The sequence below is a fragment of the Brienomyrus brachyistius genome, chromosome 19 (assembly GCF_023856365.1).
Source record: "Brienomyrus brachyistius isolate T26 chromosome 19, BBRACH_0.4, whole genome shotgun sequence".
In the NCBI taxonomy this organism is placed as follows: domain Eukaryota; kingdom Metazoa; phylum Chordata; class Actinopteri; order Osteoglossiformes; family Mormyridae; genus Brienomyrus; species Brienomyrus brachyistius.
In genome coordinates this window covers 2,029,816-2,101,904 of record NC_064551.1, presented here as the reverse complement: position 1 = coordinate 2,101,904, position 72,089 = coordinate 2,029,816, and the positions used below count along the sequence as shown (strand labels likewise).

At 43.2% G+C, this 72,089-nt stretch overlaps 3 protein-coding genes across 5 annotated transcripts in view; 1 reads left to right on the top strand and 2 right to left on the bottom strand.

Annotated features, from left to right (window-relative positions):
* LOC125715067 (interphotoreceptor matrix proteoglycan 1) overlaps nucleotides 1–3,985 on the bottom strand; it is a 16,571-nt gene extending 12,586 nt beyond the window's left edge. The window contains exons 1-2 of the mRNA XM_048986297.1: nucleotides 3,795–3,985; nucleotides 1,306–1,472 (exon numbers count right to left, since the gene is read on the bottom strand). Coding sequence (XP_048842254.1) covers nucleotides 1,306–1,472; nucleotides 3,795–3,984 — 357 coding nt within the window. The 5' untranslated portion in view covers nucleotide 3,985. The remainder of the gene's footprint in view (nucleotides 1–1,305; nucleotides 1,473–3,794) is intronic.
* Nucleotides 3,986–30,938: 26,953 nt separating this feature from the next.
* On the bottom strand, nucleotides 30,939–34,496 carry LOC125714457 (5-hydroxytryptamine receptor 1D-like). The gene has a single exon (XM_048985110.1). It carries the CDS (start codon nucleotides 33,998–34,000, stop codon nucleotides 32,846–32,848), a length of 1,155 nt encoding a protein of 384 aa, XP_048841067.1. The 5' UTR covers nucleotides 34,001–34,496; the 3' UTR covers nucleotides 30,939–32,845.
* A 3,721-nt stretch (nucleotides 34,497–38,217) lies between these two features.
* Nucleotides 38,218–65,660, top strand: mei4 (meiosis-specific, MEI4 homolog (S. cerevisiae)). Of its 3 annotated transcripts, XM_048985107.1 has the most exons (6): nucleotides 38,218–38,349; nucleotides 40,110–40,352; nucleotides 41,206–41,735; nucleotides 49,318–49,440; nucleotides 65,206–65,315; nucleotides 65,491–65,660. In XM_048985107.1, the coding sequence occupies exons 1-6, from the start codon at nucleotides 38,301–38,303 to the stop codon at nucleotides 65,552–65,554; spliced, it is 1,119 nt and encodes a 372-aa protein (XP_048841064.1). In that variant the 5' UTR covers nucleotides 38,218–38,300; the 3' UTR covers nucleotides 65,555–65,660. The 3 variants fall into 3 exon arrangements, with proteins under 3 accessions (XP_048841064.1, XP_048841063.1, XP_048841065.1); XM_048985106.1 differs by having other exon boundaries at nucleotides 65,206–65,590; XM_048985108.1 differs by lacking the exon at nucleotides 38,218–38,349 and adding an exon at nucleotides 39,395–39,412 and having other exon boundaries at nucleotides 65,206–65,590.
* The last annotated feature ends 6,429 nt before the right edge of the window (nucleotides 65,661–72,089 follow it).

Genomic DNA, 72,089 nt, shown 5'->3' with positions numbered 1-72,089 from the left:
CTTTATAATGAGAGCGCGATGGAGGCCAGCTGGGTATTTGTCAGGGAATAGAAAGCCTGACATTATTACTGATTCATCACAGACATTATCGTGGATCCAAAGGGCATGGTATACAACTTACCCTGGACAAATAACAATGACTAGCAGAGTCAGTAAAACTATTAATTAAATAAATGCATTCATTAGTCAATCGCGACACTGGTGGGAAACCACAGCAACATTCCTCCTCTGTCACCCTAATATTTGCACAGTGCCTTTTCTCTTTAACCTGTGTTACATTTTAACAAAAGTGTCCTTTTTCCCCCATAACAATGCTACATTACTTTCAGGACTGGGCAACGCGTCCAAAAGACTAGGAATGTACAGGCAAATACGCTTAACTTTAATCCCACGGGCACTGGGATTAGCTCAAGGAAAGACTTACTGCTTTATCTGATTTATCCCTGAAATAAAATCATGCCATTTCAAATTACTCGCAAATATATGTAACTAGTAAAATCACTTATTATATCTTCCATATACACATCACTGATTGGTTGAAGTAAATAATAGTGAAGTTATTCTGAAGCAATTAAACCTTTATGAATGACGCAGGCCTTAGCAGGCAAAACAGGACAGGACACACGGCAGAGTGAACGCTGGATGGGGCACCAGTGCTAAACGCGCACACACTCACACGCGACGGGTAATTTTTGGATGCCAGGCTGGGGCAGGGCACAAACGTGCACACTCACATACAACGAGTGATTTAGGGATGCCCGTTAGACTCCCAGCATCCTTTTGGACTGCGGGGGGAAATCAGAGAACCCAACCCAGCCCCATGTGGCACCTGCAACTTCAACACTCAGAGCAGAAGTGGGATTCGAAGTCCCAGCATGGAGGTACAAAGTAACTGTGAAATCTATGATTGCCTGAAATGTGTGGGGGAGTTAATATGAAGCAGCCAGTTTATATAAACATAACCAGCCTCAAATAAGTAAAGGAAGCTGCAACTGGTTTGAGGCAGTGGGGGGTGGCCTGTGATTCTGCTGGGGGGGGGTTGTGGTTCAGCAGATTAGAGTAATATGCCTGAGAAGGTCATCAGGTCAAATCCCAGGTTTGGCAGAGTGAGGTCACTGCTGGGTCCATGAGCTCCTTTGTGGACGTGTTGTGGACGTCCGAAGCCGCTTCTTGGTTCCTTGTAACGTTGCCAAATGAAGACCAGGGTTCCCAGTTTGTGTCAGTTTGATAGTTCCTGCACAGGCTGCATTACTTGGGCGGGGGGGAGGTGTGATTACTCACCCGGTACACCATGTGATTACTCACCCGGTACACCATGTCGATGTGCTCCTGCGAGTTGCTGAAGTTCCGGGTCAGGTCCGCGATGCTGAGTGACTCAAACTGGCAGCTGTGCACCCATCTCTGGTACTCGGCCGTGCTCGGGATCCTGTCAAAGAAGATCCGGAAGGCTTCCCAGATCGCCTCCTGGCAAACTGATAAAAGACACACAGCTGTGTATGGAGTCCCATTTACCTGAGGAAAAGACATTTAGTCGGATGTGATTCTTTGAAAGTGCACAAAAGACTTTTTAATTATAGCTTTTCATCCTTGATTTTCTGGCCCATAGAGCTTCTACAAAGCGGGAAATTGACATTCATAGCTTGCGCAGCATCCCCTCGAGGGATGCCTTTCATAGCCAGAGCTAACCGTGATCATCTCCTTGACAGCAGCAGCCAAAGAGAGCGCTTAGGTCACAGACCTGGTGATTAGCATTATCGTAACACATGCTATGACTTGCAAACAAATGTAAGTACATTATCTCCATTTAAATGTGACAGAACAACATTTCAGTTAGCCACACTGAGGTGTGATTAAGTGATCCTACTGTCTTCCACACAAGGGTACTGGGTCGGCTCTGCAGTGTTTCGGTCTCTGCTTTAAGCCTGAATAATGTCTGCTTGGCGCCTACTACTGCGTCTGTGGAAGTTCCGGAGAATTATCGCAATTGTGGAAAGAAAATTCAATTAGTTTCATTTTAATTAACAGAAGATTGCATCGTTTTTTAATTAGTGGTGGAAACACTGCTAAAATTTCCTCTTTAGACTTGTTTTAGTTTGTAAGTTAATGTACTTCTCACAGTGAATTTCTGTATATTCACAGCATCATGATAAATGCTCCAGTAACATAGAACCTCCGTATCTTGAGCTCTGTGTTTTCAATTAAAAACATCCAGAGATCTGAATATTACTCTAAAGATGTAAGAAACCTATGAATATTAAAGTTCTTTCTAAAGGCAACATCCATTTAATTCACTGCCGTTTCAACATTTCAGGTTAATCAACTGTGGTAGTCTATCGGGTTACAAGATGCTTTTTTTATTAAGAACCTGAAGCTTTGTAAAAACCCAAATGGATATTAAAATGCTTGGAAATTTGTAATTATTTGTGGTGTGGATATCCCATATTGCATTTATCCCCAGTACAACCAGTACAAGGCTATTCAGGATAGGGCTGCACGCACACCCACACTGCAGGCTAATTACAGACTGCAATTAGTGTAACTGAAGAGTGGGAGGAATGATGCGTGCCGGCAGGAGACAGTGTAACGCATAAAAAGCTCAGGTGGGATTCTAACCCCTATGCCTAGAGGTGTGAGGAAACAATGTTACCCATTCAGACACCCCGAATAATCTATTACTGATAACGATTCATTTAAAGAATAGGGTGAAAGGAAAATACTGTTAAAAATTCTTTACGCGAGTTTCCTAGAGATAAGATCTGCGTCCACGCTACCATTTTCACAAAAAAAAAAACGTCTGCGTTCACACTGCTCTGTGTAAAAGGCAAATGACGTAGCTATAACAGTGGTTGTTCACGTATTTATTTCTGCCATTTTTCATTTGCACATTTAACCAAAGCGTTATATTTTTTTCGAAGTGGTGCATTTTATATTTTGTTTGTCATAGCTCAAGCACAACATGCCATTTGCACAGGTTTGTCCGACCAAGATAAATAACAGAAGCATTTATTTTGACTTTGATTAGTAATAAAGTTCGGCTTTTATAAATGCTTCACTGTTGACTAATCTCACACGCAACCATGTGTTTACAGAAAATTCATGTATTTTATTTAGCAAAAGCGAAATATCGCAGTACTGTGACATCAGAAACGCAAAGCTGTATATAAAAGGAACCGTCACAGCGACAACATAGGGATCCAGAAATTTTAGTCACTACACGTCTCACTCTCTCCCCCTCAGTTTCAGTGCAGGCTAAGGTTCGATGGCTGGGTGTCTTTATCATAAGCTAGAGCTGCACTTTAAACTGGCTCAGGTACAGTCTCACAATAGTTGTAAATAGCATACAATGTTCACAAAACCGGACTTTGCTGCACGCAAGTAAGCAAAAAACAGCGTATATCAGGTAGCGAGAGTCCTGTGCATCCTCCATGTTCACACGTGGCTTACTTCCGTGAAGGAAATGGAAAGGCATTCTTCATTCCCGTAAAGAATAACCAATTAAGAAAAGAGACGTGGAAAGGAAGAGAGCTAATCCGGAAAGGGTCACGCGCTAAGTACGACTCAGCTGGAGTTCACTGATGTAGGTGCTGCAAAATTTTTACGTTGCGCTGATGCATTTACAGAAAGATTAATTGTCGATAACATTATTCTCCATTACTGGGGAAAATAGATCCGTGGTAGTGCGGACGGAAGGTTAAATCAGAAGGAGACTTTTGCGTTACTAAAGGACAGTGTATTAGTGCGGACTGGCCCCGGGTTCACACTGAAGCCCCCCCCCTCCCACTAAGAGCCCTTACCTCGCAGTTTGTAGTACGCTTGGTGGCTCGCTATGACCTCTTTCACAGTTTCCTGAGGACAGACTTTCACACCCGTCTGGAAGAAAGTTGACCTTTTTGGTCGATGCCGTTCCAAATCAGATATCTTCATCAAATTAGTTTTCGATGTTCTTAACAGTTCCATCAGACCCAGTGAACTCCTTGTTTTCATCTCAAATACTGCATCTCCGCTGTTACCCTCTGGAAAAGAAAACGCAATAAAGAGATTTATGATGGTACAATTGCTGTCTAACATTACAAACCATGGAGTATGCGCGTATGAAATATGTATGAGATATTTAAATACATTCTTTACTTTCTTTGGTTAAACAGAATACTAGAAATTCATCACTGTTGGAGAAAATGCAGGATCTGTGAACTGCCTGTGGGCGTAACCATGGTTACAGAACCTGGCCAGAATGTAAAAGGTAATACTATGTTATCATATCTCTGTTGTACTTGATTTCGCTGTGCTGCTGTATTAGTGTGAATGTCAATACATTATTGCATGGACTCATGAATTGCAGGGAACTCTTGTTGGTAGGGAAGGTACCAGCAAATATCCTGGCAACTAGAAGCTGTTCTGAATTTGGGAAAAACTCTAGTAGAGCTTACATTCTGTGTGTCCGTGGCTTTCATTCTGTGCCTACATTTTTATGAATCAGCTGTCACGATGGCATGATGTTCCGGGGTCTTATTTGAAGTCTTTGTGATTGAAGATCTCATGGTGACCATGACAACGAATCGCTTCATGAAGGTTTGCGTTGCACGTCATCTTGGACGGTACAAGTGAATTTAAAGACCGTGGGTCTGAATTCCGCTAAGATGCCACTTGTCTGGCCCAGAAATCTTGCCATGAATGGTGGCAAAGACTCCCTTAACTGGGCACAGGTGCCATGTGTAGGTGAACCCCAGCTCCATGTCTTACCTGCTCAACACGAACAGACCCTGAACACAAAACACTATGAAACTGAACACACACACACACACACACACACACACACACATATATATATATATATATATATATATATATATATATATATATATATATATATATATATATATATATATAATAAACTCAAACAGATCGACATAATGTGCTAATTCCTGTTTCCTTTCCTGAAACTTCATTCATTTCAGTTGTAAATTACACCAAGAACGCCGGATGCTAACCTGCCTTTTGAATGTGAGGGTTCAGAATCTTTTCGGAAAGGTTTTTTAGTTTGTCCATGATGTTGGTAGCTGAGTATATAGTCAAAAAACTGATTTTCCTAATCAGAAAAAAATACTTTTAGACCAGATCTGCCTGACCAGATGGTATTTATACTTACATGCAGTGGCACACTGTGGGGCGTCTACTTTGTTGCCTATTTATTTTGTATTACCTTCACACTCATTCCAGTGTGAAGGTAAGACACACTCATTCCAGTGTGAAGGTAAGCCAAAATAAATAGGCAACAAAATAGACGCCCGCAGTGTGCCACTGCCGTTAGGTCCCATTATCTGAAATCTCATCAATCCTTAGGAATCTGAGATTTATGCCTCTAATGACGGTATTCGTGAACGCTTGTTTGTTACGAGCTGAGCCTTGACATGCGTCCCATATGCGAGACATCAGCAGTCCTTCACTGAATTTGCAACCATGGTGATTAAAAATCTCGGTTTAGTTGTGTGTAATTCCTCTATATTGGATTCAGCTGCCGCATCATCCATCACGCCGTGTGCTACGCAAACATCCATTCAGCTCCGTCTTTTTCTCGTCACCCAAGGACACGGTCCCTGCGGTATATTCAGCGTGCATGAGGACGCGGAGTACAGCCCAGCGTGTCAGTGCGGCTGATGGTAATTTACCCTGACGCCTCTCTCTTTGTCGAAAAAGAAAACAATCTCCCCACTTTTACAAACGTGGCTGAGATGGCCGCCCCCAGCACACATGACAGGCGCTGTTACTCCGCGCACACAGACGTACAACGCTGCTATATGTACGGTGCAATCTGACAGAGGAAATGACACAGTGATATATTCACACCTGCTGACAGAGGCGCAGACCAGGAGTGCTTATGGAGACAAATTATGCTGCAAAAGCCCCACATCCTGCTACAATGAAATGGATTAAAAAAAGACCTCAAACCCACTTGTTCACATTACCGATTTGTGCAGGTATATAATGATGTCAGAACACTGTGCCTTACTGGTGGGTGCATTTACATAATACAGCACACAATGTAATGCGTATTTTATACTATAATTTATACTGCCACTGTAAATTAAATGCATATCCAATGTGTAGCCAGCTAAGCCTTTTAGGGATGAGACGACTGGGCCTGTGTTTGAAATGAACCTCAAATGATTATGTGAAGATTCAGCTTGCAAGACGCGAAGAGGTTCGTGCCACAATGGATGAGTCCTATTGTATAAATGGGGGTTGGCTTCTGTGCGTGAGTTTAATTTATTAGTGTTTCAAGGGTGATAGAAAATTCTCCTCTGGGGATACAAACCGAGTTTCAAAATTATATTATAGCTAAATTCATATGCAAATTAATATTTTATCAGTTTGGGTAGAATTTTTCTCATTATATCATTTTAATATAATCTTTTTAATATATGTTTTACTTCATTATCCAGTGCGCGATGCTTCGGACCTAAATCTGAAATTGATGGATATTCTTTGGCAGAGCATTTAAGGTCAAACTCCGTTAATCCATAGAAGAACATGGCTTCCTTTGCAGTGTCAATGGTTTTCTGCGTTACAGCTCAGTAAAAACAGAGTGTCAGCTGGCATCGTTAGCAGAATCCACACGACCTACTGTGTGGTACGAAAGTGAGCCGCAGGCGGAGGACGGGCGACCTTGTGGGCTCAGCGCTGCCTCAGCTGAGTAAACTTGCGAGCTCCCAAATGCAGGTGATGACAGTCTTAGAACATTTTCTAAAATGACTTCTAATTTCATTTTCTAAATTAACTTCAAGAATCCCGAATAACTTTATCCTTTTTCATGAACAATGAACCAGGTTAATATCGCAGACTTTTTATTAGGATGCTCTGCTTGTTTATCGTTTTTAAAATAGCAGGCTAAGTGTTGATTTAGGGCTTACCTGTCACTCCAGCAGCTTGAAGGACGAGCAGAAGCAGCACGAGGGAAGGCCCCCCCTTCGGCAGCATGATGGAATGACTCGCTTTAAAATACCAGTGTGTTCGGCTCTATAGGAGTGGGAGTCTCCACTATATCCGGAGCCCCTGAGCCGGGAGACGAGCGGCTCGCTGGCTACGTCTGGCAGATCTAGATCCTCCTGCACGGAGGCAGAGGGTCACTGAGGTTCGGGCCCCTGCTCAGTCCCCAGGAGGTGCTCATTCCACGATGGTTCTGGTGGGTCTGGCTCATTCCACGATGGTTCTGGTGGGTCTGGCAGCGTTGGACTGAGCAGGAGGTGACAGGGGAGGTTTGAGTGTGACATTAGCAACAGGGTTAAAAAAGCCGGCTCTGTTTGGGGAATAATCTGTTTATCTTCTTCTCAGACGTAATCCAGCTTTACCCGAAAGACCAGGAGTAGCTTCATCCTGTTAGCAGTTTCATGTGGCAGCATCTGTTATCTCTCCCACCCCGTGGATTCTGCCCGGCCGTTTTACAGGCACCTTTCCAAGATCCTCACACTGCCCCCATCCACTGCCAACCCAGGGAACGTTCACCCCTCCGTACCACGGCGTAAAGCCACGTTCTCTGCTGCCCGACAGGCCCTTTGTCGCTTGTTTGTTTCTCCTCAAGGGAACATGGCCAAGCAGTTCATTCTCTCAGCTGAGAGGGGATTGGCTGCTAGTCGCTCTTATTAACAATCGGCAGCTTTAAGGCAAATCTGCTCAGCAGTTCTGATGAACTTTGATCCCCTTGATTTGCATGTTTTGGGTGGAATCCACCCGTCATTTATCCCATGTAGTCAAGAAATATGTATAAATAGTGCCAATAGTTTTGATTATATTTTTGTCAACCATCAGATCTGAAAGAAATACCATCTTAGCAGAAATCGCCTGTGAAGTTTTGTGTTTCTGTCATTTATCACTTTGAAAGTTTCCTTTATCTATAAAGATGCAGGATCTGCTGTTTGTTTTAAGCTCTTTCTTTTGAGGCTGTCATTGTTTTTTGATCTCAATTGTTCTGGTTTTTGTTATCGTTTGGATTACAGGCATCTCGGTAGTTTATAACACATTCTGGAAGTAAATCAGACCACTAATTAATGTCTTCATGTAAACCAAGATTTCCAGGACTAGTGGACAAGTAATCAACACCAGTGGTGCAGTGACTAAGAGATTGGTTTCATGATCTTTCTGAATTGAAGCTGTCAGGCGTCGCATAATGAAGTCCTGAACGCAGCTAATGATTATCCACTGATTATAATCAGCCACTGACATTACTGTGATTGAGGGAACATTATTTTAACTTTATTTGAACATTACTGCAGGTCCACTTTTACTGAGCCTTAGCTAACGCTTTGTATCCATCACTGATGTTGGCATGAGGGGAAGAGTCAACCTGCCATCATCCTGCAGATGAGCGTCTGGGCGTCTGTCCCCACTGCTGCTCTTGATAGGGACCGCATGTCAAATGCGAATGAATCCATACAGAAAGAGAGAAAGCGGCAGGCGCAGGCGACTGATCATTTGCGTTTGTAGCTCAGGCCCAGCCAGTGCCGTGGTAAAGCAGGCCGCCATTAAGCGGCTTTATCGCTCTTTTTGAAAGCAAAAAATTAATTCCAGAGCAAAATTGCTGTCGACGGCTACAAAGATGTGGGCACACAAAAATGACGTGCGTGAATTAAACTGCTGCATTCCTCTGTGGCGCAGTGCGGTACGTTAATTTAACTTTCAGCATTGATATGCACATTTAGCTGAAGCGAATAACGTACTCATTTACGAACAGTATTATCTAACTGAGAAATGAAGTGAAATCTCCTAGAGATTACTCTGTTGCTGTATATATTTTAATTGGACTCTAATAGGCTTGTTTTGAGACCCTCATCCTGTTTCCTGATTCCTGGCACCCGGCATGTCTCCAGTAAGGCTGGCAAAGAGCCCGATCACCTGGATAGCTAAAGGGATCGCGGGGGGGGGGCACTGCGCCCGCCGCAATACAAAGTGCGCAACAGCTCATAATTCCCCGGCTAAGCTGGCATCCGCGATCGCTCTGGCCCCCACGTATGGCCTGTGTCAGTTACCATTTGCACAGCGCTGGTGCCCCCTGACGAGGAGGCAATCAGCTGTGCCTCTTAAGCCTGCCGTTATGCCCTCCTTGGTCTGCTGAGATGATTGGGTTTTAGACAGGATTAAATGGCATGCCAAGATTAAGTGGCTTGTCCAGTGGCATCTCTACTTAGAGAAGCTGAACACTGGCCAAACAACGCCCCCATCTGGGATGACTGTGAGCCCCTGGGGTTTTAAGCAGCAGAGATATACCCTCGCAGCGGCGTAAACATTAACAAGTAGCTGCACGCATGTGAATTCATATTAAGAGCCGTGCACAGGCAACATGAACGGAGATCACTGATCTGCTAGAGTGTGGGGCGGCTCAGTCCCGTAAATCCATCGCTGCCAGTGCTCAGCCTGCAGAAATCCTGCAGTGCCTGTCGAGCCAAGTGCCGTGAGATTTCACTGCACACGCTTCCTCAGGATAGAGAGCAGTGAGGAGAAACACTGATATGGAAAAAGAACTGAAAAATAGATCATGCCATTAAAAAGAGGTAAAAAAAAATAATAATTAAATCTTAACTATATCTGACTTGCGGTATGCAGTATTGATTCATGGAAATTTACGCATTTTTAAACGTTTTTGGTTCTTTTGTTAAAGGATTCGTCTATTTTCAGCCCAATAAAGCATTGTAACAAGCTCAGGGACACACGTCTCATTAGTGAGCCCATGACGTGCTGCGAACAAACTGAATAATATGCTTTGTTACCTAATAACTTAATTAGATAAGCAGCATGTCAGAAGGCATCATGTTGTCATAGCTGGATTAATGGCCGGGAACCGGTCACGTCATGCAAGGTGGGGAGCGCGAGAATCCCACAGCCCCCGTCCTTCCTGCTACTGACACAAAGGCTTTTATTTAACTGCCTTTAAAGCAATGGTGCCATTGCAGCCCGGTGGGGCCTTGGGCTTGGCAGACTCTGCTCAGGGAATCGCTGATTATAAAGAACAGCATCAGGCATGTGTCATTCATTCATTCATGCAGCTGATATTTAGGTAAAGCAAGATGTACAGCACATCAGTAAGTTATTAAAAAAAATAAAAATAAAATTCATTTAAATATACAACATACATTTGCATAATGTATTACTTAATGCAAGGTCTCTGCTCAGCCATAGCCTATAGAAATGTATTCAGGAAGTTGCTTTTTCTTAGCTAATGGAAAACTGCTCTGCTGAAAGCATCGCCATACAAGTTAATTCCACAAACCTTTCATTATGATTAGTTCTTTAATTAAGCATCAATTACAATAAAGTCAACAAGTAATGTTTGATAATGTAATTCTGCCTTGTGACTGTCACAGTATGCATTTACGGTATTGCAATAAACAACTGCTCATGAAATATAGATGCCACCATAGGGCGCATCACACTGGCGTGTGAGCACTGGCGAACCTGCATAAGCAACTTCCATTATTTAAGGACGTCAGATAGGGAAAAATATGCACAGCAGACATAGGAGAGGAAGCTGAGGCGGCTGGTCCAGTGTCACCCACGCAACGCATGGCTACTTTTCATTGGGTCCTATAGACTCTCTCAATGTCACCCAGCCTTCGAGCAGATGACTGGCACTGTCCCGTCTCCTCGGCACAGGATAAAAGGCAGTGTGTAGCTCCAAAAAGGCCGTTTCATAACGGGAGTTCAGCATAATCTCAGTAATGCGTCATACTTTCTCTCTCGGGAATCTGTAGATTTGTGCACAGATTAGACTCTGTGAATAGCTTGGGCTCTTTCAAACTTTCCTGCTCCAAACCCTGAAATACTGGCACTTTCAGACAGATCTGTAATGTGAAGTGCAGTGTTACACTACGCATTTGGCTGCGTGCACAGTCCACGTTCGGATTCGGAGGCTTCCTAGTGTAGGCTTACTTTCGTGTCTTAGCATTGCAGCGTGATTTCATATCATGATACCTGCAAGTTTATATCATCTCCTTTTCATGATGACCTCTAGGCTTATGCCTTATTTGCTGCTGAACAGGAAATGAAATGAGATTTCAAGCATGCTTGAAGTGTTTGAAATAATAATTAGAAAAGACCTAATGAATTAAAAATCGCTGCCTGCTTCTCTGACTGTCAGGCAGAAACATGCAATGTTTAAAATGTTCCTTTTCATGTAGAAATGGAAAACCTCCAGTTGTCCTTTTCTCGGATGATACTTGAGAGTAGCTGTAATGTGTACAGTGATCACTAGAGGGCACAGCATATGCAGTGTAAATAGCAGGGTTATGACATTTAAAAAGGATTTTATGAAATTCATTAGTTTAAAAACCAATTACTCTGTGAAATCCCTGTATATAAATACAGATCTTCTACACGGCAATATGGAGACGCGATTAAAGGTTCTCATGGGTTTTGTGTATTTCCGCAGCAGCACTGATACACAGCATCAGCAGTGTCAACTGTAAGTTAAGCAGCCAGGATTCCGAGCAGCTGGCTGCGTTTCTTAAGCTCCGGTTGGACATGCCATCTGATTCATCGGAATTGCTTTAGTAACTATCCATCGACCCATTGGTCTTCCAACCGCTTACCCAGAATGGGGTTTTGATGAGCCTGGAGTCTGTCCAAAGCAACACAGGGCCTGGGAACTCCCTGGATGAGGTGCCGATCCATAACAACGCGTGCTCACACACAATGGACAATTTCGAGACACTAATTTGTGTCACTGCGTGTTTTGGGGCTGCAGGAGGAGGAGCTGAGGAGCACTGGGTAAACGTGCTCACCAGAGACGTGACCACTGGGCAGACTGGGAACCGAAAGTGGCCCGGGAACCTTCCGCTGACCTCAGTCCCCCTTGGTATATATTGCTATTTGCAGTCAACTGGTTGGCCAGCAATGAAATAAACCATTATCTATGATCCATTAATCGTGTCCAGCGATCGACCTGGAAATAAGCTGACATCAAACAATAGGCTGGGCAGCTCAGGTTTGTAGACTATATAATGCTGGGGTTGAGCGAGAAAGACCAGCCCTCACAGGACCAGCTAACCGGGAAAATTTCCAGACATCCTGATCGCCAGTTCGCGCCTGGGAGCAATGCTACACTGCTGCTCACTGAGCTGCATCCCAGGAACTTATTTTACGGCCTGAACAAGGAGAAAGAATGAAAATAAATCTTGCAGGCTATACACAAGGTTTGTGTTTGTGTTAACGCCTACTGAATTACTCATACGAGGAAAATCCTGTTAGCCTAATCAGTTTGTGAAGATAGCAAACCAGAGGGCTATAATTGTTGATAATCACTCCTGATAGACACAGTGCTTTGTGGTCTCGGGACAGGCGTAATTTCATAGTTGGCTGGTGGGTGAATACAGAGGACATAAGAAAACCTGGAATTTCCCATCCTGAGCATGTGGTAGCTCAGTGTCCCAGAATTCCAGAGATCACACAGTGAGACAAGCCTGCAGTCCTCTAGCCGTGGTGAGAATGGGAAATGATAACAATAAATGATACTTTATCGATCTCCATGGGGAAATTGTCTTTACACCTCCCTCAACTTGCTGTTTGTAGAGTAAATTGTCCGCAAAGGGCAGCCACCCGTAGCGGGACCCAGGGAGCTGGGGGTTAAGGACCTTACTCAAGGACCTGCAGATGTGCTGAGGCTGGGTTTGAACCCAGGAGTAAGCGGGTCAGGTGTAAAATGGATCCAGCATCCATGTTCTTCTCATGTACTGGCTTGTGCTGTGTAACACTGGCCTACTGCACATCTTCACTGACAGACGCTTTTACTATAAGTTACAACTGTGTATTGTTATTTGATTGGTTATTTATTACTTCTTTAGCATAGTATCCCCTTCCAAATTTCCAAAGTATTTTCACTAGTGATGTGGGAAATGGATTAAAGCAAGCAGTAACAGAGCAGGAGCTGATTTAAGAATATTATTTGTCAAAATATTGAACAAACAGCAGTTGTGTTTTGTGCTTTCAGAGATTTCACTTTTGGTTGTGCTGTACTGTACATATGGTTAAAACTGAAGGTCTGTTTACATGAAAATGTATTGTTTAATTGGACACAAATGTTGTATTCCTTTGGATACCACTCTGCCAGATGGTAGAAGAAACTGGAACGTCCTTAGTTATACTATTCTCAGTTCCACTACGCACCAAATTGTAACTCTTCTGCTAGAGTTGGTCAGGAAGATTCCTTTACATTCCCACCAATGACAGGAGAATCTTGATAGTGCTGACTGCCTTTATCCTGGATCTCAATATTTTACATTAATTTAGCAAAAAATCCACATGTTATAGAGTAGGGTGGTTTTTACATTATTTAAAGTGAAATTTGCATTTTAAATGACCTGTATATTAACCTGCAGCGTCTGCTCCTAATTTCTTGATAGTTACTCTTTTTATGTATCTCCAAAAAAAAACCAAATGTTCTGAAGATTATATGCTTGATCATTATCAAAAAGGCTTATATAAAATAAGTCAGAGAACTTAATGTGTGTGCACAGTGCACAGAAAGCTATAGAAATGTGTTTGCAGCCTCTTTACTTGTTTACACTATGTGTACTGTCCTTGAACTTGTCTGTGTTGTGTGTTTGGCACTATTAGGAGACCGCAGCACAAGGTTTGTGTTTTTCAGCTTATAGGTTTGCATCTGTGAATTATACATACATACATACACACACACACACACACACACACACACACACACACATATATATATATATAGAACAAACTGCTGGCTGGTTCTTCTCTATTTCTCATTAATGAAGGCTTTCTCTTTTGCTTTATGGGATTTTAGTCTTGTCTATATGTGTATTTTACGCCACTTAATGTTTCCCATTCTTTCTGAAGGTCACTTGATGTCATCCTCTGATTCATCATAAACTTTCAGATTAGTTAACTGTCATCTCTGGCATTAAAAACGTGCTTCCGCCCTCTACCTGGCCGGTTTCTGGTCGTTCCCAGTGTCTCCCGCTTTACCTTATTCTTCTGTACTGGTATCTTAGAATTCTTTGAAACTGGAAACAACCTACTGCCCACCGCAGCCTTCTGCCGGCTTAACATAAGCGCACTTGTGTTCATCATACAACTAGGATTTACTAAATGAAGAAACTCATTTCCAACAAACACTCTCCATCAACACCTCTCCTGTTCTGGTATAATTTTGACAGCCAGTTTATTGGTGCACAGACTGGTTTAGCGATTATAGATAATCTCGTTGTCTCACCATCTCAGTGAAATACATGGACAGCATTTTCTGACTGCTGCTGTTCATCATGTGCAATTATAACTTCAGTTCTTGCGTATTTATTAAAAAATTTTAAATTAGTCTAACGCTGATGGTTATTGGGGATCAGAATTATGCTCGGAGTACTTCGGTTTGTTATCTTTTTTCTGGGGAAAAAAGCGAGTCAAAATCAGCAATTTTAATGTGCAAATTCAATGTAAGAGCTTACAATGCGTTTCAGGGATGAGCACAAGCATGGATCTGCCTGCACTATGAATGGAAAACCTTGGTGGGTAATCGACAGCAGCTCCTCACAGGAGAGAACATGCCTGTATTCAAAGACTTGGCTCATTTTCCAGGAATTGCACGATAGTAAGATTTTCCCATGCCGCACTTCTGAGAGCTGTTCACCAAATCCTGAAGGCTGAAATCTTAAAATACCATTTCAATCCCATAGTTTGGAGTTTGGTTTTTATGTATTCAAGCAGTGCAACTTTTTAAAAGAACTGCAAAGCTCATTCTGAAACTGGAAGCCCTTCACATGCAAAATATGCAACCTGCCTTTCTTCAAAGCAGCGTTTCCCAGCCCGGTCCTTGGGGACCCACAGATGATCCACATTTATGCTCCCTCCCAGCTCCCTGCCATACAGTCCACGTTTTTGCTCCCTGTCAGCCAGTCCACATTTTTGCTCCCTGCCAGCTCCCGGTCTGCAGGTCCCCGGGGGACCAGATTGGGAAACACTGTTGTAGTGGGCCACAGGGATTCAGCTGGTCTGGACCAGGATGGAGCAAGGTGGACTTCACATCTGTCCGAGCTCCAACCATCTCCACGAAGCTGAAACCCTGCTTGGTGTCAATTGGCACCTGCCTAATAAGCTTGTGTGCTTTAGCCAGCCTCTGTGCATTGTTGTCATGGGAATGTCCTGCATTTGGCCGTACTAAAGCAATCAGGGACATCAGAATGGCCAAGGCAAGAGTAACACTGGGATGCCATTCAATTTCATCAGCTCAAAGTAATGATTTATTTGACAGCAAGGCATAGACACCTTTTTAATATTCTGCACGTTTGAATGGGGTTTGTGTTATTTTCATAAAGCCCTTATTGGAAACATAACCCCAAATACAGTAATCGAATCAATTACACATTTCGATGCAAAATAAAGCATTTTTTAGTATTCCAGGGCAGTTCTCAATGTTTAAATCCCTTAAAACATTTTCCACATAACAGTGAAAGGCAGTAATGCCTTTAAACAGTGCAAGAATTTCGCTTTGAAGAGCTCATTACACTTAAGTATATGAAGAAACACCTCATTCTTCACAAAAGCCTACAGTGTACATCAAGTATTGAAAGGCAGATATAATCCAGGGTGTAGGAAACTCATTTCCCCCCTTTATTACCCGTGAGGGGCTTCCGGAGTGCTGCTGTGCATTCAAAGCAAGAGCTCATGGAGCAGGGATGAGTTACAGCCTGGCCTGAGAAGGGCGTCGCCACCAATACCGAGCTCCCGCCGCATCAGTCCTGCTCCTGCTCACCTATTTGATGCCATTTGCATCCTCTTATGTCCTCGTCACACTCTTATATTCAATTAGTGTCTGTAATCAGTTTATTGTCCAGGAAAATCAGACAGAGGCTGTTGTTTCTTCCCAGTAGCAACTCGCACACAGATAGAATAAAGTTCCAGGAAACTAGGACATTAAATGGAGATTAAGCATCACAGCGATGAATATGCTGTCAAGACACTGTGAGCATCAACCAATTCAGAATCAGGACAGATACAACAGAGGAGTCCTGTGGGAACACGGGGCAGCCAGCAAGTCAGGGGTCTTAAAGGGCCCCCAAACCGTGGGGCTGTTTTCACAAGATTAAAAATAAAATAGCTTTGTTTTTACTTGACTCAGTACTTGACTCCAGTATGTCCCACTGCAATCTAGAGATATTATGCTCCAATCTAGAACAATCTAGGACTAGCAAAGTGCTTATGAATTCATTTTTGCTAAAACATTTGATTAGATAAGACAGACAGAATAATAGACAGACAAGCAGGCAGGCAGAGTAATAGATAGGCAGACAGACAGGAAGACAGACAGACAGGAAGGCAGACAGACACTTATGAAAAACACTTCAGTAAGAATGTAACACTGTGGCCAACCATAACGTCAGTCGTAACGTGGTATCATTGCTTTTGGGGAAATATGTGTCAAATGCCACTGTTTGTTTGCTTTGCCAATTAATCTCTTACCTATTTTTTAAATTGATCTTTCATTCTATATGGTATTCAAATTGGACAAAGAGTCTATCATTGTACAAAATAGGCTAACGTGTGAAAATTAGACTTTTGATGCTTTCTGCGTGTATTTTTGTTTTGCTCTTTGTTATTTAAAGAAATTTAACCAGTTTTCTGTTTTAAAATATGGCCCTTATATTTTATATGAATGCTCCTGTTTAATTCGTCATCTCTCTGATTCAAAACGTAAGTATAAAGATTATTAGATATTAAGATTACAAATTGCTTTAAAGGTAAAATCCTTCCTACATCAGTACACTTATCTGCTAGGTCTTTTCATTAAGATAACGGTTTTGCCATGTATTACCCAAGTCAAATATCTTAAACTATTGCCAAATTGGTGTTAAAGACTTAAGTTACTGAGGTCTGACTTTGAAAATCCTTTGGATAGGAGTATCTTTTCAAGTCTTCCTTAGAGTGTCCAGAAAGTGTTTTCCGCAGGTCCTGCCGTCCTGCAGAGAGAAGTGTAACAGGGAATCTGTCATTTTTGTTTGTTTATCGGACACACCGTATGCTGGCTCGGGGGGCCCTAACAGCCGTGACGAGCCTGTAGCAAGGAGAGCCTCAAACCCAGGAGCACCTGTGTCTTCACAGAAGAAGAACTTGTGAGGAGGCAGACTGTAGCTTCACCCTGAGAGACCGAAATGTGACTTTGCACATCCAGACACAACTCCCAGATACTCGTCACGGCTGTCAGGCATCAGAACCAGAGGGGGGAAATTCAGCTCCAGAGAGTAAAAGTCCAGACCGAGATTTTGTTTCAACCAACAAGCTAAGTACTTCTTAATACTGGTTGGTTGAAACAAAATCTTGGTCTGGACCTGAACTTCCCACCTCTGATCACTGTCCTTATTCAGGGGTCAAAAATCGTGAGAAATCCATATGTATGTATCACACAGGATATCTTACATCACAGCTAGCTGTCGTTATTCATTCATATACAGTACTGTACACCAAGCCAAAGGAAAATGACTGTTTGTTGTAAATGAATCGTCATTCTCATAAAAATAAAGCTAGTTCAGTGATTAGCCCTGCCTGGAGATAACCTAATGAAAAGGGTCTGACAGGCAGATAAAACAGCTTCTCGCATCTGGGCAAAGAAACGTTATCGATAAGCAGGTCAGTGAATGTGCGTCTGCAACCGGGGACACGCAAGGCAAGGTCAAAGAAAGAAAAGCATTTTTATGCAAAGAGGATAAACAGGCCAAGTAACAAAACATCCCAAAAGCTCTGCGAGACTGCGGTTTGAACCCTGTGTCTGTGTGTGTGTGTGAATTATGATTATATTACATTGTGGGGAACCAAATGGGGGGGGGGGGGGGTCTGCATGTTCTCACCTTGTTATGCAGTTGTTGGCTGGGTTTCTGCCAAAAGGCTAACCCTTTGCCCTGGTATGGACCAACATCCCATCCAAGGTGTACCCCAGCCCCATGCCCTGTGACTGGCATCCCGTCCAGGGTGTACCCCAGCCCTGTGCCCTGTGATGGACTGGCATCCCACCCAGGGCGTACCCCAGCCCCGTGCCCTGTGATGGACTGGCATCCCGTCCAGGGTGTACCCCAGCCCCGTGCCCTGTGATGGACTGGCATCCCACCCAGGGTGTACCCCAGCCCCGTGCCCTGTGCTGGACTGGCATCCCGTCCAAGGTGTACCCCAGCCCCATGCCCTGTGATGGACTGGCGTCCCGCCCAGGGTGTACCCCAGCCCCGTGCCCTGTGATGGACTGGCATCCGAGTCCAGGGTGTACCCCAGGCCCGTGCCCTGTGATGGACTGGCATCCCGTCCAGGGTGTACCCCAGGCCCGTGCCCTGTGATGGACTGGCATCCCGTCCAGGGTGTACCCCAGGCCCGTGCCCTGTGATGGACTGGCATCCCACCCAGGGTGTACCCCAGCCCCATGCCTTGTGATGGACTGGCATCCCACCCAGGGTGTACCCCAGCCCCATGCCTTGTGATGGACTGGCATCCCACCCAGGGTGTACCCCAGCCTTGTGGCTGCATTACCATAACCAGGCTAAATGTTTTGAAGGTGGATGGTTGTCCATGGTTTTATGCTGCTCCGTCTGCCCGTGTCTCCTTGAGGCCTGTGCTATGGCAGCTGTTGACAGCAGCCTCCTTTGTGCCCGGTGTCCCAGGTGGCCCACATTCTCAGTGATTAGCTGGACTTCTTGTCACCCACAGGATGGCTGTGTGAGCCTGGGTGTGGCCTTATTATGTCAGAAGCCCATAACTTCTGCCCAAAGAAAATGTGTCCTAAAGGATTCTACCCACATCCTCTGGCATAGACTAAAACATCTGCATTTGTTATTTGGGCGTGGTATCTTCGTCCATGTCATCAGCATTCATATGCATCAATATATCCATATATCCATCCTGCAATCACTCTATGAAGTGCTGGGCAGGACTGAAGAACAGCAGAGAAAATGACCCTCAGAAAATGACGTTAAATATTACAACAGCGACAGAAATAGCACAGGAGAATGAGCAGAACGGGTTTAACTTTAATGTAAAACAATCAGTGAGACATGTCTGCTCTCGCCTCCATTCTCCGTCTCTCTGAGGTCTCATGACAGCCCTGAATTGTGTTTGGGAGTAACAGAGAAATCTGAGCGTCTGAGAGCAACTGTCTTTATGGAGACAGGCCTGTCCTAAAAGATGCCTGCTCTGGGGATACCAGGCGGCCAATAGCCTGGGCAACACGGCTCTCGAGGGAGCGGCCCTAAGAAACCGCACACTGGAATGGGGCCTTTCTGCCTGCAAGCAAGAAGCGAAGCAAACCGCAGAAAGTCTGCATCAAATGCAGAAAAAGTCCCTTCAAAAGGCAAAAAATGTAACCAGCTCCATAATAACTTTTGCATGTTATCAATGTGTATGATGTCTCACCAATCTCCCTGTTACTACAGTGCATCTGAGGAAGGTGCCTGGTGTACAGCAGTTTCATTACCAGCATGGCTGGGAGGGATTTTGCAGCCGGGAAATGGAACGACGATGTGGAGTGACACACCTGTCACACAGTTTGTCACAATGGGCCTCAAGTTATACTGATGTATTGCTTTTGACTCCAACTGTCACCAAGTCTTTGAGGTTCAGTCTGGTGATCCATCCCAGATGATGAAGTGAGTCTCAGATCAAAGATACGACTGAAACTAAACCGGTGTGGCGATGCAACTGTCAGCGTATTCATACGAAAACAATTGTATGCAAAATAATATTTGCTTAATATACAGAAGTTTAATAAGGAAAAACATAAAATGGTAACTAACCAGCCTAGAAAACAATTAAAGCACATGAACAGGAGACAACTGCTTCATTTGAAATGAAATTTTTAACAGCATATTTATTATTGAAGCCTCACACTGTCGTCTTGCCATTGAGATTTTCTCAATAGTTAATTCTGGGTCTTTGATGTCGTCACAAGCCCTGTTCCGGCATTCAAATGTGATGATATTGTGGATGTGAAAAGATGATATAGAAGATGATGTGATATAATACAAGGCATATTAATAATTTATTATTTGCCGTCCTTTTGCAACATTTGTAACCTTTTCATTTTCTCATCAATACCAGAAGAGTAGAATTGCAATAAATGAGGAGAAAACACACGTAAAGCATGTCAGACAGCACATGTATGCTCTCTGGGTGTTTCATATTTGAAATTCAAAGTGTGTGTGTGTATGTATATACACAAACACACACATATATATACAGTACATTTTGTTTTAGGTTTTTTCTCTGACTACCTCACTGTTCGTTCCAGGAAAAGGGTTTGATTAGGGCTGGGCAATATGCCACAAAAATGGTATCACGATATTTTCTGAGATTTTCGCAATATTGATATTTATCACAATATTTTATAATTCATGTGATGACCACATTGTTTTATTAATAGTCATGTGACTATTGTGTGTGACAGGTATAATGAAAAATCACACCAACAACAGACTCATACCTTGATGGAATGTGTATAAAAATAGTACATTATAACTGTTAATTGTGTAAGAAAACAACTGTTTGGGCTATATCACGATATTCACGATATTCAATTTGATGGTGGTATGAATGTTCATAATCACAATACCATAAAATATCAATATATTGCCCAGAACTAATATATATCTATTTTCTAAAACCACTGGTGCTGGTGGTCTATGACCATGTCACACTATGGGGTACCGCAATCAAGTTGGATTGAACCCATGTACGTTATATAGTTTTAGAGCCAGATTTGGATTCACGATTCAGGGAGCTTGAGGTCCCTTGCTGAGCTTCCCTGCCATCAGCTAAAGCAGCTGAGGTTGCCCACATTTGGCCGCCATTCCCTGTGACCTTCCCGGTGCCAGAAAATGTGTATTGAGTGAGATGCTTAACACACAAGGGCGGATAAACAGGCCATAACACAGATGTTCCATCCACGAGCGAGTGAAAATGCAGCGTGATTGTCGTTATTTTCTATGTAAAAGTGGAAAGTTTCTGGGTATGCTTTTGCAAGTACACAGCTGTGTGAAAACTATGCAAACACCACCCTGCCTACTCATGCCCGGACAAAATATGAGCATTTTCAGTCACACTATCATGCACATGCTGACCTTGCAATGCGGTTAGCAAAGGCAGGCAAGGAGCCATTAATTATTGTGGGCTTACTGCAGTGTAAGACACACGTACATGCACCATGTCCAAAAACACCTAATCGGAACACCTCCCTGGGGCCAACAGACTGCTCCATAACTCATCTCTGACCGTTGGGGACAGATTTGTGCGGAATCCTTTGCTCTAGAAATCCATCTTCAGGTACTTTACAGTTGTCAAAAGGAATAATCAGTGTTCCTTTCCGTACAGAAAAGAAGTTGTAACAGTATTTTGAACACTCTCGGTTGTAACAGTATATTCACTTGTAGGGGTCCCTTATGTCCACCCCTAGGTAGTATGAGATGGACTTGTGTTGCATGACCTGTGCCTGTGCAGACAGGCAGAGAGCTCGCAAGTAACTGAGGCATTCAAAGTTTGCATTTCATTCGCAATGAGGGATTGTTATCCTCTATATGTTATGACATGATGGACAAAGGACTCGAGAGCAGCCATTGTATTGAAATAAAAGGAGTTTATTTTAAGCTAAATGAACAAAGTAGGGAAACAAACTGGACTGCAAAGGATGAAAATGGAAGGACTGGGAATTAGGAAGGACAAAGACACCAGGAAGACTCAACATCAATGGTTGGACTGGGGAACATAGGACTGGGAAGCACGTATATACAGGACTAATGAGGGAGCTAAGGAGAGGCAGCTGGGAGTGATTATTATATGGGTTAGGAACTGAGGTAAGACAAACGTGTGGCTCGTTAGGGTCATGCTAGGAAGGACACAGGAGGGTCAGGTGGACATGGTGGGCAGGATGTGACACTGTACCTGAATGAATCCGCTTTGAAGGCGCACAAAGAAGCCTTTGTAATATAATTCATGACCACTGAGTTAATGCTTAGCTTACGACATTATGTCTTATCATAAGCTGGCTTTCAGTGATACAGGTACTTGGGCATTAGGACATATCAAAGCGAATTACATGAGATGAATCGACGAGCAGCTAGGTACCAGCATAAAGTCATAATTTGCTCCCAGATGTCCCTCTTAATGTGTTTTTGCCCCTGTACCATTAATATATTCCTCAGTTCCAAATACCTCTTGCAAAATATTCCACATAAGCAGCTCCTATTCACCATTCAAGGTTTCATGAATCAATCCTTCTTTAATTTACCATTTTAATATCTTTCTCCACCTAAAGACATGTCCTTCGCTTTAGCTGTTAATTTAAATCAGATAAAATAGCAAACTCTTCACACACAAATTGGCTTCATACTGGTTTCACCGTTCATTTTGAAATGTTCCTGTAAAATGGACTAGAGATTTATAATTATGAGCATTGACATTAAGAAACTGGAAATGCATGTGACTGCTGCTGAGTGTATATCATTACTGTAGGTGGTTAGTATTGCTGAAGTGTATGTCATTAATGTAGGTGGTTAGCACTGCCACTGAGTGTATATCATTACTGTAGGTGGTTAGTACTGCTGAAGAGTATATATCATTACTGTAGGTGGTTTGTACTGCTGAAGAGTGTATATCATTACTGTAGGTGGCTAGTACTGCTAAAGAGTGTATGTCATTAATGTAGGTGGTTAGCACTGCCGCTGATTAGCACTGACACTGTGTGTATATCATTAATGTAGGTGGTTAGCAGGTGGTTAGTGGTTATTATGTTTGGTTACTTATGATTAAGACTAGGACTGGGTAGGGGTTAAAGATGTAATTGTTGGGATTATAGAGAGAGAGAGAGACATGAATAAAAAGACTGACTGATGATCTTAATGTGACAGAAACTAATCGACTTTGCATGTAGTAGTAAGGGAACAAATACAGGAGGCAAAAACAGCTAGTGCTAGTTATGCTCTGCCTTCAGTTTATGAGAATATGCTCCCCTCTTGAGGATGCTTAATTTGACAGCCCTTCTTATGCAACATTGACCTTTTGAATACTAACGGGAAATAAGACAGTCAAGATCTCCATTACCCACACTTTTGTTGTTCTAAATAAATCTGATGCAATCTTGCTTGTTTACAGATTTGAAAGCATCATTTCCAGCTTTATAATTAAGTATTTAGTGTTCATGTTCTGATCAGAAAGTCAAACTTTGACTGTCAAATCCCCAGGCAGCCCTCTCAGTGGGTTTGTAACACTAGCATTGTTTACATTGTCTCTCTTTTTTCGTACCTCAGCACTAAATCCTTCTTCAATGCTTTGCTTAGATTTGTTGATACCATTTCATAGTTTATGTCAGTCCTGTCTGCAGTCATGTGTTCATTCACGCATATTGTCAGCATGTTGTCATGAAGACTATGTTCAGTGTCTTCTGCAGTAGCTGTTCTGTAGCCTGTGCCGCAATCAGCCTGACTGAGATCAGACTGTGTTTCTTATTTCCTTCTTGTCATTCTTATTTCTCAAAGCTCCACTCCTGTCCAGTCGATGCATAAATGTCTTGAGAAACAAACTGCTGGAGCTTGGAGGCCACTTCCTGTCTCCCATAACTTTGTACTATGAAAAAGACAGAAATACTGTATGAGCCATCGTGATGCTCATGATGAAAGGGCATTTTATCGAAAAATCAACCCTCAAACACCAGACACAAAAGGAAACCATGAAGGGTCAAAACGAAGGCAGGTAACTAAAAGAACAAATAACTAGACTACAGCTAAAGGCAGAAAAACTCAGAGGAAACATAAATAAGAGACACAGGCAGAAACCACAATGCAGCACATTCAACTTTAATAAAGACTAAGCAGGAACAAAACACAATGACGGATTGAAGCACAAGGGAAGAGCAGCCATTTAAATACCCAACTAACATAAACAAGGGACAGGTGCAGGCTGTTAATAATCAGCCACAAACACAAGAGACTGGGGCAACAAGGAACAGGTGAGGGCAAGAAACAAATACTAAGGGTACAAACACAAGGAGATGCTAAGACGTGGGAACAGAACATACTACAAGATTAAATGCAATAATAAGGGATAACTAAAGCACAAGGCAAAGGTTAGAGATAGAAGAAAACTTAATAAGTACAACAAAAACCAGAAGACTAGACCACAAAATGTCCAACAGGGTGAGGCTTGCCTCTAGCTAAAGAAGCTTAGCCTACTTAGCTACACAATGGCCTAGAGAGCAGGCGCACACACACTTGGAATAGAATAAACCAGGGAAACACTGGAAAAACAGGATGGCCAGTGACACCTGCTGATCAAATGGGGAGACGATGGACTGAATGGCACAAGACAGGGGCCAACCCTGACACTTTGAAAGGAGATTGGCTTGTTGCTAAATTGTACATCGTAACAACCAAATGTAAATTCCAGTTAGAAAATATTTTTAACTTGTAATAATAGTTTAATTCAGTGTGTTTTTATAAAGTGCTCTTCTTAACAATACCAGAGCACTTCACACATAATTACACTGATAGGTAAAGCAAGCAAAAATAGATTTTAGAGGAGAAAAAATACCTTAGGTTGGATTAGCAGCTACTGGGTAAACTGGCTGCCCATCTCTCTTGCATGTTGCAGGTTGACAATGCCACCCAAGTTTGTTTATATTACCAAACATCAGCAGGTAAGTAGGTAATGTTCAGATGGTCCAGTTCTGGTACAATAATAACAATAATAGCGACAACAACAGCAAGCTCTGCAAACTCAAACTAATATGCTAATCTTCATCAAGCCTATCAGTGGATGTCAGAGGCATGTATGAACAGACAGAAGAGGATAATTGCAATGTTAGCTTAGCGATTCACCACGAATTACAGAAAAGGTACTAATGGCATCTTATTTTCAAAAACAATATAACATTCACTGCAGTGGTTTCCGCATAATGACACTGGCAAGCATGGTCGCGTTTTGTTTGAATCTCAGCCATGAATTTTTTTTCCTTTTTCTTGCTTTGTAAACAATGGAGACGTGGTTCTGAAAGGCAGCCAAGAGTGGCTAAGAGTGAGGGCCTCTTTCAATTTGGATGGCTGACATTCATGGTAAGGCCGGGCACTAGAGTTTTAACAACAGTGCCCCGGACATACCATGCGAAGCCAGGGTGCAATCACCTCTCTTCAGTTCATTTGGGTTTGATTCATCTAGGTCAAGCTTCCTGTCCTGGATTAAAAGGAACAGGAAATAAAATCTGTTTTCCAAGTCACATAACCTGAACATAGCCAGGGTCACTGCTGCCTGTATTTTTCTCCTCTACTTATCTTCTTTTTCAATAGCTGTGCCGCAGTCACCCGTATACTAAGAGAATGTTGCACCAATTCATCGATATACTCTAGGGCCACGTCTGCTCTTGACTGACCAGCCCATCAGAATGTTGATGTATTTTGCAGATATCAGCTGAACGGCTAGCAGACACAGATGGGGCTGTTCTTTGAATTCTACCTGAGCAATGTGACATATTTAACACCTGCAGTTGTGTGATTCGCTTCTAATTACAAGAAATGAACTATGTTGAAAAGCATTAAAAGTTATGTTATACGCCATTTGCATGACACCATCAGAGTGGTGGTGGAAATGGGACCAGTATAGTCGTCTTGGGGGTTCCAGGGCTCAGCGACATGCTGCCAGTGACCCATAAAAAAATGGTCTGCTTCCAGCCATCAATTTTCCAACCTCTTGTGTTGGACAGTGATGTGCGTGACGTGGAGCCACATGTAGCACGATGCAGGAAGCAGCAGGGATGGGATGCCAGTCTGTCACATGGGCAGTTTACAGACACTGTAAGACATAAGGAACATTCCTATTAGACCGTCATGACTACTAACTAACCGAGAAACCCTGCTTTATGAAACACCCGCCTAGATGGCCAGAATCCAGCACAGTTCACAGATTCCACTGCTCAAACACACACACTGAACCTGATAATTAGCTGATCAGGATGTTTGAGCTGGGAAATCTGTGAACTGTATTGGGTCCTGGCCCTCTAGGGCCAGAATCAGGGGTCGCTGTCTAATTGCATGTAGTTGGACTACAGCAGAAAGACAGAGACACCAAGCTGGAACCTACAGTGCACACAGCAAAGGCATGATTCAAATCCCCAACGAAGCAAGGCTGATGCAGCCATGCTACCTGCTGGGCCACTGCACCTTAATTCTTTAATTAAAGCAGTGTTTCCAGTAACGTTTCATGATTCTCACTGCCCACACATCCCACTGCAATTGCAGTCTACAAAACATCCCAGACTCCCAAAAATGCCATTTATGGTTTGAGATTCATTATGTCAGAATGGAACACCTGCCTTCTGTTCCGTGTCATAGCATTATTAATTTTGCTGCTCCTTCACAGTTCACGGCCTTGAAGGGAGCCGGATGAGGCAGTCATCTTTCACGGAAACGCCCCGCGGGCCTCCTTAATGCCTCCCATAGGGCGCCGCCCCAGACTCGCAAGGTATCCGTCTGCCTCCCATCTCACGATTTTTTGTCTTGCGATGATGTTCATCCGCCTAATACTGTAAACCCTGGGGTAATATATGGCAGTGGCATAGCTGCCTACCAGTGATGAACACGTTATTTCTTTGAGCCAAATTAGAATTAGCGCCCATTTCCAGTACTGGCGTACCGTGCGTTCTTCAACGTGTGAATTTTCCATTGCGTATGGAAAAAAAAATCTTCAGATATTGGTGTAAGTTGGAAAACAGAAGTGAAGTGAGGATTTCCTACTCGTATTAAATATGCATTTTTTTTTCTTCAATTATGTCAATAAATATAAGCATATACAGCAACAGATGGGGTCTTACTCCTAATATATTGAGAGTTTTAGTTTCCATGACAACCTAAGAGCAGATCTTTCAAAATCTACACGGCCATTAAAAAGGTTTTGACGATCCTTTATGACAGCGACCCTCAGGTGAGGGATGCTCAGCGTCGCTGGCATCCAGCCCCAGTGAGTTTGAAATAACACTCTGCTTCTGACCATGATCACACCACCTTCCAATAAATTCAAGATCTAAATATGAGTGCTAGGTAAGAAAGGATTGTCACTCTGCTTTTTATTATTGTTCTTTTCCGGTAACTTTGAAATGTATGGCAGCAAGATGCTTTTTATAAAAAAGGCAATTGAGGGCAATTGAACGTCTTTGAAAAAAATAACCACAAACGACTATAAATCTTTTCTGTGAAGAAAAAACTTGCTTGGAAAAATCTGCTGCACTGAATTTTGTTAATTGATTAAATGAAAAAAATGTACTTCACACAGCATGTCAGACAAATGGACACAGTGATTTATTCCACGATTACTAGTAGATAATTGTGGGAAAATTTAACAGGGTCTGTGAACATGGAGACTCAGGGATTCTTTTCATTTTTCTCGGAGGAGGCGGGATGGGGAGGAAATTGGATTTTTTTTTTTGTATTTTAATGGACATAAAGACGGAGAGTGCGCATGTAAACTTGTACAGACGCTTAAAGTATTAAAATAAAGTATTACACTTTATTATTTCAGTGTGTAAAAAGTTTCAGTCTTGGTTTTATTCCTGCTTGTTTGCACCTACATGTTAATGAAAGCTGAGGAGCATCCCAAGGCTTCGGGCTCAGCTGGGATTTTTAACAGACAGAGCTGCTCTCAGTACCAAGAGTGACCTCTTGTCCCATAAGAACTGACGTAAGGCTCTCCTTACTGACTGGGGGTACTTGGGGTCAGTTAACTTTTTGTAGAAACTATAGCACCAGTGGCAGAAGAACAGTATACTGGGCCCTGAGGCAAAAATGGACCATGCCTCCCCTCTTACAAATTCACACCAAGGGCCCCCCTATGCCAGTTGCAGCAGGTGCAGGTGATGAAATTTAAGTAGCCTCCGAATATCATACCCATCATGCACTGCAGTAGTTAGCAAATTCCGCAAACATGCTTCTTTCATGAAATACTCGCCTCGACAACAGAGTTTGACTACAAAACATTATAAACCATCACATTTTACAATTGTTTTAAGTATTGTACCAAGTGATTTTATGCATATGCAGATGGAGGGGGGGCCCTTAACACTGCTGGTTATCTGTCCCACCAGCCTGCCTCTGAATCGCGTGGTTGCCTGTATGTTTGCTTCATTCTTTCAGGCATAGCATTTACCATAAGATGTTACTATAGGATTAACTGCCTGGGCCTTCCGTTCTGCTATAGAAGCTGCCTCACAATGATCCTTCTCTGTCACCAACAGGATGATTTCTCTTAATTTTCTGAATGACATTTAGGTTTAGTCAGAGGGTAAGCCGGTTAACTGAACGGCCTGGAACGTTTCGATAGGTGTCAACATGGCATCAGGAAGACAGCCTGATAGAGAAGTCAATAAAGATCAATAATGGTGTGAAAGGCTTGCTCTGAAAAACACAGATGCAACACATCTTTTAGATGCTGTGTGGGCGGCCTCATTGTCAGCATTTTAGGCTCTGTGCCAATTAAAATTTCAGGAGAAAGTCGCTCATTGGCCCACTCGCCTCTCATAGTAATGTGTGTTTGTGTTGAGCCCTTGTAAAAACGGTCCGATGTTCTAAAAAGAAGCATCTTATGAAATAATGTTAAGATTGTTGGGTAACCATGACATTGCATTAGGAGCATCAATTTTTGTTGAGTGCATCTACTGCTTATTTTAATGCATCCACCCGTCCGCCCTCTTAAACTCAGCTCGACTTGAATGCTACCCGCTAAAAATCTCTACTGAAGCTTAATTACCAGCAGTCTTGCTCTCTCCTGCGGCGCTTGAGTCGGCCGACCGAGGTGTCTGTCGCATGTTAAAATGCCCCACAGAAATGTCAGCAGCGGCAAGAGGCTTCAGAAAGCGAATAACTCGCAGTAATGCAGCATCGAATATGCAGCAGTATCTGAGTTATAATCTGAGAATAAAACCTGTTTAATGCACAGCTGTGCATTAACGTTTCTATGTAAGCTGCCCTACGTCTGACTCTGCTGAACGTGGCAGAAGGACGAGGGGGTTTGCCGGCATAAGTCTTACAGCCGGGATCCTACATTCAGGGGTCTGGCTGTGCCTTACACTGGCTGCACCAGCTCAGCACATCAGGACTGGGTGACATTCGTAGTCAGTTCAGCTCCACCCTAATATTAAAGAGCGGCACGCCTGTTGCACATGTGATAAATGGTCTGTGCTTTTATATCAGTGGCGTGATTCTCCATCAGAATTTTGCCGCTTCCTAGCTGCAGGCGTGTGTCATGAGAGATGACATTGCATGAAGCAGTTAATTTCCCTGCTGACTTTGCACAGCCCTGACTGACGTTGTGCTGCAGTTGTTCTGAATAGCACACAGTCCCAGTGTCTTTGCAAAACTACCAAGCTAGTTTGAGGCTGCATGTCTAAAACTGTCTAAATTCCGTATAATGTCACACATCGCAACCTGGTATCTCAGTCAAAAAATGACTCTCCAGTTGCCGGGCAGTGATTGGTCTTTGTCTCCTTCTCCTTTCTGGCTTCCCTCCTGCTGATAGCACCAGACACCTCCACTATGAATGTCACGGGTTTCAACACCAGAGATTATTCATTTAGTTTCTTTGGCTGACGCTTGGAAAAGCTTGAGTGAATCTTACAGTAACTGTCATCAAAGACCGGAACTGTCTACCTCTGGAGCTGAAGTCTTGCTTTAAATTTCATGATTCTGTCTATCAGGAATTTTGTTGCTCTTCTGAAAATTGCAAAAGGAAGGGCTGTCCCAAGTTGATGGAACAGTCAGGGCCCCCATATCACAGAGACATGTCGATTAGGGAGATTGGATTCTCACTTTGATAAAAACCATGCAATGTTAGGGACAAAGTAAATTCTGTTTACGAGATACCAGTTCCATCCATATATATGTTTATATTATTATGAAAATTTCATATTTTTCAGTAAACAAGATTAGAAGGCAAGTTGTTATATTGGATTTTAACTGTAGTTTCACCTCCTCTAGATATCTGAGAATTTTATATATATATGAGTATTCAGGCAAAACATTGACATTATACATACCTTAAGACAGATAGCACCATTCAGTGAATTAGTTGGATATGTTAATTGAACCACATTTTTTCTAGAACACAACCTTTCTTGGAATCTGTGGATGGTTTACATGTCATGAGGTAGTTTTATGCTGTTTTTCTAATAGATTTTATTAAACATCTTGAACTGGGCATGTGAGATAATATTGCAGAGTAAGATATTACTTACTCTCATTATGAAAAACCATTTTCACGCTGTGCTTCCTCGAATTGTAGACAGGCTATCAAGACCCAGAACCCTTGGTAGTTAATTTCATCTGGTCATCACCAAAAATGCAAGATTATTCTACATTATTACATATTTCCTCTAATTTGCTTTATTTGTATATTTATACCTTTATCTCAAATTGAAACACCTTAGTTGTAAGAAAATGTTCCTGTGATGGTTACAGTGATCAGATGTGACACAGTCAGGCACAAAGTTCCCCAGTAAAAATTAGACGACCATTAAAACTTATACACTTTAAGGCATAGAAAAAGTTTCATGAATCATAATTACATTTAATGTCACCACCCACCTTAATGGCTTCTTGCCTTTTTTGCTTTTTACTCATAAATAAAACCAACTAAAATATTTTGAGCACTCCATTTTAGGCATCCCCGTACAGATGCATTCCTGAATTACCACAATCCACCACAGTACGAGAAGCATAAGAAATTAAGTTTATACGATTATTTGAGTGTATTTAAATAGAGATTAATAGCAGTGCTGTGTAACTTGTACTGACTTCTGGGTCCCTGACCCCAGGTAAAACATTACACACCCTGCAAGGTTCAACATACTTAAATAATAATAATGTTAATATGTATAATTTAGTGACATGCCTCAGTGAATTTATCAAGGATGAGAAAAGGTGTAATTCTGGCTCCGAATTTCCAGAACAACTAACACCTCATTGGTCCTTTTCCTACTTTCCCCAAAGAATATAACCAATCAATTTTGTGTTTATTTGTTTATTTGTTTTTCACCTTGTAGCAGCAGCAGTGGTTTGAATTCGACATGTTTTTAAATGTAATTCACACATAAATGCTAAGGAAATACAATGCATTTGGTTTTATGCAACAAAAAAAAAATAGCTTAAATGACTATTTCTTTTTTCCATGAATGAACGATGAATTGTATTATTTAGTATTGCAATCTACCCTGCGTCGTGCCCATTGCTTCCGGGATAGGCTCCGGACCCCCGCGACCCAGTAGGATAAGCGGTTTGAAAATGGGTGGATGGATGGAGTATTGCAATCTATGCCTTTCCATACAAGACTGAGTCCATAAATATCTTAAAAAAAAAAAAACTTCTAGCACATTTCTATCATTTCAGTCGCAAAATATCTCAGTTGCATTTTGCCTTTCAGAACTTATCAGAGGTAGGTAATGTAAACTAATCTGGCAGTGTTGCTGACATGATATATTTTATTTCCAAAGATGCTACAATTGCTTATTAGTACATGCTGGCTTCTGTAAACGGGTAATTAAAATGTGTTTTACAAACATGTTGTGATATGTTTACAATACAGTCCAGGACTGGGCACACTTAGAGGTTTGTTACAGTCATTATCAATCTGTATTTCTTATCTTCTTTTCTGCAGTAGGTATGTCCATAAACCCACATATATTCACCCATAAAGGAAAACAGAGTAAACAAAAAGAAAGTTTACAGAAAGACAGACATACACAGAAAGCATTTCATTTGAGTACTTTTAGAGAACAACAAATTGAAAAGCAAACAGCAATATAGAAAGGAAGACGTACAGTAAATGTTACACAGAATGAGAATATACAAAAGCAAATTTTGAAAAATAAAATCTTGGCCGCAGTGAATTGATCACGTCCATTCTATCCATGCCAATATTAACCCTATATCTGCTAACTGTAAAAGGCCAATTATACTTCATTGCCTTCATTGAGCTCATCTTAAATAGTAATATGCAAATGTGTTGGAGAATATGGATCAAGTAAAAGTTTTCCTCCCAATAATGAATACGAAGATACGCAGATGAAGGGAGAACATGCATGTACAGGAAAACATCGACCGAAACAAGAGCGTGACTTTCGCGAGGGCGTGTGTGAGCTTCATAGGGAACTATTTAATGAGCTATGTAGAGCGTGATGGTTATTTCAAATTCGATTTCGTCCGTCACCAAAACGAACGAACGTAAATAAATAAATACACACACGCACACATACATACATATTCACAGCAGCCTCTGACAACGATCTTGCCACAAAAAGCACATTTCATTTAGGTCGACAGTAACTTAAAATTTGCATTTTTATTATCAAACAGCAACAGGCTCAGGCAGTTGTGAAAATTCTACCTTCAGCCTTCAGCACTGAGCAAAATCCGCGTGAATGAGCTGCTGGTTCGGTGTTTGTCGTCTCCAGAGCAGCAGATATACAAAGGGGGACGGGGGGTGCCACTGTGCTGTTTATTCACATTATTCATTAAGATTGCTAACACAACTGTCACTCTTGATTGTTTTTCTCATGTGATGAGCATCAGCTACATAGAGTGCATCAATTATCTTATGAAGATATTCTGTTATTTATAGTTATCAGACACAAACCATAATGAACATGATGTACCTAGCAGAAATACTAGTTTCAATATACATATATTCTCAGTCTACATAAAGTTTTTAAAACCGAACGCATATTTCTCTAGCCGACTTCTTATTCATAGACATTAACAGCGTTTTAAATAATGCTTTTTGTACAGTAACTTGAAACAAATTGCGGTAAGTAGCCTATATTGTTTCTGACACGTGCCTGGATGCCACATCATGAGACACAGCACCTAAAACGTATGAGTTTGTGAAAAGCCTTCTTAAAATCCTCATTTGACATAGTATAAATGATCGGATTTATTAAAGAATTGAGATAACCAAGCCAGGTGAACACATCAAACAACTCTGGGTAGTTAGTGCACGATGTACATATTGGCACCAGCAGCGTGTAAATAAAAAACGGCAACCAGCATATGATATATGCGCCCAGGATTATCCCCAAAGTTTTGGTGGCTTTTCTCTCCCTGGCAGCCGAGATCCGCTTTTTCTCTAACAGCGAGTCCGACACGGTCACCTTCACCTGGTTCGGGCTGTCGGACGAAGCGCTGCCGTGGGCGGTGATTTCCTGCGTGCCGTAGCTCAGCGAAGCGCCGGACGCCGCGGATCCCGGCGAGTCCGTGATCAAGTGCGCTGAAGTCAGCCTCTTCCCCGCTTTCTTCAGCGGCTGTTTTAGGATCCTTTTCCTGGCCTCCACGTAGATCCGACCGTAGAGCACTATAAGTAGCAAGGTGGGGATGTAGAATGCCCCAAAAGTTGAATAAATAGTGTAGAAAATGTTGTCATTATTCACGTTGCAACTGTTCAGCTCCTCCGCTTTCACATGGCGCCAGTACAGGGGCGGCAGGGAGATGGAGATGGCTATGACCCAGGCGGTGACTATCATACCAGCAGCCCGGGCTGGGGTCCGCTTTTTGGAGTATTCGATGGCATCAGTTATTGCCCAGTAGCGATCCAGCGCAATTACGCACAAGTGAAGGATAGAGGCTGTGCAGCACGATATGTCCGAGGATAACCAAATGTAGCAGATTGTCTGTCCTAAGCTCCATGTGTGGCTCACTGTGTACACCACACTTATGGGCATCACTAGGATGGACACTAACAGGTCTGTCACCGCCAGCGAGGCTATAAGGAAGTTCGCAGGAGTGTGAAGTTTCCTAGATTGGTAAATGGTGGCTATTACAAACGCGTTAGACAACGTAGTGGCAAAAGTTATGACAGACAGGGTTGCACCTAAGCCGGCCTGAAAAGCAAGATTCGCAGATGTCCCGCCAGGTTTGGATGTGTAATTCCAATTGGTGTCGTTGGTTGAAGTGTCCAGTATTCCGACATAAATGACAGGCGTCGGGCTCAACTGACTCGGACGCTCCATCCCTGACGAGCAGCTAGTCCCTGTTTAACGTAATGTCTTCATTCATATTGTTTGGCGTTTCCCACAGTGACAAAAGATTATTGTTCTTTCCACCTCTTTTTAAATGAAGTTGGTATTTGTCCATCTGAAATTTCGCTTTAGTGATCACTTACTCCATTCAAAAATTATATAGTGGTTAAGGGAAGGCACTTTTCCTTTTTTATATAAAATTTGTTAAGCTGCCTTGTAAGATGGGTGTCATTTAGCCATTTACATCTCCGTTCAGGTTAAAATTTTTAAATGGATACAGCTGAGAGATATTTTAAAAGACAGTTGCATTGTATTCCAATTAGTCCTTAATGCGGTTTAAATAATCATCAAAATGTAATTAATAAATGTAGTTCAACAAATTTAAATGTAAAAATCATAGCATGTTTCGCAGTCGCGTTTTCGCAGTTTTTCCTTTTCCCTAGATATTTTAGTCCATTGTTAGAGGCGTTGGGATCAGTTCTGCGGATTCGGTAGTACTTAGTTGTACTGGTCTGCGCAACTTGCAGCTCCACTTTATACAGCCTTTGCAAGCAGAAAGTACCCGAACAGGTCGCACTCCTCCTCTCTCACTCCTTTTCTCTCCGAAAGGAGAGCGGGATGAAATCCACCGGGTCATAATGCCCCTGGGTTCTTGCTCTCTGCGCATGAAACCTTGCAATCGTTTGACAAATTAGTATTCAAATACAATCGCTGTTAGAACAAAAAATGATTCAATAGCTCAAAAATATTTCACAGGTACCTAGCTCTGTGTTCTAAAGCCCCTACCTCAGTCAAAGCATATAAAATCCAGAATTAACAGAAACCATGTTTATCAAATTATAAGGGTCTCTAAAGTAATGAAACATATTTAATACTTTTTGCTGCATTAGACATAAAAGTTGGTATCACTCATTACAATTTGCAATTAATCATGCACTTTAAACGTCACAATCACAAATTCTGAAATATCCATCTATCCATCCTTCCATCCATCCCTTTTTTTTATAGCCGCTTGTCCTATGTTCCGATCTTAATCCTGCATGACCAGAAAACATGACATGATTCTCACTCTAAACACAAACCACTCTCTTTGTCTGGGTGATAAAAGATAATGTTCAGAATGAATCTGCAGTCTGACAGTCAGCTCATTGCAGGGATCTCTAGATCCCACTTTCATTCACTTTTAATATTATACATTCAAGAACATCACAGGTAGAGTTTGATGTTTGCATTGTCTTGCTTATTGTCAGGATCTATCCCTGCCCTGTCCTGTTCTGGCCGCCGTTTCCCTGTTTGACCAGTGGGTGTCACTGGTCATCCCATTCTGTTCCCTGTGTTTCCCTAAATTTACCCCTGGCTATATTCCTCCTTGTTCCCTCATCTGTCGTGTGGTTGAATAGGCTGAGCGTGAGACTGTGAACTAAGTATCCCGCACCGTTATGAGTTCCATTTAGGACATTTTGAGGATTTGTACCCTAATATTTTGGTAAACCCCACATTTAGTTGTGTCCATTGTGTTTATCAACTAGTTTAGTCTTTGCCTTTAGTAGCTTTGTTCTTAGTTTTCCTGCCTGTGCCCAGTCTTGTACCTACTGTATGTTCCTTATATCTCCTGGAGTTTGAGTCCCTAGTGTTTTACTGATTGTAAGGTGCAATATGTCAGCATATAACACAATTATAACCTCACAACAGCATTCATCTACTGAGCCTTGACAGTAAACAACTGCATTTAAACAACTAAAAAAGACAACTGCTAAATGTCTGCATCATACTTTCTGTTAGCTAGCCAAGTAACACATTTGGATGCTGAAGACATGGCAAGAAACCTTTATTAAACAATGATATCTTGCCAAAGGGTATTTATTTTTGTCCTGCCCACTCCATAATTGATCATTGTTTGAAAAAAAAAATCAATATATGATATAAGGCAGCAACTTAGACATATAGTATCATCTGTGGAAATGTTCTTATAACAAATACTTTGTTAAGAACATATAATTCATATAAAGGTATTGAATTGCCTTAAACTATTGTAATGAAGAAAATTGCAAAACTGAAGTACATCATAGAAATTCATCTACCCCATCTTGCTCACCTTGAGACCTACACTCCTACTTTGGAGACAATAACCAGCCAAACTGTGTGTCTCCAGACTGAAGAAGGAAACTACACCCAGAGGGGGAGGTGTGACATGCTTGGAACATGCAAACCTCACACAAACAGCGGAGGCGGGATGCAAACCCTCAGTGTTGGAGGTGTGAGGTGGCAGTGGTACCCAGAGTGCCGCCTCAAACCCAAATCAAACTGCTGCGACATGTACATTTCACTCCTGTTACCTATTAGGACAGGGCTATTAAAGTTTAATTTTCTTCCTTCTGTTTCTCTTTTCCCTGCTGTAAGCTGTTTTTAATTACCAGCAATGTTCGATCACCTCCATGATTGGGGTCAGGAAGACATTATTAGGTTTTTCCCAATATTTCCGTTTTGGGTGTGTGTGTGTATATATGTGTGTAATATATATATATATATATATATATATATATATATATATATATATATATATATATATATATATATATATATATATAGTAATTCATGGAACATGTATTGTAATGTGCTTTGTGACAACTTATATGCATGTAAAATATGCAATACTAAGTTAAACTTTAATGGTTAAGATTGCTTTTATTTCTTTTTGGTTTTGTGTAATTTACACAAATGTTAGAATCCAACTTGGCATTGAGATTTTAAAAAGCAATATCACATCTGCTTCTCTCTCCTATTTTTAATATTCCTATTTTTGCATTGTTCATGAGTCAACAAATCCTATTCACCGTGTTAAAACTGAATAGGGTGTCATTTTGAGCGTTGCGTATAGAGGGTTGTTTTGATTAGTTTTGACCAATGGGACTGGTCATTTCTTTAGGCTTTTTCATCAACAATCACCCTACCATGGAAACACCACAGGCCATACTTAGCAAAGTAGCTACGGTCGCAGACAAACAGGACCTGGAAATGAAAGTCACCTTCTTCCTGAGGTGAGCTTCTCTGAAACAATGTCCACAAGGTATTTTTCTATCTGTGAAATATCTTTTCTGTTCCGAAATATTTCAGAGCACATGCGTCATTCACTCACATTAAGTTTTAAATGGACTGACGTATATGGACATTGTTCCTCCTGCTTTTAGTATTAGGTTCTTGTTAAAGTAACTGTCCTGCCCATAATTCAAATGCAAAGGTCTACCTTTGGGGTGAGGCAAAGCACCCCCCCCCCCACCCCATATGAACCCACTCCAAAACATTTTAATGATCCATGAATTATCTTTTTGGAAAAGGAGATATGACAAAAACAAGTCCGATGAAAGCGTACTTACTAGAATTTTTAGGTAGATAGATACACAGTAACTTAAAGTACATTGAATAATTTATTTCAAGAAGATCCAGATAACAGAATATGTAAACACTTGCCCTTTACACTACAGCAGACAACTTGATTGGTTTACATGCTGGGTTAAAGATCAATAAAAGATAGTCACTTTAAAACATATAGCCATGAAAAATAACGAGAACTCGTTATTTAACCTAATTAGTGTACATTTATTTGGGGGGGGGGGGGGAGGGGGCTCCTTATACGACCACAGCGACACCCCTATGACTGACTAACCCAAATTTTGTCATCCTGCAGCTTGAATGTGGAGATAAAATGTTATCCTTTGGATATAGTGCACCTACGATCACTTCAATATTTCCATCTGATTAACTGAATTGAATTACAACCTCTGTTGCATCTGCATGATTCATTAAAAATAATGATTTAAAAACTTCAAAAAGGACGTTTATTTCCCTCTTGGCAGATGGAGTTACTTTTCACATATAAAATGCGCATGGATGCGTATTTTATATTCTCTATTCACTTACAAGACTATCTAATTATGCATGTAACTGAAGACTACAGCTATACCTGTAGGAACACTGCTTCAAAACGTTCAATTTTCTTATTTTTTTATTACAAAACAATGTTTTATGGCACGGTGGGGGGGGGGGGGGGTTACGAGGTGCAATGGCTGTTACGTTGGGAATATGTTATGTCACAGAATAAAAAAGTAATGATCTTCAGATACAGTGGTATAATGAACCAGCAGCCAGTGCAGGGCGCGGCGCGAGCTGGCACGTGACTGTATCGCACCAATTATCGCGACAAGCGACAGCAACATGTCGCTCTATCAAAGTGTCGTTTAATGCTACTAGATATAGATTTAGCCACTATTGCCGAGGACTCCGTTTAACAGCAATGGCCGCAATATTGCCGGATGAGAAAGGAGGAAACTACTGCCCGGAAAGTAATTACCTTTTCAGTTCATTAAAAAAAAAGATTCACCATGTTCACGATTGAAATTCAGTTAACCTTTTACGGCTGCTTTTACTAATAAACTCCCCAAGTTAGCCGTCCACCGCAGTTAGATCCCTGCCTGCCAAGTGTAAGCCGAGATAGATAAGCTAGCTCGTTTTTATTTTAGCCTAACTTTTCCACTAGCCGCGAGTCTAAAATATTTGAGGGGAGTTAACTTAATCTAATTTAAGATTAAGAAGTGAAAATTGATGATAAAATAGTGGATTTCCCAGTAGCCTCAGAGTACGGGGTCTGGCGGGTCATGTCGCTGGGATGTGCTGGGTCGCAGATACCGACCTATTTGGCTGTGGTTAAACCGCCGCTAACCGCTTATACTGACCCGTGTGTTTGGCTGTGGTTAAACCGCCGCAAACCGCTTATACTGACCCGTGTGTTTGGCTGTGGTTAAACCGCCTCTAACCGCTTATACTGATCCGTGTGTTTCGCTGTGGTTAAACCGCCGCAAACCGCTTATACTGACCCGTGTGTTTGGCTGTGGTTAAACCGCCGCAAACCGCTTATACTGACCCGTGTGTTTGGCTGTGGTTAAACCGCCTCTAACCGCTTATACTGACCCGTGTGTTTGGCTGTGGTTAAACCGCCTCTAACCGCTTATACTGATCCGTGTGTTTCGCTGTGGTTAAACCGCCGCTAACCGCATACGCAGCCATCGGCCGAGGAAAGAGGGCTTTACGGGTTTTTAATGACTGGCTTCGTTGTGCTGGCTTTTCTGACCGAAACAGAGTTTCAGAAAGGGATAGATAGTGACAAATTGGCAGTTAAATAGCAGTAATTTACAGTTATTCATCTGCCATTAATACTACAATGATTAACTGTCAAGGGCCGTGGTCACCGCATTTGCCTCCATTCACACAGCTCAACTAAGTGCGAACTGAATCAAATTCAACCATCATTTGAATCATTAAGCAAGATTAATTTAATCCAGTGAATCATTTAAGCACAAAGAATCCAACAGCAAAAGCTATTAAAACCACGTCAAGATTAGTGTTTGGGTTTGTGAGTAATTTATATGTGGTGAGAGTAATAGATTTGATTTCATTATTTGGATATATATAATAATAAGGAAGGATGTTTGTGCTTATTCGTGTTGCATAATATTTAAGGAACTGTAATTCAATTGCATTTTAGGCAGATCAAACTGCTTTCTGTAAATTGCCAGTTGTGATAATAACTCACTAAGTTGCCTTTCTGGGCTTTATGGTTTTAAAAAGGAGTATTGTAAAAATTGTACTGTATTTCTCTCAGACTCCTTTTAAGGGTGTCTACCTCTGCGGTGTTTGTGGAGATTACCTGCTCTCCCTGTCTGACATGGGTTTCCTCCTGCAGTCCAAAGGCATGCATTTGGGTTTATTGCTGTTTCTTAATTACTTGTAGAGTATGGTTGTATTGAAGGTATTGTATTTCCCTGTGACAGACTGGCATCCTGTCCAGGGTGTACATCACAGGGCACAGCGCTGGGAGACTCGCATCCTGCCCAGGGTGTACCCCAGCCTGGCGTCCTGTGATGGACTGGCATCCCATCTAGGGTGTACCCCTGTCTTTTGCCCTGTGATGGACTGGCATCCTGTTCAGGGTGTACCCCAGCCTCGTGCCTACGGATACACTGACTTTTTCAATTGAACTTGCTGCATGGATGTACATTACGTCACAATGAGTTCTAGATCTTTTTCCTTTAATTTGTAACCCTAGAGTATGATGGAGGACTCTGGTACCTGCGGACAGCTAAGCTGGCAGTGGCAGTTGCCATAATAAAGAGCAGGCCGAAGGGGCGGACTGGGAGGGAGCATGCGGAGTTCCTGGCCAGCAGACTCCACTGTGAGGACAATGACTGGAAGGCGAAGGCTCAGGGGCTGCAAGAGGAGGTGCTTAGACTGCGGCAGGAGCTCCTCCTCAGCAAGGCTCGGGCGGAGATCATGGGGAGCAGCGTTGCCGGTGGGTACACGGGCCGGCCAGCTGGGTCTATTCTATACACAGGAAGCTTTCAGAGAGGTTATGTAAAGCCTTTGGACAAAGCTGTTTAATACATATGTATTGCCAATAGATGTTACACTTAATATTTGTCAGTAAGGGTCGCAGAGGTACAAATTTACATATGAAAGCAACATTGTGTGGCTGTACTCACACAGAACGGTCTGTGTTTTAATCTGCCAACAGTGCAGCTTAAACTTTGTGAGCAGTTGGGCCTGAATAAGAGACATATTCACCCGTGCATCATAGGTGGTTTATAATACTTGTCATTAATGGCAAAATAGGTTTGTTTCATAATTTCTTTAAAAAAGGGCTGTTGAGTATAAATTAGTGAAGGTCTGGGAGAACCTGCCACCTATTCTCTCATTTAAGAGTCCAATTGAAATCTCCCTGAGAGCGGATTAATGGGTTTCGACATCACTGGCACAAAGTTGCCATGGGGACAGGTTTATAAATAAACAAAAATATTTTTCAAGCGAATGTGACTGAAACTAAACAAAATGCATGATGATACCCAGTGACAGTTTGTATTAAAAGAAAAGCCTGGAATCTTTTTGCGCTTTGGGAATTGGATGGGGTTGTAATTTGAGGGCCGTTGTTGTCACAGGAGAGATTTATTGACTGACTTGAATTGTTGTGGGATGATAAATAGCGGCCGCTTGATTAGCATGCAGTGTCCAGAAATTTTACCCACAACCCTTTACTGGGAAAGCAGCTGCAAGATGGACGGGCAGGTATTCAGAAATTCAGATCTGTTCTAATCGTTCAGCTGTTTTGTTCGTAGAAATGATCTGAGGTGGTTTGATGCACAACACAGGAGATCCTTCGATGGATGGGCGGTGCCAGGCAACTGAGGAATCCCTGTGGAGTAGCGCTCCCTGGGAAGGCGATTCTGGCTTTGGGACAGGCAGTAGTATGGAGGTGCTGCCCCTGAGTGCGTATGCTGAGGTGCCCCAAGCCTCGCATTGTTCTTTGCCACCTGCTCCCTCCTTCAGCGCATTGCCATCTGAGCGGTCCTGTGCGGGAAGTCATGGTCGCTCCATGGAGATAGCTATGCTCCATCACACGCAATTCCTGCACAGCCTAGTCGGCCTGGGCCAGGCGGCCGATAGCAGGGACGGCCCCGTGGTCAGAGACGCGCTGTGCCAGCTCCTCTCCTGCATGGTTGAGGCCTGGGCCGACCCCCGTCTTCTCCCACCGGCTTCTCTGATCCTTCGGGCTGCACGGGTGGTTGGCCAGGCCCTGGAGTCCCTGAGTGGGCCGGCATGTGGCGAGCTTGTGGGACGAGCAGAATCCTGCCTGAAGGAGCTGACAGCTCTGCTGCTGGACAACACGCGGCTCAACTGGGTAAGGAGCGTCGCTCGCAAGCTCACGGTCCAGATCCTCTCAGCTGAGGTGGGACTCTCCGATAAGATGAAGGTATCATTCGGCAAGTTTTTCAGCAGGAGTTGTGCAAAAAAAAAATATTTAAAATCAGACGTATACTGGGATATAATTGAAATAATTACACATAATACAACATGCTTATAATTTCAATCGTCAGCTAAGGTTATGATACCAGAAGACAGAAGACAGAGCTTTAAGGATGAAATTATACTATTAAAGTTTCTGACAGTGCGACTCACCCGAAACATTTGCCATGAAACTATTTTTGACATTCCTGTGGACAGCACCTAATTTAAAATCCTGCCTTTTTATGACCTTTCATGCAGAACTGTGCTGTTCATCCTCAAATAAGAGACAGGTAGGTTATCAGTGGCCATCTTAGAATGTTGTCATTTTGACTGTGTTCAGAATTCATAACAGATCTATAACTATCGGACTCATTTTGGTAATTATACTTCCGCTTTGTTATCATTAGATTATTGTCATCGCAAGAAGTTATAGACAGTAAAAAAGTTATGCAAAAAAACTATTTCACTTATAGGACTTTCTGATGTTTTCTGAAATGTAATTTGTGGTTTTCCTATATTGTAATGCAAAAAACGAAAGCAAAAATACCTTTAACACACAGTGGGTGTCATGTGGTTGCATATTACACTTGTAATTCTGAATGCACCTGCTGCGTGTGTCCATCTTTTGCAGAAATGTACCTTTCTGTTGTGGAATGTCGGTTGAGGTCTTTTTGCCCGGAATCTAAGCATTCTGTCCGCTGCCTCATGATTTGCACTCCCTCTCTGTAACAGCCTCCTCACTCAGTCTCGGACTGGGCTTTCCAATTAGGAAGCACGGCACAGAGCCGAGCCTGACTCGGGGCAATCATATACAGCATTCCTCTGGCTCTGGGCAATTCCCCTCACCTTTCCCCCACACCCATCCATCCATCCATCCATCCATCCATCCATCCATCCATCCATCCATTTTCTGAAGCCGCTTATCCTACTCAGGGTCCTGAGGCGGGGAGCAACCCAGGATGGGGCACCAACCCGTGGCAGGGCATCCCCCACGCCCCTTTACCCATAATTAACAAGTTCTGCCTTCTAGCACTCCAGCGCATTATCTCATTCACGGCAGCGGAATTTCCTGGTGCCTGTAGCCTGTACACTGTATGCATAATAATTATGCAATGTGTGTTTTACAGATTTTAAAAATTGCTTAACAGACACAACATTTTACGCATTGCCAATTCAACAGTAAATGTTATATACAGAAAGACTTAGATTTGTATGCTACAAGGGGAAAATATTTTCAAAAACATAGGTGTGCACATTTGTTATGCAAAGTACAATTTTAGATAATTTTTTAAATTCATGAACAATGAACAAAAAACATTTTCACATAATTCTAAATAATTATGATTTTAGCAATGAATTCAGAAGCTTAACAAAGGAAGTTTTACCCTTGGAAATACTTTCATTTGTTAATATAGCTGCCTTTCTTTTCTAACCCTCGTATTACCCTATAATCCATTGATCCTGTCAGTTTCTTTTATGTCACTGTGCCTAATTTCTGGAGAAGCATCCAAGACAGCTTCCCACAAGCTGTTCGGTGACATGTACTGCTTTCCTTCTGTGTAGATCTTCCACTTTAGGAATACCACTGCCTGAGAGAGGTATCCTCCAGGAATTTGCAGTAGTTTCTCGAGTTCATTTTCAAGCATTTCAGGTCTTCTACCTGAAATGGTCCAACCAATTTACTTCTTATAATTCCAGCCCATATTATTATCGCTCCCCCACCTTGGTGTGCGATGCCGGTCAGCAACTCAGCCATGGCCCCACCCATCAGGTCCAACCAGGGTCACTCTCATCTCATATGTCTATAAAACCTTTGAAAAATCTCTCTTCATATATTTCTTTGCCCATTCTTGAAGCTTTCACTTATGATTTTTATTTAAAGGAGGCTGTTTTTCTGCCTTTTCTGACCCTGCCAATCATGTGAAGCACTTTGCACCTTGTACTTCTGCAGCATAAAGGAAGTTTGCAGTCCTGAAAGATGGTGGCACTTAAGGCTAAAGGGTTCCTGCATACTTCCTGTTTAATTCTTCTCAAGTCTAGTTACTTTACGTAATTTCTTCTCAACTTGCTTTTTTGCTTCTCTGCGGTCTCATGCGCAGAAATCTTTTGACTTGTGCTGGGATCAAGACGCGACACCTTTGCATTTCTTCTGTTAGGTCTCCTTTTTGACCCATTTTTACAGCAGCAAAAATCTGCCTAACAATTTTTGAACGCCGGAATTTAAGGCTTTCCTCACTTTAAGCCACACCCTCTCCCAGTAAAGCAATTAAGTCACCTGGAAATGTTCACACTAAGTGAATAACACAGTTAATGTGATTTTAATTTGACAAAAATGCTCCTGCAGATGATCTTCCATTAGAATACAGACTTGCATAATAATTGTGTACACAGTGTAGTTTTCACATTCGTGACCTGAGGATGGCGCTCTCGGTTGTTTTAAAATAACCAGTCCAAGATTCAAATAATGCGTTGCTACAATACTTCCGAATAAGTGACGTAATTTAAGCAGAAATGAATAGGGATATTCTGAAAGACCTAGTGTTTGCTGAACTGTAAGGGTATTTGTTCATTTACACTTTTAGACGGTGTGGTGCTACTGACACGACATAAATGAATGTAAGCTTTAAAAATAATTTAATATATAGCGGCCTTAATCAACCACGCAGTCCAGTTAAGCTTGTTACCAGCATTTTGGATTGTTCGACTTTACATTTAAGACCTACAGTGTACTCGTAATCTTTTTTAATGGTATCGTTTGAGGCCGTGTCTTCTCTGCAATGTGGTAAAAAAAATGTGAAATCAATTAAAAGCTGTCAGAGCGCCATATGAAGTGTGAGTGAGTGATCGGGTGCTGGGTACGCACCTTTAAGGCAGCTTCCCTCCACTTTTATAGATCTGAGGAGAACTTTAGAAATGACTGTTAGCCGTTCGATTTCCCGGCTTCTCAGCTCCTTGCATTTTTCAGTTAAAGTTGCAAATGCGTTTTCTCGCTCCGCAAGGACAGTGTGCACTACTGAATAATGGCTTTCAGAGGACCTGCCATTCAGATAAATTACTATGGACAAACTCAGATATGCTGGCCGGAGCAGTGCTGTCAGATCATGTTGATGATGTGATTATAGAAGTTTATATTTTGTGAGATTAGGTTATCAGACTTGATTAGATTAAACTGACAGATTTAGACAAAAAGCATGAATCGTATTACAACAGAGGACTCTGTGGAGGTGTCCACTGACAGACTGTAAAAACTGTGCCGAAGGCCAGGAAGTCACCAACAATTCAATTTACTCCAGATGTGGTCACCTTAACAATGTCCGCGTGTCCTGAGTGCAGTGGTGATGTTTTTGGGATTCTGTGGTGCCCTTGTGTATGTAACTGAAATTGTCATTTGAGTCATAATTTGAAAGGATTGCAGAATGAATGTGCTTTGAGGTCATTTAGGAGCGATGAAGCTGCTGTTCTGCTTTATCAATGGTTCTGCTGCTCTAGTAGTAAATCTATTGTAAACGTTATATTGGCCTTTTTTGTTTATTAGATGCCATCTATTCGCCAGTGTCTCTTGATACCCATATAGATTGGATCTCTCCAAATTGCCCCTTTTCCGCCTTAGTCTCCAGCCATCCTAATAGCTTGCTCTGTCACTGGGTGATCGCTCCTTTAAAGAGGCGTGTCGTTGGATTAATTCTATCATTAGAAGCTTTTTTACAGATGGAGCACGAGTGCTTTTGTGAGAGGAAAGCTGCAGCTACCAGGCTTTTAACTTCTGTACCTCTGGAAGAAGGTTAAATAACGATATCCGTCCTTGTGTCTATTGCCTCTACTTAGGTCTTTTAGACAAGAATTCCTGGCTGCTAGTTTGATTCTGTTTTCATAACCCCAGAAAGCTTCTGTTAAGCAAGCTGTTCAATTGCTACATCTGACTCCACCTGGCATCATGAAATCAGTGGCAAAAGTTTTAATTTCACAATGTCAATAAGTACGTAATGTGCATGAGGCCATTGCAGTTCAGCGGTCTGACTGATCAGTGCTCATTTACATTAAGGCATACAATTGTGGTGAGAAGTTTACATGCACTCATCTGGGGCATGAATGTTATCTTAATTCTGGGCTTTTAATGATTTATTTGAACCGTTTTTTTTTTCCAGGGTGGAATGATCATGCAACATACATCTTCAGTGATTTTTAAAAACAAGTATTGGATGCAAGTTTGAATTTATTTTGTATTTTCTTTAATCCACACAGGGTCAAAATTATACATACAGGCTCAAATATATACATACATTCACCTAAATCTTAAGAAGCGGTGCTGAAGGTTCTAGAATGTCTTCTAACTTGACAAGGCCAAAGCCTATTAACTTCTCGTTAGTTATCATGATTGACTGCAGCCGGTAGTTTCTCTTTGCCGGCATAAAAAGAATTTGTTTGACAGCACTCATTAGACTGATCAATACTCAGAACAATGGGAAAGTCCTTGTAGCTCAGTGAAGATCTAAGAAAGAGAATTGTAGATTTACACAAGTTGGGTAATTCTTCAACTTCACCTCAAATCATTCAGCTAGACGGTTGAAACATGGACACCATTGGGCGTTCCATTTGGAAAATTGTCACAGCGAACCGGGGAAACGGGAGCAGGGAGATGAGGAAGCAGGGAACGAGGGATTTCCCCATGATGATGGGGAAAACATACCTAATGCAGACTTAAATACATAGGACTAATGACTATAACAGGAAACAGCTGGTAAACACGGGGAATCCACATGGGGTAGATGAGGGGCATGGCACACGGAAGGAGCGGACGAGCGAGGCTTGACAAAAATCCCAAGATCCCAAACACACATCAGAACTGGTTTTGGAATGGATAGAGCAGCCTAACATTACGCTTCTGGAATGGCCTTCCCAAAGCCCCAACCTCAACCCTATTGGAAATTTGTGGGCTATGCTTAAAAGCCGGGTCTGTGCCAGGAAACCAACCAGTTTGAATGAACTCTACCAATTCTGCCAAGAAGAGTGGTCAAATATCCCGCCAGAATTGTGGCAGAAGCTTGTTGATGGCTACAAAAAGTGTCTGTTTGGAGTGAAATTCGCTAAGGGACATTTAACCAGATATTAGAGGGCGTGTATGTATATATTTGAGCCTGTACATGTGTATAATTTTGACCCTGTGTAGACTGCAGAAAATCCAAAATATATTTGTGTACCCAGTTCCTGTTTTTAAAAATCATTGAAGATGTATGTCGTATAATCATTCCACCCTGGAATAAGAACGGATCAAATAAATGATTAAAAGCCCAAAATTAATGACATTTATGCCCCTGATGAGTGCATGTAACCTTCTGACCACAACTGGAAGCTTCACCAGGTCTTATTTACTTATTTCCTATGTTCTGCATGCTGATGATTGTTCATGTTCATCGTCACGTGACCTGCATTACTCCAGCTTCTCTGCTGCGGCCCGGACTCTTGTCAGGTGGCGTACTTTCACGCCGCGAAACGATCCTTTTAGAGGCAGCACGTTAATCGTCCGGAGGCAGCGTAGGAGAGGAAGGCGAGCTAGCCCTGCCTGGCTGGTTGCCGCCTTGCGGGCAGTGTCGGCTGCCAGCTTGTTATTCTCACAGGGCTCCCTCTGCATGAGCTGTGTGTGGGTCTTGGGTCTCGGATTGGCAGCAGAGTGAGTCTTGGCAGCAGAGAGGAGGGAAAACGGCGGCAGAGGGACCGACTAGCTATAGAAGCCTCTCTTTTGAGGTTTTCAGTGCCCCCCCCCCACTGACCAAAATTGAACCAAGCCCCCACCTCCATTAAAATATACCCCTAGTGAAGCAGACAGTGTTAAAATCACTGGGCACACAGTGACACTCCTGGATTATTCAGCCAGGCCAGGACGTGCCACAAGGATGATTGACAGAACCACCTCCAATCAGAATGGCCAGCAGGGTCGAAGTGGAGGTTGATGCTCAGTGTCTGCTGCCCCTGATAGGCCTGCCTCTAACTGGCTGGTTAAGTGCTGTGGGGATGTCAGCACCTGAGGCCCAATGAGCCCTGATTGGCCAGAGAGAATTGCAGATTATAAAGGCCCAGTCTTGCTGAAATGTCACACACGATCAGAACAGATTCTTTTTCCACGCTGGTCGTTAGAGAACGCTTTCATTTCTACTTTTGTTTGGGGGATGGCCGCTTGCCTGGGTGTGTGGGTGTTTTGCCTAACAAAGCCACATTCGTTTCTCGCATTTTCTGCAGCATAAGAATTTTTTTTTTCTATAAGCAATCAAATGTGTATAACTTGTAATATTTGTGCTTTTGTGGGCAGTAATATTCAGTGATTCTTACTGATCATAACTAGCACCTTTTGAATGTCCTCACGTTCAGGGGGTGGCCGGTATATCAGACCCTCTATCAGATACCCAGAAACTGATGTTAGTGTGTTGGCCCCTCTCTCTTTTACACACAGGTTACCAGTTGCAGTCTCTAGTTAGCTTCCTGTTTATGGTTTATTGGAAGGAATCTCCTTAAATCCTGGAATGACTCCCTCTGACTTCTGCTTATCGCAAAACACAAGGCACATGTGAAGCCTGGATTCTGTATCGCGTTGTTAGCCTATATTTGAATATATGTGTATATTTTATAATTTTTTTTAGAATTTTTATTTCCTTTGGGATCAAAGTATCTGTCTGTCCAATCTGTTGTAGTTGGTTAGCCAGGATTTAAAGTCGTATTTTACATAGAACATGCCGACAGACTCTTGCAGCCACCCTAAAGCGGTTTGCGCAGGCAAACAGGCGTCGGACTGGGCTGTTGGTCTTCATGCGGCCGGGGCTGCGAGGGAGCGCACTGGAGCGCTGCTCCGTCAGCAGCGCATAAGGCGGATCCTCTGCTTAAATGATCGTGACCTTCAGGGTCTTTATGTCAGTGGCGACTCCTTGGTGCGGATGTTCGTGTGCGACCTGCTGCAGTGTCGGCAAGGCCAGGGGGATATGAAGATTGTAAAGGGCATGTTTACGGCTCTCTGCACTGTCTTCATGTGTTTCTCCATGTGCTGTGGGGACTTGCTGATGCTCGTGTGCCATCATTTCAGCAGTCAGGAGATGGTATCACGGTATTTTTCACAAGTCACCATAAGGATGTGTGGGATCTCACAAGATTGTCTTTATATTTTATCTTTTTCTTTCTTAATCATCTGTCTGCAGTAATAGCAAATGAAGCTTCTCGTAAAGTCAAGCCAGAGGCCTTTTCTGTTTTTAAGATTAGTTTTCAATAAAACATCTTATTTCTAATTATTTATGACATTTTAACTTTTATTATTCGTTTAATCTGTTATACTGTTCATTTAAATGACATGAATATAGTCCTGGTTGCTGGCATGGTGTTAAAAACCAGCCTGACTGACTAAACACCCCCCCCCCCCCTCCATGACCTGCTGCCCCCCGGAGACGCTGCAGGATGCTTTCCTCATGCGCATGTCCCTCTTTGGTGTGCTTCAGTTCCAGAGGCAGGAGACGCTGGCTGACTGTCTGGCCGCTCTGGGTGGAAGCCCGTCACTGAAGCTGCCGTTCATCCTTCACGCCTTCTGTGAAGTTAATGCCTTTGGGGAACACCTGTTGCAGGTACAATCACAGGCTCCAACCCTTTGTGCTTACTGCAAGCGATTATGCATGCATGCAACTCAGGCGTGCTGAGAATGCAACACGCATGCATCACCTCTAAATTCACTCACTGCCTTATTCATGTCTTAAGCAGTTTTTTTTTCACCTTTGAGTTGAAAGGACTCTTCCTTGTCTCATCCACACAGTGCACTCACATTGTTTAAAGTAATATTGTGTAATTCAAAAAGGATATCTTGACAACACGTAGTTCCTTATCTAATTTCTGTAATGTTACAGTCCCTTATTTATAATAATCATAACTTGTTTATAATTCTTTCAAGTCATGTCAGAAGAAACCCAATCTGATCTTGGAACTTGATAATCGACCTACCTCTGAGTTTGATTCGATCGAGTGTGACTCTGAACTGATTTGGTTTTACTGCTCAGGGTGTGTTGAATTGTAGCAGGTTAACCCTTTGCCATATATGTACATTAAGCCATTAAGGTTCAACACTCTGGCTGCAGATCGGCTCATTTTGATGAAAACGTGAGCTAAAGTGGGCCTTATTTCACGTGACACCAAGCATGCTGCCTCTGACCATGTGCTCTGGACAGATATTCATTGTTTGATATGTGTCAGTGCTGTTGCTTGACTCATACAAACTCAGCTTTCTTGGATTATAAACACACTGATTCTTTGGCATGAGCCATTGTTTAGCATGGAACTTTAGAGTATTACACAATTCTCTGAATGTGGAAATTCTGGCACTTTCTGTGGTACAAAATTTAGCATTTGCTGATCAAGTTCTCTTCAGTGAAGCGTAATTTTTGACGTCAGCAAGCCCGTACCAATTCCTCATTCCAGATGCATAAAAAATGAAATGCATTAGATACGTATGACATTTTTTGATGATGAACAAAGCTCAATAAATATTCAGTAGTTGTAACTGGAATGTATAATTACCCAAATAATTAGGTGTTTAGTATTCTATCAAACTCTTTAGTTTTCTGTCAAGTATTTCGTATTCGGTGCAATGCTGATAGTAGATTACAAGGGTTTTTTTTAATCAAGTACTAAGATTTTCCTGATCGTTATTATAATTTGTGTGATCGGGAGATGCTTGCAAACACCTTCACGTGTTTCTCTTTAATCTAAGTCACCTGTTGACATCGATTTTTGTCTCTTCGTCCAATCTGGGATTTCGGAATAAGGCTCCTGCTTTTGATTTGGCCTGCTGTATTCTAAGCTGTTAGATGGTATCTTTTGACTAGAGGTCAGTCTTTGTGGTCCTCTGTGTTGTAATGTCATTATTGCCTGCTACTCTCAGCTGTCAGCCTTGATCAATAGATTGAAGGGCTTGTTTCTCTGCTCTGGTTAGACCGTCTCTTGTAAGGTACCCAAGTCAAGTTCATGAAATTTCTTCCCTGCTAGATATTCCAGTAAATTGTAAGTGGTATTATTGCAAAGCGGAAGCCTTTAGATCTCACAGAAACTCAGTCATGAAGTGGCCGACCACATAAAGTAACAGCGAGGTCACTGACTGCTGAGGCGCACAGTGAATAATAGTCACCTGCGCTCTGTTGACTCGGTAACTGCAGAATAGATTTTTTTTGCATTAACCCCGGCACTGAGAGTTGGGAACTTCATTGAATGGGTTTCCATGGCTGAGCAGCTGTATGCAAGCCTCGCATCACCAAGCACAATGCCAGGCATCAGATGGAGTGGTTTAAAACATCTCACCACTGGACTCTGAAGCAGTGGACGCACATTCTATGGAGTGATGAATCCAGCTTTCCTGTCAGGTAGTTTGATGGGTGAATCTGGGTTTGGCAGATGCCAGGAGAACTTTTCCTACCTGACTGCATTGTGCCAACTGTAAAGTTTGGTGGAGGAGGGGTAATGGTGTGGGGTTGTTTTCCAGGGGCTGGGCGAGGCCCCTTAGTTTCAGTGAAAGGAACTCTTAATGCTTCAGCATGCCTAGACATTTTGGACATTTCTATACTTCTAGCCTTGTGGGAACAGTTTGGGGAAGGAAGGCACTTTTCTGTTCCCAGTGCACAAAGCAAGGTCCATTAAAATATGGTTGGGTGAGTTTAGTGTAGAAGAACTTGACTGGCCCACACAGAGCCCTGACCTTAACCCCATCAAACATCTTTGGGATGAACTAGAATGGAGATTGTGAGCCAGGCCTTCATGTCCAGCATCTGTGCCTGACCTCACAAATACTCTTCTTGATGAATGGGCAAAAACTCCTGCAGATACACTCCAAAATATTGTTGAAAACCTTCCCAGAAGAATGGCAGCTGTTATAGCTGCAAAGTGGGGACCAACTCCATACTGATGCCTGTGGATTTAGAATGGAGTGCCTGTAGGTGTAATGGCCAGGTGGCCCAAAATTTGTATTCCTATTACAGTCACAGAAAAGCACGTCTGGTGCTCTCATGTTGTGATATGCAGCCACATGTATAGCCTGTTGTTTTGTCACATGATGCTTTCTTGGTGGGAAGCTTGACCAGCTGCAAGCTTATTCAGTTTGCGTGTCTGTCTCAAAGACACAAAGCGGCATTAGCAAATAAGGAAACTAGACAGTGGGTCATTTCCTATTTCCAAAAAGAATGAGTCACTCTGAAATGAGCCACTCGTGGTGTAATTTTACATGTACACACCCTGTAGCCAAGCGAACACCCTAATGAGAGCAAGACGTGGCTGGCAGAACATTCCGCCTGGACATCCAGCAGATCTCTGAAGGATAAGATTGCTTACTGAGCCGGCGAGCAAAGCGTGTGGCTAAGGTTTTGCAGTGTCTTGCTGGTGTTTGCCGCACTGGAGGCAATCGGTGTGAGGTGGCAGCCTGAGAATCTTTGTTTTTCAGTGCGTATCGCTCCCATGATTCACCAAAACCGTCACATGTAGCGTGTTCCACTAACCGTGTTTAATAAGCATAAGGATAAACCGAAATTATACAGATTACTAACTTTTGGGCGTCACAATATGCATCTTACTAATATTTTAGGCATACTAATAATTTGCTTATTGAATTGTGGGCGAAAAATAATGTCCTTACACTGTAGTGCCAAAAAGCCACCATCCATTATCTAAAGGCCTGCAATAGCATATAGTTAGTTGTTGTCAAAATAAAACTTAATTAAATGATCTGTTTGATTTTCTGGAGGAAAATGAATCATTTAGATTATTCAATTAATCGATGAAATAGTCGATAGATTAATCCATAGAAAAATAATCGTTAGTGGCTGCCCTACTCTCCAAACCCAGCAACATCTTTTTCACCCACCGGGTTCCTTGAAGGGCTCAGTGCTGGTTGAACCATATGTGCAGAGAGCATCACTATAATCTTTGAGGGTAAGTTAGTGTGTGACTTGGCTGCGAGCTGACTGTGACACCTGCTAGATCAGCGCAGTCTTCCTAGATATTAGAAGCAATCCTGCTGTTGTGTTGAATTTTGCATTTTGTTGATTTAAATGCATCTACAGGTGACAGTTCATTATGAAATCACCCTCCAGCTTCCCAAGTGTGTCCTCCTGATCTCAAATCAGTGCTAATGTTAAAGTCAATCCTCTGGACTGGCTCTAGGGAGGAAAAATAAACACAATTAATAAACAGGTTCTCGTGTATCTTCTAAGAAAATATTGTCACATAGGGAGGGATGAGTAGATTTTCCGCTGGATCACCTTCCCCGAAGCCCTGCGCACACAGCCTGTTCACAACTTCGCTCTGACAGGTCTAAGGGCAGCCCTGTCAAGCCACTTTTATTTTTAGCGCCCCCTTCTGTCAGCGATTTATTTCAGCATATTCGAGAATCTGTTTCTTTTGGTTAACCCCTTGCAATGAAATGACCACTGTTGCTATGTGTTTCCATCTTGGTGTGCTTGGGGGATCCTGGGAGTTTTACAGCAGACGTGTACTTAGCTGTGTTGCTTTGCTGTACAAGGGCATTCTGGGACTCCTCTTGTGTCACGTTTGTACCTTTGTTTCTTTTCAAAGGCGCGGTAATCGCCGCTGTGGTCCTGGGTTCGCTCCGGGTGGTTCGTGTGGTTGTTTTGCTGTAGCTGTAGCGATATGAGTCACGCTCAGAACGAGGGAACAAAACAAGGGAATTTAGGTCACATGTTATTGGTTTTCTTCTTATCAGCAGGTTGCACTTCTATAAAAATAAAACCTTGAGGGAATTATCACCATAATGGGGGCCGTTATTAAAATGGGTGAGTGGGAAAGAGGCTGGACACCTTGGGGGGGGGGACATCAGGCAGCCTTTAGTGACTCACCACATGACTCACTGAGGCAGCGGTAGCATTTCCACCTGACACGCAGGGCCTCAGGTAAATAGGCGCCATCCCTCATGTTACAGGGTCTGCAGGACAGTGGCTGGTAGGGCGGGTGAGCCTGTGGTGTCTCAAAGCAGCTGGTCTGGAAAGGTCTGTCTGTCTGAGGCGGCAGAGAAGGCCGCTGCCAGCTGGTTGTGTGGGGGTCAGTGAGAGCTGTAGTCTGGAGATGGTCTGTAGGGGGAACAGGCTGCTTCTGCCACAAGAGACCAGAGCGTATACCTCTACCCAAGAGCCTGGATCGGGGGCTGTGTATCCCTGCTGGGAGAGAAGCGTACTCACTGCTTGCTGGCTCTGAATCCGCTCTCTGTCAGCAGGAATCTCGTAAGCCACTTTTCACTGAATGCTCGCTCCTCCGGAGGGCGAAACCCGGAGCAATCGAATGCTACGCGCTTTCATGTGAGGGTTTGCATCAGCAGGGAGAATTGAGGTGGTTAAGTCAGAAACATCTGCTGCACCATACAGCTGTGAAGATGTTAAACAGCAAAACAGTGTCTAACATTATTTGCATAATCTGTATACCTTGTCTGCAGATGAACTAAGGACACTTGTCCCCACGTTTCCTTTGTGATATTTTTAGCCATTAATGACTAAGCAGGTTGTGTGAGTTTGAGCCCTGTGATGGGTCGGTGCCCCATCCTGGATTGTTCCCTGCATTCTACCTGTAACTTCCGGAATAGGCTCTGGACCCCCCTCAACCCTGAATAGGGCAAGAAGTTTCAGAAGATGCATGGATGGATGGACTGAGCAGGTGTTGTCAGGGTACCTTGGTGTCTTGATATTAAAAAGACGTTGTATTTGACTTCTTAGTATAGTAGTGTGTTCACCTGTAGGATTTCATATTTTACAGGGGAGCTGCATCAGTCTAAATCTTTCCTTTTTGTTTTTTTTGCAACAGTGATAAAGTATAGTGAGAGTCATGCATTTTCCACTCATCCTTTCCATCCATCCATCATGTGACCACTTACCACAGTCATGAGTCGCAGGCAGGCAGATGTATTTGAGGACATTACCTGCTAATGTCCTAGAGTGTCGCAGCATGCAGAGTAAATGACGGATAATGGGTAAGATGCCAGCAGGCATCGTCTGTTCAGTCATGTCCTATAAGCACTTATCCAGAACAGGATCATGGGTGCTGGCCCTGGGAAGACAGGGTCTAAGGCTGGGGCCCCGCGAATGCGGTGCCAGTCCATCACATGCGGACATTATTGCACATGAAGGACAGTTTAAAGACACGGATTTCTCTAACTACTTGTTTTACTGGACAGCAAGAACTCGGTCATTTAAGTTTGGCCTGTTGCAATTTAAATTCCTAAACTCTGCATTATCACACAGACAAGCACCCAGTTCTTACCCTGAAGTATGACTTTTTTGCTTTTGATTTTTGGTTGAATCCGCAGTTGTCATCTCTCTCCCCCCCACCACACACTTGGAAAATTGAGGAAATTGTGTAATCGTGATTCAACAAGTTGCCAGTGTTGTGAAAATCGGTGGAACATCAGAAACATCGCCGTTCGGAGTTGCTGTTCTTGTTTTTTTGTCTTTTATGTGATTCTTCTCAATTTTAAAAGCGTAACAGCAAATGTCTTCTGGCTTGTGGGGCGTTTGAGCTGTAGTGCAGTCAGCATGACCTTTTCAGGGAAATTCAAGTGCACCCACACAGCACCCTGAGATAAAGTACGCTCATAATCTCTGTCTGTCCCAGCCACAGCCACATTTAAGAGGAAACCGCGCTCGTAACTCATCTTTATTTACCATTATGTCTCCACTGTAGGAATTATGGCTGTTGGGGGTATTAAAGTATGTGGCATTTTGTTTTCAGGAACATCTTCTTCTGTATTTAGATAGAAAGCCAGACTTTGAGTCTTCAGAAGCCTTACAGGTAGGATTTAGTCGGCGTCAGTATTTGCGGCTCGTCTAATCCGCACCGTTCAATATCAGCGCAAGGTTTCCCTGGATCTGAAGCAGCTTATCATGGCAAGTCTCAGGGACTCTGAAGCAAGTCATTTGCAGCATTGCTCTGAACTCTTATATTTGATTTACTGGCGAGAAGATGAGATGTTTCTCGAACGACTGACACGTAGCGATCATGTGGCCCTCAGGGCACAACGCGGGGGACCTTCAGTGGCCCGTGCCGTAAGAGACAGCGCCGCGGGCGTCTGATTGATAGGCACCTGCCACCCAGCTCAGGAAGGCACGTTTATGGACATTTTGCGTTTTAAAAGGCATGTCGCTCTGCTGTATACTCCTTCCAGAGCTATCAGCATTAGTTACGAGTGGGAATCTGGAAAATATTGAATGATTTACGTTTAATAGACTTGGAGTATAATTTTTTTGCCTATCCTAAACAGTTTTTTCATCTGCATTTCTATTAAAGAGCTCTGCTTGCCAGCACATGGATAGGATCTGTGGATTTATCGGCCTGTACTGCAATCGGTCACACCCTGATGGTCGTGCCTCGACTCCAGATATTAATAGCTGTGGAGGTGGACCAGACCTCTCGCCAGGAGAGACAAGCCGGCTCCCTGAGTATGAAGGATGGAGACATTTAGCCTCGCCTCGCCCGAACAGCAGCTCTCTGCTGCCCCTGACATGTGTGCCCTGACCCCCTCCGCCATCCTTCATGAGCCTGAACTACATCCCCCACTAGCTTCTCCACCTCTCATCAGTGAGATCAGGAGAAACCCCTCCCCCCGCCGCCAGAAACCGCGTGGCTCTCCTCCGCCTTTTGAAGATTAGTTGTACAATCATGAAGAGTGGTAACTGCCGGAAAAGAAAAAGGTCGTCTTTAAAAAGAGCCTCTACCAAAACCGGGGGTTTCCATTGCCTTCCCCACGTCTGTGAGTCACTGGCAGAGCCAGAGGACACGATAACACGTCAGGGCTTCCTTGCCATGTCCCAGCACTGGGGGAGGATCTGCCGGAGGGCTGCTGTCTCTCCGATTTCACGGGAGGTCTGTTTCACAGAAGAGTCTAGAGGAAACCATCGTGTATGTTGGCAGCAGCTGTGAAAGTGGGGCCCTGAATGGAATCCATGGTCGGCGTGACAGCGGCATGGGCGTGTCGCCGTTCACGCCGGGCTCCCGCCTCCGTGTCCACCGTGTGTAGCGTGCATCCGGAAGGGAACCCCTGTTGCTTGACTGCAAACTTACCCACGTAAGAATGTCAGCGTTTGGGTGGCTCGGCACACAACGCTGTCTCCCACATCCCGAGACACATTTCCAGTGGGAATTCGCTTCCGCCGTGGAAGCAGGATGCAGCTGGGTGGGGTCACATGATCCAAGCAAATTACAGAATAAAATTTAAGGGGTGCACCATGCACGGGGATTCAGTGTGTCTTTAGTGCACAGTTTTCGGCGCAAACTTAAATATCACTACTTGGCTGCAAAGATATCGTAATTGGGAATCTAATAACGTGGCTTATCAGCAGTTTTTTATATGTGTATGTAAATATCACAGTACAGCAACACAAAGGTTAAACCGGCTGAAGATGATAGCAAACGAAGCTTATGAACTAGACAGCTGCTACGTCTGTTTACACGACTGGGAATAGTGACAGAAGCATGAGAGGTTTCCCGGAAAATCATCGGGGGGCTCCTGCACAGGGTGCATGTAAAGTACAGGCACTTTTGCACTGCACCACTTCCTGTCGAGTACCAGTACCAAACGTTCCGTACCTAAAGTACCAAAAGAGCAAAAAGGAATTCAGCATAAAGTTCTCACAAACCCATCTAGGAATGATATAAACTGCAAGGATGAAAATGATTATGATTGCCTTGTAGAGCACTTGCAGAGCGCATGCAAAAGCAGCAGAGGTCAACTTTAAACTGATTTTTTAAACATATACTGGATAATCTTTGAAAGGGACATTAATTTTCATTAATTTTCTACAGCTTGCTAAGTTTTTTTCCTTATGACGAAGTAAAAAAAAAAAGTTTTTACCCCAGTGGAAGACCAACTCTTTGAAGTACCATACTTTTGGTACTTTCTTTAAGTACCTGGTGCAGTGGAAAAGCACCCTAATCTTTTCTGGTTGTCAGATGTCAGGTGTAGTGAAAGAAATATGGTTCTTTAATAATGTTAACATGACCACAAGTGTCACCAAGTGCAGCATGTCTTCTATGTGTGATGATATTGGTCTTTTAAGGCAGACAGTGGCAGTGACAATGTACAGCCATAAACAGTCATTATATTTAGTGTAGTTTGTCTTTGGCTCACATGTTTTCTGTGCACATGGTACACAGGTCTTGTTAAGAGGAACACATTTTTTATCAGATTTGCATGCACCACATTTACTTATCGTAAATCGAAGCCCTTCTGAGGTCTTGATGGCTGATAAGCGTTTCATCAAAGCAGAGTACTTGAGAAGAGGCCTGGTTGAAAAAAGATCACGTGTTGATCAAAAGATTAAAACATCTGCATGCTATTAACTCTGGACTGTAAGGCATTGAAAACAGCTTAGATCATGCAGAGGAAATTAAAAGACCCCCCCCCCCACTATCACAGGCCTAGATATTGTGCTCCTTAACACCCAAGCTTCAGAAGACATGGACCACTGATGCTCATCAGCACATCATCAAACTGGACTTCCTGAGTTACAGTTTGTCATCTTATAGATGCTCAGGTGCAAGAGAGATTTTAAGACTTTAAGAAGATTTTAAGAAGGTATTTTAATGACCCTTTAAGAAGTCAAAAGGTTTTTGTGAGCTCTGAAATCTATAAAAACCATTATTTGGTAAACTATAAATGTCTGCTTAAAAAACAATATCTCTACATCCTTTTCTAGAGAAAAAAAACACAGTTGTGCCCCCTGTTAAGCAAGACAACAATAACTAAGTTCTCCACTGAGGAAGTTAATATGAGCTCTCATGGTGTTGGGTTACGATATTGATTATAACTGAGAACAACTCTTTTTATGGAGTTCTTTATTATGAATTACCTCAACTGTGCACTGCAGTCTGCTGAGACCTTCACCAAATGCCATGCTTTCATTAGTTTGATGTGAATCACAGTTCCAGTTGGAAAAGTGCTACCTGAATTCTCCTTTGTGGGGGCATTTAAAATCGAAGGGAGCCCACAGTGAGGGTCAGGGAAGTGTCTGTGGAAGTGCTGAAAAGAGGACTTAACGGAAGGCTTTGTGCAACATTGCACCCCTCAGGTCCTTAGAATCGTAGTGTTTTTAGCGATTCATGCTTGTAATTTACTGGAAAGAAAACAGTAGTGAACTATTGAATGCTCTTCACCCGTCTAAAGGGGACAATCATCTTGACCTGACTTTGGCATTTATTATCCTATATAGCAATTATCGTTTTGTTGATTTACTTAATTTTTTTTTTTTTTAAGAACTTTTCATGTAGCTGAATATTCAGGTGCTGCAACATACTCTAGTAAAAGCATTAAATCCTTCTTGGTGGTTCCTTAGCAGTTCCTTAGCGCTCTTGGCATTTTCCTACTCCGGCCTGTGTGTCCATGGCAGGACACAGAAAAACAGGAAGCACGGCTCAAGGTCCAAGCCTGGCTCATTTTATTGTATTGTTTTAACTAGGTGTTTCAAATCTGTTATCGGAGAGATGTTTTTCCCCGATTTGGATGTGATGTCTTTGTTACATAATGTATTCCTCTTACCCTTGTGAGGAGCAGATTTTCATTTTCTCGGTGTATCCACTTTCCTTCCAAACAGCATACAGCGCTCTGCAGATTGTGCAGTGAAGGCTTTCTTTACCTCCATCTGCTTGCCTGAGCCCATTACCTGCTACACACCACATCTACAGATCGGCGGGGTACAGGAAGCTGAAGGGATATCCATTGTTAATTTCAGTCTGATGTTATAGACCACACATCCTGGTCAAATAGCTTAATGGTGGTTAAGTGATTTAATGGTGATTTAATGGTGGTTATTTGGATAGAAGGGATTCCTTCAACTCAGGATGGACCCTTCTGTGAAACTGGATTTGCGGAATTCGGCATGCTCGCCATAGCTGTTGTGTTCTTATTGCCTGGAGAAGATGCACCTTGCAGTGGTAGCCCAAAGTGGTAACTAAACATCTCCATCTCAAGGAGACCTTCCATTCTACTCTGTGATGGTCAGACCCATTCTGAGACCGCATCATGTAGCCGTCCCGTGGAGAGAGCACATTTTCCAGGTGAAACGCAGTCTATTACTCACCTGCAATGTCATTTGTAATTCATGCTCTGAGATGCTTGCTCACATGACCCCTGCAGACTGTCAGGTAACAGTGCAGGAATTTCAGTAAGCAGCAGTAACCATGGACACGAAAACAATAAGTAATACAAAGCAATGGATAGCAACTGAATTATATCAGAAAGGACACTGAAATTAAGTGTTGACTGGTGAGCAGATGATTCGTTAGATCTGCAGTGCACCTGTGTTTTATTCACAGGCGCTGTTGTGGAACCTTCTGACTTCCTGGTAGAAACTGTTTTCGTGCTGTCGCTTCTGGGCCGTCTCCCCTAAGCAGAGTGGGACGAGATTGATTGTCTGGGGCGACTGAAATCTTTGACAGCACCGCCCCGCTTTTCTGAGTCAGGATGTGATGAACATCTCCTGAAGTGAACACAGATGTGTCGTGGTCATGGCCAGAGCAGACTGCACCACCCTCGGGGTACCATTCTGAGATGGTTTCATACCGTGGTATGATGCATTCAGGGAGAATGGATTCCACTGTGTGGAAGCTGCTGAGAGCTCCTGGCATCATCTGGAAGGCATATCTATGTTTGTTTGTTCTTGGTTTTGTCCAGTGTGAGCTTGTGTGTGAGAGTCACTTCAAGAACCTAGGAATGTAAGCATGTTGACTCTCTCCAAAGCTTTCTTGACACTGTGAATGAGAGTTTTGTCTCCAGCTTCTCTGTCTAGCTCCTTGTTCTTCCTTATGTTGTTCTGGCACAACATCTAGACAGGATCCAGATTTCCTACCTGTAGGCTGACTCACAGTTGTTGGTAACATCATCAGCAAACCTGAAGGAATTTGAGCTGTGTCTTGTCACACAGTCATGAACAGAGGGGTGTTGAAGATCAAGTTGGAGATGGGTTTGTTTACATTCCAGTGAGTCTACAGTCCAGCTGCATATGGAGATGCTAAGTCCCAGGCCCAGAATCTTGGTAAAAAGTCTTGAGAGGATCAAAGTATTAAATATTGAACTGTAGTCTACAAATAGTAGACAAGACTCAACACAGTACATCACCCAGGTAACATCATCCCTGTTTACATTCTAGTCCTCAGCAGGGACTAGAAAACCTGTAAAGACTGAGGGAAGAATTGTCAGTCAAAATACAGGCAGATACTTGAGGAAAACCCATTTCAGTCTGCTGAAGACTTAAAATTGAGGCAAAATGTAATCTTTTAGCAGGGCAGTGATCCTAATCACAAGGCCAGAGCTGTGCTGGAGTGACTTCAGAAGAAGACAGTGAGTGCTCTAGGGTGGGCCAGTGGAAGTCCTGACCTGAATCCTGCCGAGAGTCTGTGGCAAGACTTGAAAACCGTTGTCCACAAGTTGTTTCTAAGCAACTCTGGGGAGATGAACAGATTTGCCAGCAAGAATGGGCATAAATTGCATCAAGCTGGAGTGAACATACTGGCACGCGCTTGGACCAAATTTTCAGCTCAAAGGTTTGAGTACATATGCAAGCAGCATTAAAAGAATATGTTTATGAAACTCACAACTAGTATTATTTTGAATTGAAATATCACTTGGAGAAAAAGATTAATGCATAATTTTGTTATCAGTGAAGTGTATGATTTTCTCAAAGGAATGATTTGGCAAAGCACTGTATGTGGGAACATTGTAACCTTCAGGCTTGTTAAAAAAGTCATATTACATTTACATTATTAATTGCATTTATATGACGTTAGTGTCATAATGGCACTAGAGCTGGGAAGTGCAATGGTTTATGAATGTTGTGCAGAATTGGACTTTAATGGACTCATTCTTGGCGGACAGCATGTCAAAACAGACCGAGGAGGCTTGCTGTAAATCCATCAGCAATCAGCTTGCCAGGAAGTACACAAAATCGCCTGCTTTAGTATTGATTCATGCATTGCTTTGTGTGTAGTGATTAAATCTATGAATGTGCTCCTTGCACTAAGGCTGTTTGTGGTTTGCCCTCATTTTCAGTGCCGTTTTAAAGATGAACATGACATCCTTTGTTGTGCTTTGAAACAGTGCATTGACTTGGAGCTCCGTCTAAGCGGGCGAGACTCTGCACACAGCAGCAGGGCGCAGGCAGATCTCGAAGCCCAGAGCTGCTTTATTTCCCTGCTTTTTATTTTCTGCCTTCACTCCACCAGGAGCTGATCAAACGAAGCGTATGTATCTTTGAAGGGTGAGCTGTAGATGGAACACACGGACGTGTTTGTTTGTCCTGCGTGAGGAGAAGTTTGCATCATAATCGCGTGTCAATCCTGAGCAGCCCGCACACACACACCCGGCCAGGGGCTTGTTAGCCGACCGCGGGTGGAGGGGGTCGATCTCCGCAGGCCTTGGGCCCCGGCGCACAGAAAGCCTATGCATTTAAATGAGTGTTAAGTCCATGGCGAAGGGCTGTCCTTTGAGCCCACAGCAGACTCGCTCTCTTACGGAGCCGGTCGCCCCCTTGGCAGCTCCCAGCAGAGTCCGCATTCCTTCTTTCCCACCTCCTGTGGGACATGGTGTTGTCTCCCCCCCCCCTCCGTCACATTGGCACTGAGGTCTACTTGTGACCTGTATGCGCTGGGCCGATCGCTCCCCAGCCCTTGACTGGTGTCCCTCCTCACTGCTCCTCCCTGCTCCTCATCGCCGCCGGTTAACTGCTTTGAAGTCAGTTCACTTCCTCAGCCAACGTGGAGGCGAGACCTTATCCGTGTGTACAGGGATTCTGCTGAAGTGCTTGAGGATGTTTTTAAGTAGATAACGGTTTGCTCTGAAGGATCGCCCGCATTTTATGTAGTGTGTCTTTGTATTTAGTTGTCTCTGTTTGCTAGTAAATGTGTCTTGATGCCATTAGAGGCTGTTTAAGGTGTAGAAAACCTAGAGGTAGTTTTCCCATTTACTTTTAAATTAAAGACACAATATAGTGTCTAGTTTCACAGAGACCTGTGAAACTAGGAGTTTAGATCTAGATCCTAGATTAAGGCTCTCTGTGTTTACGTCTTAAAGATGCTCCATCTGCACTAAAAGCATACGTTGGCACAGTGATGCCTCTTAAGTGAGATGCCCACAGTTCACTTGAGGGCAGAGTAGCCTCGTCCAAAGAAATGCTTAAGAGAAGCCCAGGCGGTAAACTTAACACAGAACTGCCTGACTTCTTCCTCATTGGCTAAAGGTTGCCTAGCGTCACTCGTCATGTGACTTGTCATGCGGTCCAACCGTGAAATAAGTTAGAAGTTTTTAATTTGTCGTGAAATATCAGTGTGCATCCTTTCCTTTCTACCCGTTTCCATTTATCTTCTCACATTTGAATAGCCGTGACACTAGCCTTAGCTAATAGGTCGGGTTATAGAGATTGATATCTGCAGTAGGAAATGCTGAAATAAGTAACCCCCCCAGGCCCAGCTCACACGCAGTGTCCGGGGCTCTGCAGCTTTTTAAATGTAAATATTTACAGCCTTTGCTGCTTGGTGTCCCCTGAGATCAGCGCCTCCTGTTTTGCTATATGGGGATGGATTTCAAAGACGGTTTTGGGGAGAGAGATGCCGCGCTTTCTTGTCCGTCCAATCCAGTATTCCCACCCCATTTCAGAGGCAAAACAATCTACTTTTTTGAGTCAGGCCTTTGTAATTATGTTTTGTGGTGAACTGGCTGGTTAGCTGCTTTTGTCTTTGCTGTGGCGGGGAGCTTATCGGGAATTTATCAGGCCCCATGGTGTTTTCCGGAGCACGGCTTGGAGCCGAGACTCCAATCAGCTCAGCTGCTTAAATGTCACAGGGGCTTCACACTGCCAGGCGGATTCACAGACGTCGTCCGCGTCCAGCGCTGTTGCAATCCCGGCTGCCGCGTGAAGCTCTCATTATGCGGCAGCTCCTGTGGATCAGAGCGGGCAGAGGGGCTGTTCAGGACCTGACATCCAATAAAGAGGGAAAAAAATCACAGCCGGCTGCACGAACCCACACAGGTCAACTTCCCTCAGAGTTTCTGCCAGTGTTGTTTGAATGGCTGGCACTGCAGATAGAATGAGGACGAACAAAGAGGTCTTCTGCGCTATGTCTTCCTACTCTGGTGACCTTATGAGAAAAATAAAAACATGCATAACAAAAGATGCTGAAAGAAGATGGACTTCAGTGTCTAGAGTGTGGAGAAGATGTTGCTTATTTGTGGCTCTGCATATTAAAAAAATGCCTTTGCTTTTCACATCCTGCTGTTTTTCTGCCAGGAATGAACATTATTCTCTATGGTAGCAGTCTGCCGGTATTGTAAGGAGTAGCCTGCACCTGTGTGTCCTAGTTAACCATTTCCTGGTCTCTGTTTACTCTCTTCTTCTCCCAGGTTTCAGTTCTGTCTCATCCCTTCTTATGTTTTTTTAGCAGCATGCAGTTGAGAAAGTTAGTCAGTGTTTGCAGCTGTTGCGGTGAAGGGCCTTGACTGAGTATCCGATGGTGTCATTGCTCTGCTGACTCCGGCATTCGAACTTCTGATCCTTTGGTCACAAGCACCTGCAGAGCGGTTTACCACACATGGACTGTACTTCTGATTCTGTTCGGTCCTTCGTGCTTGAAAGAGGGCTTATACTAGGTTTTGGACTCATCTAGGAACAGACTGGTTTGCCTGCTGGGCCGGTGTTAATTAACCCTGTGGTGTCTGTTCACTCGTAACATTCCGCTGAGTCTTTATGATGCGTGTCTTGATAAAGTGGCTCCTGCTTTGTGTGAAGGCTGCCAGATTATCTGGAATTGTCACTTTATGAATAAAAATGCCTTCAGCCCAAAAATATGATGTTATCGTGACTATTTAATTTGTGTGATGCAGAAAGAGCTCTGGTCTTTGACCTCACTTTAGCAGTATTGTAGGGTGCTGTTGAATTGCCAGATGGGCGGATATTGAAGTGTCTATGTAACGCAGCTGTCGAATGTCTAGGGAGGAACAGAAAATACATCCTGTTCAATTGCTACAACAGCACATTGTATCTGCCTTTTTAAAACACACCAGTCTATCCTTGTGAGACGTTAAGCGCGTGATGCACCCAGCCATTATACATACCTGAAAACAGGGCATTAAAGTTGAGGACGTGGAGAAACAGCTCTTGCAGTACCGTGGCTGCATAGTGAGGCACCACATGTTTGCTCCTGAATGCTCCCTGGACAAGGTCTCTCGACCAGATGGTGCTGGATCTCAGCGCTGGTTTGCCAGACTGGCATACACAGTCGTGGGTAGAGAGGATCAGGCCTTAGCGACGGCATGTGATGGAGCTGGTTTCCATGGCGCCCGTGACCTTGGTGCTGTTGATCTCTTTCAGAGCCTGGGCGAAGGGCTTGGCCAGTTCGATGTGGCTCGGTACGAGAACTGCTTCTACCTGCTACGAGTCCTGGAGCGGCTTCTGCTGGACGAAAGCTGGGAGCAGAGCAGGTTGGCCTGGGAGGGGAGCCCCTTGCTGAGCTCCGTGCTCAGCCGCCTCGAGGTCAATGTGCTGCGGCTGTCGGCGGACTTCCCGCTGCTGGCTATCTACATGTGGAGGATGGGGGCCTGCCTCAAAGGCGCTGGGCCCTGAGCAGCATCCCGTCCTCCTGCTTCTCTCTCGTAGAGTGTTTGTCCCGGGAGGGGGGCGGATCCATTGCCCACCCAGCCAGCAGGCCAAACCCACATGACCAAAACAAGTCCTCCATCCAGCTCGTGAAACCTTAGAGCACAAGGGTCTGACATTGGTGCTACGACTTTTAAATGAACACATTTAAAGAGAGAGACATCTTTTTTAAGCACATCTTTTTTTTTTTAGCACATTAAAGGAAAGCTGAAAAGTAAAAGATTTCTAATGTGCACCCATTTGCTTTTTCTCATTTGTTATCTCCCTTTGCGATTTTGATTGTGTCAAATTGGAGAGGACTTTCCATAACCCCCCCCCCCCCCAAAAAAAAAAAAAAAAATCACATCACAGGTCTAACACCCTTTAGAGAGCATCTTCTGAATGGGGGTAGGAAATGCGATAATTGCAGCTAAGTGAAAATCAATGCGATGCCCCAAGGAAGACAGAAAGGCAAACCTGTGTAAGAGGAAGAACGCAGGAAGCGACAGAGCCGTGTTTGCCGTCGTGTTTTGGCCCCATGAAGGTCACTGGCACGTTACGCTCGCACCGTGAACCGTGGCTGAACTGTGTCCCAGATTTTAAGCTCTAAACAGCCCATTTTGCAGCCGAGACCCTCGTGTGTTAGCTCTGCCTCTCAGGTCACATGGGACGGACAGACAGATGGGTGGCCCCTGACGCCTTCCCGCCCCGGCGGCCGCCCGCGACCCGCGGCAGCGGCGCTAAATAACGGCCCGTGCGTCACGACCGCGGCGCCTTCCGCTCCACTCCGCGCCCTCGATATCCATCGCTGCCTTTGTTGTGCCGCAGGCGCCCGTCCTCCTTGGCCGCCCGGCCGCGATCGCCTCATCTTTCATATCCTGTTGCTGGCGGTCGGGGGGGGAATCAGACGGCCTTTACGTGCTCGGATGTCTCAATGCGCGTGGGGGGGGGGGCACAGCACGCACTCCTGCCCGTTAATGCCCTTTAATGATTGGAGCGTTTGTGCAGCCAGTGATGGCCATCCTCACCGCTCTGCACACACTGGCTCACTCCCAGGAACTGCCCATTAACATCTTCGGAGAATAGGTCACATTACCACACATGGCTGGGGCCTTAATCACTGGCTGCTTCATTTCAACTTGTTCACTTTATGGCTGAGACGTTTATTTGGAATCTCTCAGTGAGAGTTAAAAGAGGATGTTTCCTGAAATGCTCAGCACGCTCCTGCAGAATCTCCATTTATTTTGCAGGAAAACATGTACAGTGTAAGCGCACACACACAGACACACACATACACACACACACACACATACACACACACTTTGCATTCATATCTTAATGAGGACTTTCCAACCTTCACCATAAGTAATCGTAAAAAAAGACTTTAGGCATTTTTAGTTTTCCGATTGCAGTCACTGGTTTTTATAAGATTCATTTTTCCCTCGTGGTGACCGAAAAACTGGTCCCATTTGGTCCCCACAACGTTTTATATAATATATAAACACAGACACACAGGAGAAGCAATCATAGCATAACATGCAACAGCAGCATATGGCAGTAGAGTGAACGTGTTCCGGTTTATTTACGTGTCTCTGTAAGGTATTGAGTCTCGACAGCACTGAGCTGTATCATTAAGACAGAGCTGACTGTAAGCAGTGTAAAAACGGCCCGGGAGCACGTCTGTCTGTGCCGCTTGACGGCGTGCCCCTGGGGGCAGACGTTACACCGGGTGGTGGCGTGTGATGTCACACCTTGCGGGATGATTTGATCCCTGGGATGCTGCTGCGGTGTCTGTAGAATCACTCAGTCTTCAGAAGGACTCCTCTGTGTCCCATGGGTGCTGTTTGCCATGCCGGTGTTTAACCTGCTGCTGCATGCCCCCCCCCCGTTACCCTGCGTGCCCCTCCAAGGCACGGCCATCGCCTTTCGCATCACCAAGCCAATGAAGACCTACATGGGAGGGGGGCGGCTGTAGGGCCCCTCGCAGGTCGTGTTCACAGACTTAGCTAAAACCCAACATCTCTCAGATCAATTTGAGCCTTTTATGGTTTGCTGCTCTGGTTTAGAATTTTATAAGTAATCATTTTGTTTATTTAATTACAGCGATAGAGGCATCTTATTTGCCTGGTTCCCCCGCAAGGTCATGCACAGTGCAAGGGCTACGTTTTTCTGCATTATTCACAAGGGCATTCAGGAAAGATTTGCCAGTAATGATTCAACGAAGTTTAAACCTAATTCATACCTAACATGAGTGTCATCACACAGGTCTCCTCACAGTGGGTCAAGTGGCCAGAGTTGCTCAAATTCTGTATTTTTCCATCTGTTCATCCTTCCAATGTTGTTTTCCTCATTTATCCTTTAAAAAGCAAAATAGAAAAATAAAAATAGCCCAGCGAAATCCCACCATCACATTTCAGTTTACTGAGCTGCCGGAGTTTTTCATTAATGACATTCAAATGTCAATAAAACAAATGCATTCGTTTTTTTTCCGATGTTTTTCACTTAATGGATGAAACAGTGAGCCTTGCACTGGCCTCTAGTCATTCGTGGAATGCTTTTATTTTTTTCTTAGCTTTTACACAAAATATATATATTTCTGGAAAATCTGATTTAACCTCCCGGTTCCAAGGTGATTAATGACTGACAGAGAGAACTGCAAAACCTCTACGTACATCAATTTTCTTGGAACGCTCAACAATCAATGTCATGGCTTTGGACGAGATGTGGAGTCTATCAGGGCTTGAGGTCGGCTTGGGCTGTCGGGCTGCTACAGGAGGCTCCGCACGGCTCTGATTGTTCCCCGTTCCTGCGTGTTTGATCTTGGTGTCCTCGGGGAGTACCCTCACTAGGTTTTCCATAATGAAAATAATATGAATAGCTATTAATTCCAATTCAGCCTCTAATCAAAAGTGACCTTTATTGCAGATGTATCATCAAACAACAAGGAGGAAATATTACATCTGCAAGCTGAACCTGGGTGTAATAGCGAAGAGTCCATTTTAATGGAAACATAAATGAATGGTGCTCTGAACTGAGATTGATTCGCCAGTGATCTTCTTTTCTGAAAGAATGCATACAAATACTTCAGAGAGAATATAATAAAATACTGGATCTCAGAGTTGAGTGTTTATAGCCTTAGAATTGATTACGTCCGAGTAGATTTCTCTTCTTAATATTTGTAACAGAGGGATCGTCATTATCCTGAAAAATGTTTGAATCGGCTTCTGTGTTGTCAGGTGGTGCTTAGTAACAGCTTTACAATCCAGGCCATAGCTGTCGCCACCAGCCAGCATGAACAAATTCGTCTAATATGTGGAAAAGGTGTGAATTACATTTATAGTTTTTTTATAGATGTTGTCAGTTGGCTTATTTTCATTCAGTTTTCGCTGGCATTATTCTTTGGGGGGGGGGGGGGATCTAAAGGTCCCTATCAGAAATAATAGCAAATTCATTTTCCGAGATGAAAATCTTTACAGAGTTTTTCAAGCTAAATGTCTGGGGAAGCACAAGGAATTCTGTCAGGTAGGTTTTCTGTTCTCTTAGGGATGCATAAGAGGAGCATTTCAGATACTGCAAATCAAAATGCAACATTTTAGTAGTGAGTTATTTCCAGATTTGAAATGACATTTTAACTAATGCGACGTAAAGTTCATTAACCAATGTATACCAAGGATAAAGACAGAACATACAAAGATATAAATCATAGTTCAATGTGAAAGTCATAGAATTAGTTTTTTTTGTTTTTGTTTAAGTCTTCCTTGAGATGACACTGCACCCCCACGTCATATTTATTTGCGTTTTCTGTCAGTTTTTCAAACAAAAAATGCATGTATTGCAACATCTGCGCAATCGCACTGGGACGTTATTGGCAGCAGGCTGGTCCTGCTTCCACAGAAAGTCCACCTCCAGTCATCATACACACATTCTTTTGTAAAATAAATTTCTCGTTAATATATATATATATTTTAATTGTCTCAGACAGATTACGGCCTGCTTCATCCCTGTTCGTTATGGCCATAATAGCAGTGAAACGAGTTTTTCAGAAATGAAATAACTGGAGCTTTACTGATTATTGGAAAAGTTATTAAATCGTGCCTCTGTGGTATTACAGTAATAAACAACAAACACTGCGACTAGGTTTGGACCCTCTACTGCTCAGTCACTATGTATCATGCTAATAAAGCCAGAGCTGCTCGATCTTGACTGTATGGTCCACACCTTTTGGGCAAATCTGGTGATTTTTGATGGGTTTTTGACTTTTTTTTTACAAAGTCATATATTTTGTTTTTAGCTGAGATGGAGTTGATATCGGTCAGATCGGGGTGTTTTCCTGCTCAGCTGCTGTGTGTGACGAGGGGTGAGGTCTAGGCAGTGCAGGGGAGCTTTGTAGGACTCTGCAGAGCACCAATCGGCTGGCGCCTCAGTGCATTTCATCCTGCAGATACATCAGGATTCTAGTGCATGTGGGCAAAGGAACGTCATTCTCTGGGGTGCATTATAGCGTGAACTAGCTGAACATGTTAAATCTTACTGTACAGGATGAACCACGGGGGCATTGAGTACATACATTCGTGGGCTTAAAAAGTAGTGCAAGTCTTACGTTTCATTGTAACACAATGTAGTTGTTTTGAAACAAAGAACATGATTTAGTAATACCATTTGAATTGGAAGATGTAGGTTTCACAAATATCGACGATCCCAAGTTTAATGACAAGGACGACGGCACCGAGTCTCGTTCTGTACCTTTTATCTTGGATAAGAGCCCTTGTAGAGGGACACTGGACATTCCTCCTTGCAGTGTAACTCCAGTTCTCTAACATTCTTGGGCTCACGCTGGTGGACTGCCCTCTTCAACACCGCAGGCTCTCAGTAGGGTTCCAATCTGCAGACTGAGATTAAATCTTATTAAATATGAATCCTGGCAACCATTTCTGTGTTGATTTAGATGTGTGCTTAGGGTCATTATCTTGTTGAAAGATCCATCCATGGCCAAGTTTCATCCTTCTGGCAGAGGCAGCTTGGTTTTTGACTAAAATGTCCTGGTATTTCATGGGCTTTGTGATGCTTTTGATGTTCACAAAGGCTCCTGGGCCACCTGCAGCAAAATAGCCCTGAAGCATCAATGATCCTGCACATGTGACAGTGAGTCCCAGACCTATTCTTTGAATGCTGTGCCCTTTGGTCAACAAACATGTCGATGTTGTGTGTGACCAACAAGCCGGGCCGCTGTCTTATCAAATCACCACATGCGATTCCAATTGTAATTCCAATGATTTCGGCAAACTTCGGGTTCTGCATTTTGTGGCATTGTCTCTGGTATGGATTCTGTTGAAAACCTCTTCCAAACACCTTTTGGTGATGTGAACGGCATCTGACAATCTTCTGAAATGTTTTAGCCTCAAGGTTCCAGCAAACTGCAGTTCAGAAACTGATTTTTGGGTCCCTTTTCATCTGAAATCTCACTGCGTGTTGAGGCAGTGTGCTTATGCGTCTTCGTCCAGGTACATTTTCAAATATTCCATGTTTGTTATTATTGCTATTAATATTCTTTTTACATATAATTAACCTGATTGTGCTAAATGGTATTTTTTACATTTTCTCTATCTTTCTATATCTGTTATTTAATTTGTAAAGGTTAACAACCTTTTAATGTCAACTGAAATTAAGGCTCTTTGTATTTGCCCACCTTGATGAATGACGAAGGGGTTTTGCGTCGGACGTCATGTATGATCCCCAGAGAAACAGGAAATTGCGATGCACTATGCATGACTTCCTGCACACTATGCATGACTTCCTGTGCAACAGGAGAATCATATTTTCAACACAGATGCAAATTTCTTTAATGTGAATATTATGCAATATTCTTGAAGGAAGTATGCTTATTAGATAAATGGTAAGCAGTTTTTCTACACATCTTGAAGGTAATTTTGATTTTTGATATGCATTGTTTTTACCTGTCCTCCTTTGGGGTTGCATTTTGCCAGCCAGTTTTTACTCACTGGGTAAATGTAAATCTTCAGCATGTGTTACACATGCTACGCAGGATGAGCTCCAGAATTGTGCCCTGTAATTGCAAGGCTTACATGTTGGCTCAGATTCACTGAGGGGGGGGCACACTGATTTATACATTCGAACAAGAATGCGAGTCACGTGGAATGAGTCAGCATGAGGCCACTGCCAAATCTCAGCCCAGAAACCCATGACAAGGTCTGAAACCGTCACTCCTAGTAGCACTGCATAGTGAAGCAATGGTTCAATGCCATGCTCACCCATGTAGCAGTAATGTCCTTTAAAGCTTGTGGGCCTTCAAATTTTAGGTCATTCCTAGCCCAGTACACTAACTACAGCATCAACCTGGACTCCACTGTTCAGCCGCCACCTAGCTAGTGAGCAGCATAGCTCATCCATCATGTGAAGCACGTCGACTTTAGCGAAAGTTTAACACCAAAGTTGTCATTTCTCATATTTTGCAGTTTGACGCAGTGCCATAATGTCAGAGCTTATCGATTGCTTGTCTGCTGGCCCGGGGACCCGCTCAGTATGCGGCGCTTCATCCTGCCACTTTCCTTTGAGTTTTCATCAGAAGTTTCCTCAGACTGCGGCGAAATAAGCAAAAGGGT

Bases quoted from the DNA above. Each gene is read 5' to 3' on its own strand.
- LOC125714457 (XM_048985110.1), bottom strand. From the start codon at position 34,000: ATGGAGCGTCCGAGTCAGTTGAGCCCGACGCCTGTCATTTATGTCGGA.
- mei4 (XM_048985106.1), top strand. From the start codon at position 38,301: ATGGCCGCAATATTGCCGGATGAGAAAGGAGGAAACTACTGCCCGGAA. The intron at 40,353-41,205 runs GTGGGTACACGG...TGCACAACACAG, and splicing joins CATGGGGAGCAGCGTTGCCG to GAGATCCTTCGATGGATGGG. The intron at 49,441-65,205 runs GTACAATCACAG...GATCTCTTTCAG, and splicing joins TTGGGGAACACCTGTTGCAG to AGCCTGGGCGAAGGGCTTGG.